General features: G+C 42.4%; 1 protein-coding gene across 1 annotated transcript; it reads left to right on the top strand.

Moving 5' to 3' along the window:
• The first annotated feature begins 17,702 nt into the window (after window positions 1-17,702).
• LOC126336083 (neuropeptide CCHamide-1 receptor-like) lies at window positions 17,703-60,411 on the top strand. The gene is made up of 3 exons (XM_049999564.1): window positions 17,703-18,281; window positions 29,329-29,603; window positions 60,030-60,411. The coding sequence occupies exons 1-3, from the start codon at window positions 17,703-17,705 to the stop codon at window positions 60,409-60,411; spliced, it is 1,236 nt and encodes a 411-aa protein (XP_049855521.1).
• The last annotated feature ends 11,678 nt before the right edge of the window (window positions 60,412-72,089 follow it).

The raw sequence follows: 72,089 nt of genomic DNA, 5'->3' as shown, positions 1-72,089 counted from the left end.
AATGACGACCGTAGAGGTTACGGACCAGGATATGTTTCATCCTTCATGAGATTTTCGCCTCTCCTGCAAAGTTTGTTAAGGAACAGCGCTTGAAAATACAGAAGAATGTTCACCAGCGCCATGAAAAAATATGTGATACGCAGCACTATGCACACCGTCAAACATGGAGTAAAAAAGATTATGAAAAATCAATTGTCATCATCGGCTGATGAAAACTAGTTTCCACGGTTACTATGGGTTCTGGGTCATTCACATGTGGCATCTGGGGTAGTTCATTGCCTTACGTTGCTCAGCATTTTTATATTTCTAAAGATACTTTTCAAGAATGGTTCTTACAAAATGCCTGTTAATCTTGCATTAGTCAGAGGCTTTTTATTGCTGTTATTTAACTTTTGTCGACAGACCATCAAACCGATGTGATCCACAACATCGTTTAGAACATAACATATTCACTTTTATACACAGTTCCTGACAATAATACACATTAACACGACATTAGCATTTTCATGAAAGGATGGTTTCAGTGTAAGTTTACGCAAATACAAGGTGTCTTTTTGTGAACTGAAGCTGCAACTTGATCTAAGTTAGTTTAGGAAAAATGGTCTTCTACGGTCTGTGTGGGACCGTTTCTTTGTGTCCACTGTAAATCCTGAAAAAGAAACAAATGTCTGCAATATCTTCCATCGAATTGCTGTCGCACTTGGGAGACCTCACAAATCCTAATAAGCTTTCTGTCTGCATGGCACCGTTGCAGTCAGTTTAGGGCATAACGAAAACAAATGTAGTCAATGAGAAGAGCGAATGTTCTATCTGTCTCCTGTTCTACATCTCATCAATTTAAACGCGAAATATATAGATATTAGCAGCAGTATTAATTACGACATATATTTGCAATAAGACATATCGTTATCGATCGGTTCGAAATCGTGCATACTATGAAAAATCCAACCACCAAACCTATTATTTCATCACTACTTCATCACACGTCAGTATTAAGTTTTGTTCTTAGGTCAGTAATGTTGCCAGTATTAACTCTAAATCTCGTGTCTGTCTGCACATACCTGTGAAAGTTGCATAGCGCTACTGATAACAGATTTGTTTGATATATGTCTTTCTTAAGTTTTATTTATGTGATGTTTTTCCTGCCATAAACCACATCATCATTTAATCATGACAATACAAGAACACAATGAAGCGCCAAAGAAACAAAATACAGAGATGTGTAAAAAGCAGAACACCGCCCTCCGGTCGGCAACCCCTATATAAGACAACAATTGTCTGTCGCAGTTGTTAGATCGGTTACTGCCCCTGCAATGGCTGGTTATCAAGATTTAAGTGAGTTTGAACGTGGTGTTATAGTCAGCGCACAAGCGATGGGATGCAGCATCTCCGGCGTAGCGATGAAGTGGGCATTTTCCCAAAAGACCACTTCACGAGTGTACCGAGAATATCAGGAATCCGGTAAAACGTCAAATCTCCGACGTCGCTGCGGCCGGAAAAAGATCCTGCAAGAACGGGACCAACGACGACTGAAGAGACTCGATCAACGTGACAGACGTGCGACCCATCCGCAATGTTGCGCCATCAACAAGTGTCGGCGTGCGAACCATTCTACGGAACATCATCAATACGGGTTTCGGAGCCGAGGGTCCATTTGTGTACCCCTGATGACTGCAAGAGATAAAGCTTTACGCCTAGCCTGGGCCCCCTCAACACCGGCATTGGACTGTTGATGATAAGAAATATGTTGCCTGGTCCGACCAATATCGTTTCAAATTGTATAGAGCGGTTGGACGTGTAAGCGTATGGAGATAAGCTTATGGATCCATGGACCCTTCATGTCAGCAGGAGATTGTTCAAGCTGGTGGAGGCTCTATAATGGTGTGGGGCGTGTGCAGGTGGAGTGATACGGGACCCCTGATACGTCGAGATACGTCTTCGACAGGTGGCACGTACGTAAGCATCCTGTCTGATCGCCTGCATCCATTCATGTCCATTGTGCATTCCGATGAACTTGGGAAATTCCAGCACGACGATTCGACACCCCACAAGTCCCGAATTGACACAGAGTGCCTCCAGGAACGCGCTTTTGAGTTTAAACACTTCCGCTTGTCTCCAAACTCCTGACATGAACATTATTGAGCATATGTGTGATGAATAACAATTTGTCCATTTTATTTGAAACTGAATGAGGTCCTAAGCAACACATTCAAATTTGAAGAGACATACTAAGTAAAGAACAGTTATGAAATTATTAATTGTCTAAAGGAAATTCAGATTCCTGATACTGCTAGGTGTGCATCACTTGACATCAGAAACCTCTACACAAACATACTGGTCAAAGAAACAATAGAAGTAATTAAAAACAATTTACTTAAACATAAAAATTTGGCATTACCAGAAATATATGAATTCATTGATCTATTAACACTAGTATTATCACACAACTATTTTTCTTTTAATAACAAAATTTCGCAGCAGAAAGAGGGCCTGGCTATATGTAGCTGCCTTGCCAGTTTGCTTGCAGATATTTTCATCAATAACTTAGAATGTAAATTTTTTAAAGATAACCCCCAGATGGTAAACAAGATAATTTATTACAAAAGGTATGTTGATGATATAATAGTCTTACTTGATGGCACAGCAGAAGAAATTGATAACCTTGCAAAAGAAATGAATAAAATGCGTCAGAACATCATCTTTACTGTAGAACACCAAACAGAAGTAGGTGTAAATTTTCTGGATCTCTGCATAAGTAGCTCCAACAACAAACACAAATTTCAAGTATGCAGGAAACCAACATACACAGATAACACAATTACTAAGTCATCCTGCCACCCAGATAAACATAAGACGGCTTCATACAGAGCAATGCTAAACAGAATGCACAAAATACCACTAGAACCAGCTGAGCAAATAGAAGAACTAAACATCATCAAAGCAATTGCTTACAATAATGGTTACAATCCAAAATTAATAGATGAACTGAACTCTAAGATAAATCCCCACATAAACAAATACAATAACAAAACTACATTAAAGAATACCACAACACAGCCAAATGAAAAATATGTAAGCTTGCCATTTGTAGGAAAGCTGTCATATAAAATAGCAAACTTGTTCCGAGGAACAGACATCAAAATCAGCTACTACACAAATAACAAAATAAAGGACAAAGCTATCCATAACATTAAAAATAATACCAAACCGTACAATCAATCAGGAATATACAAACTTAACTGCAACTCATGTCCAAAAACATACATAGGCCAAACAGGGAGAAACTTCAGCATATGGTTTCGAGAACACATAGATGCTCTTCGTTTAAAAAACTTAAATAAATCCACATTCGCCCAACATGTAGCAGAAGAAGAACATCAAGTAACAGACATATCCCATAAGCTACAAGTTCTCCACTAAGCCAACAAAGGAAAAAGAATGAACCTCCTAGAAGAAATCGAAATTTATTCACATAAACATGCATCCCCTTCTGACATACTTAACGACCAAACAGAGCTGCCAAACCGAATATTTCTAAAAAAACTTCCACACTCTACTTATCAAACCACTTACTAAGCACAATCAAGAAATAACATAATCTATTATAAACCCAACAATTGCATGTAATAATATAAAACTTAAAAATCTTAATTCTTTCTTTGTTATATTGTAAATGTATGAATTACTGCTTTGTATAAATGTGTTTTGTTAGTTTATTATCTTCAATACTACCAAAAAAGTATACATCGTACTTAGAATACTTCTATCAGCCAAGTCAATATTTAGAAAACAATAGCTTATCTTAGAACCTCAAAACTTTCGTAAAAATATAACTCTGTCCATAGATAAACCATTTGTATGTAAACAAAAACTGTCAGTCGACAACATGGCGGATAACGCAGTGCGCCCGTGCAAAATACGCAATAAAAAGTGTTTGTGTTGTTGCAAAAAAGAAGAAAAGCCAAGAAAAAACAAGGAGAGGAGAATGTAAGTAAAATGAACAACTGATAGTGTGTGACTTTAAACTCGCGAAATTGAAGTAAATGATTGGAGTCGTTGCTTTTGCACAGGCCTGCTGCAGCATCCAAACTGCTGTAGAGATTGTACTACTGTAGTAACTGAAGATCCATGTAATTTGCCAGCTGAAGATGGGTGCAAACCCGAAATGCATGTTGGCGTAAATAAAAAAACGCATTAAAAAGTGGCTGGTTGCCGTATTTTTTCAGTGAAATATGTGTGATGCCTTGCAACGTGCTGTTCGGAAGAGATCTCCAGCCCCTCGCTCTCTTACGGATTTATGTACAGCCCTGCAGGATTCATGGTGTCAATTCCCTCCAGCACTACTTCAGATATTAGTCAAGTCCATGCCATGTCGAGCTGCGGTACTTCTGCGTGTTCGCGGGAGTCCTACACAATATTAGGCAGGTGTACCAGTTTCTTTGGCTCTCCAGTGTAATTGACGATGTGTTTACGTTTCTCTGCCTGGCATTGCTGTCATGGGTATGGAGTGTGCTTTTTGTTTATGAGGCTTAAGATTCAAATATAATTAAAGTAAGACGTCAGAAAATTGTGACTGATGGTCATTACAGTTTCATAAAGGCCACGGAATGTGCAGGACTAATATAAGAAGTGCATCCACAAAACATGCGATCTTCTAAAACATTAACACGATGACAAGACAGATACAAAATAAACCAGAAGAAAAATGGACGCATATTCGGATGACACAATGGAGAAAGGATGCGATTATCAGGTGGAGGATGAATATAACATGAGATTAAACGCGACGTGTATAGTTTTACACGCGACGTGTATAGAAAGGTAGGCAAGTGAGTGGCTCTGAGGAATACAATGACAGATTTCTTGTTCGGAAGGTTGAGGTGAAGAGAGCGCTAAAAACAGTTTGGGATGTTTTCTGGGGAATAGTTTGGATAAGGGAACGACTGGCGAGGGGACGGTTTTGAAACAGGTTTTCTGATGCTGTAGCGAGCGCACTTGCCTGCAGTAATAATAGATGATGGTATACTTGGAAGCAACCCATATGCATTATAAAATATCGCCGGCTGGAGTGGCCGAGCGGTTCTAGGCACTACAGTCTGGAAGCGCGCGACCGCTACAATCGCAGGTTCAAATCATGCCTCGGACATGGATGTGTGTGATGTCATTAGGTTAGTTAGGTGTCAGTAGTTCTAAGTCTAGGGGACTGATGACCTCAGATGTTAAGTCCCATAGTGCTCAGAGCCATTTGAACCATTTGAGCCATTATAAAATACCAGTTTAAAACTATCAAGTAATAATCAGCTAACTGTTCGCGAATAATTGTCTGTGATAATGTGATGTCCACCACATACACGACTCCATGTGCACACTGCACTGGTGTTATCATATGCTTCAACATCTGTGATGTGTGCCAGAGTATTGCCAGCAGCCACAGACGATTTCAGTCAGTCTTAATGTTACTTTTTCACTGTTTATAGGAAGTGAAACGTTTAAAATATTATGTAGTATTACCAACGGTTTGCTCATTATCACCGCACGATACAGCTGCTAAACGGACACTGTACTAGTGCCCTCTGTTCTGTAGGACGTATTCTCTACTAGCCTCATTTCTGTCTTAGCCTGGTGTCAGCGATGTAAAACACACACACTTATGTGAAAATAACAAGTACAGATGTAAAATCAGAATAGCTTGTGTAGACACAATTACTTGAAAGATAAACAGATCACCTAAAAAGTTTATTGTGTGTAAGACGTCTGATAAGATTCGCTGATGACATTGCTATCCTGAGTGAAAGTGAAGAAGAATTAAATGATCTGCTGAACTGAATGAACAGTCTAATGAGTACAAAGTATGGTTTGAGAGTAAATCGGAGAAAGACGAAGGTAATGAGAAGTAGTAGAAATGAGAACAGCGAGAAACTTAACATCAGAATTGATGGTCATGAAGTCAATGAAGTTAAGGAATTCTGCTACCTAGGCAGTAAAATAACCAATGACGGACGGAGCAAGGAGTACATCAAAAGCAGACTCGTATGACAAAAAATGTATTTCTGGCCAAGAGAAGTCTGCTAATATCAAATATTGGCCTTAATTTGAGGAAGAAATTTCTGAGGATGTACGTCTGGAGTACAGCATTGTATGGTAGTGAAACATGGACTGTGGGAAAACAGGAATAGAAGAGAATCGAAGCATTTGACATGTGGTGCTATAGACGAATGTTGAAAATTAGGTGGACTGATAAGATAAGGAATGAGGAGAGGAAAGCAATATGTGGAAAACACTGATAAGGAGAAGGGACAGGAAGATAGAACATCAGCTAAGACATAAAGGAATGACTTCCATAGTACTAGAGGGAGCTACAGCGGGCAAAAACTGTAGAGGAAGACAGAGATTGGAATACGTCACTCAAATAAAGGACGTAGGTTGCAAGTGCTACTCTGAGATGAAGAGGTTAGCACAGGAAAGGAATTCGTGGCGGGCCGCATCAAACCTGTTAGTAGACTGATGACAAAAAAAAAAAAAAAAAAAAAAAAAAGACGTCTTCCATAATGTGGAGCTAAAAGTGAGAAAATTAAAGTGAACTACTACTGTGTGCTGATTAATGTGTACGTTATGTGATGTTCGGAATGAGATTAGCAGTGAGTGATGGGTTGGGTACTAATGAACGCAGTCACTGATGTATAAATTGCTCTTACTTCTGTTAATATTTTCTAACGTGCCATAATTCCTTGATACAAGCTACGCGCAAACTTGTTTCCTCAGCTTTTTAGGAACATTATTCACAAAGCGATTTAGGAGTAAAGGAAGGGTTTCATTGTAAAATGTTAGGTTATGTTTACAAACCGTGGTGCTTATATTGGTGTAGAAAAGAGGGAGCGATGGAAAGGACGCCGCTATTTTGGTGGTGACGAGTGTTCCAGCCAAGTAGCCTACTGAGCGGCAAAGATGATATGAGAAGCCATAGCTGGGCGCTATCTGAAGTTACGACGGATCACCCCTACAATTTTGAAAGTGCTAATAACACTTTTGTTCATCCTTATTGGTTCCTCAATGGTTTGGTTATTTGAATGGGGAACGGCTTGGCTCAAGCAGGTGATAGAACTGACCTGGCATTCATGACGTTCTTGCAGATTTACTAAATTTATGAAATTCATTCACAGTTGTGGAATCCTTTCGCAATTAGCTGCGTCAAGTATGGGAATATTACCTGTTGCTGATACATGATAATTTGACTCGCTGGAACAGAATAAGATGCTGTGTGCTATCTTGTCAATGAAAAGTTAATTTTAGAAAATAGCAAATAATTCAATTGCTACTCCGGTGCAGCTTGCTCCTGTGTAGATCTTTCACTGTTGAACATTAGAACTATTTTTGATAGGATAGAAGACTTTACTGTGCCAGGTTCAAAGTTTGAAATGGTATTTCAAGGCTAAACAATGAACCACTATCTAATAATATACTTATCTTGCTTATCGTGACTTGGTTAACATTTCGCTTTTAAATATAACATTTGACCTCTACAATAGCTCGTCTTCACAGTCCATGTACTCCAAATATGAGTGACCGCAGTACGCTCTTCATGTGTCAGAAATTCTGACATATTTCATGGTTCCAGAACAAAGCTGATTCTGTTCAGTACACTTTCATCTCGAATTTATCGTACATTCCTGTCTTGTTATGAAACTGCTCATAGTTCCCTTTTTCCCAGTGTATTGTTGGTCCTGAATCCCCGTTGTATTCTATACTTGTTAAATCTCATATCTTGAAAATCTTGTTTCCTACTTTCTTCTTTCTTCCAATCTTTCCCTCTTGCGAGTCCTCTTCATTGATGAATTTTCGAAGTCAGATCTAGAAAAGTTTGTTTTTCACTGAATCAGTGTCAATGCCAGAGTTTCCGGAAACGTCTATGTTCCACCCATCTACACACTAATGTTGGGAATGAGATTACCCAGTTTCTGCATCATTAACACCTTCTATTTGTAAAATATGAGTGGCTTTCCACTAACGATCTGACATGACCCTTCTGTACATCAGTACACTACCACATACTATTGTCAGCTGCCTTTATTTTCCTTGTACTTTTCTTTCTGCAGAATATCAAAGAGACAACAATTCGTACCGGACCAAAGTGTATAAAATTTACACTTAAATTTCATGCCGTTAGAGTTACATGCAATATAAAATCAGTTTTGAACCATACATTATATTTTATTTACATTACAGCATCAAATAGAAATATTGGATTAAGGGTGTATTAATAATTACAATATTTATGTAGCAAATAGTAAAATTCCTTTACGTAGCCTTCTGATAAAAGAAAAATATCTGTATGTTACAACCCTAATTATATCATACTTAGGTAACAATGTAGAATACAATACTGAACTGCAAAGCACACTCCGCTTATAATGCGGTAAGTGATAGTGTACTACATTCAAGTGGACGAAGAGATCAGAAATTAGAGTAAATTAGATGTAGTGAGGAGTAGAAAATGTTAAAAGACAAGAATAAATATTTATAAAGAAAGAAAGCTTCCACAGGTAGCAAGTAAAATGGTCCTCATCTATGTAGAATAAGCGACAAAATTTTAATACACGATGGGCCCGCTGAATGCTTTGTGCACACGTAAAAAGAGCTGTCTTTGTTACTAAGGTAAATATGTATGAACAAAATAACATTGTATTCCTAGTTTCATCAGACAACGATAAAGTAAACTTTTATGAGTTAAATCACCTTTTAGTTAAACATAAACCTCGTTGCCGCTTACACGTGTTACCCCATAGTAATGCCTACTCAAAGCATGGAACAGATCTCAGCCTACCGCTTATTCGATAGCCATTTATCTCGTAGACAGCTGGATCATTGGGATCGTAAATTTTTTTCTCGCATAGCTCGTTGTTTGTTGTATATTACCGCTGCTCACTTGAAAGTACCATGGCACAACATAGCACTGTGTTAGCAGAAACAGTAATGGAGGATAAGGTAATGGTTCGCATTTCTAAAACAATGGAGCAGTACAAAACAATGTCGGTGGCGCACTTTACAAAGTAGGTTCTCCCGCTCGAGGATTAAACACGCTTTCGTTTAAAAGGTAATAATATATGTGTCACAAAGCACGTAAGGGATCAATACACTAACGTGTATATTCTTACACTATTGTAAATACGCATGATCAAATAGAAAAGACATTTATATTAATCACATTACAGCACTGAATTTACGGTCGAAGTGGCCGAGCGGTTCTAAGCGCTACAGTCTGGAACCGCACGACCGCTACGGTCGCAGGTTCGAATCCTGCCTCGGGCATGGCTGTGTGTGATGTCCTTAGGTTAGTTAGGTTTAAGTAGTTAAGTTCTAGGGGACTGATGACCACAGCACTTAAGTCCCATAGTGCTCAGAGCCATTTGAACCATTTGAACAGCACTCAATTTGTGCAGAAATAAGGTGGTATGTAATATTCGAATTATTTGATACTATTAAGAACACATAAATATTAGCCGGCTCTGCTGAGACATTCGTGAAAGAGTTGGCCACCAATAAGTACTTCAGGCCCCTCTTAAAATGAAGTTTAGTAGCAGTTAAAGTTTTATGGAGTCTGGTAACGGACACCTTCTTGGACCAAATTAAATCAATATAAACCTCAGAAGATTACTCTCATCTCTAGCACTGATTCATGGAACTGAGCTGTTGGTTAGAAAAATAGATATATGTATTACATACTAATTTCATTAAGAAATGAATATATTGGGAATCAGTAGCTATTAACTTCAATTTCTTAAACAAGGCTCTGCGGAACGTTCTTGAGGTCACACAACCAATAATTTGTCTTAGACGCTTTTGGAATTGGAAAACTTTGATTCAGGAGTTACCCCCAAAGTTGTACGTGTTAAAGTGGATAGCGTAGGACGGAATGACATGATAATTATGGACGTGTTCTTGTGCATTAGTGATCTAAGTGAAGGATCGTAACTTGCAGAAAATGGTGGGCACTCTGTTCTATTGCTAGTCTTTCCCTTTCCTGTTCCAGTCGAAAATAGAGGTGAATGTCTGTATGTGTCTGTACGAGCCGTAGTCTCCTTTATTAAGTCTTTACGCGAGGTTAACGTTGGCTGTAGAACCGTTCTGCAGACGGTTCTCTAAGCTAAGTGTTCGTCCACACGTGGAGCACTGACTCCTTTAGCATGCCAATGCCAGCCCATACACGATCTCTTCCGACATCTGCAACAATCCGACGCCTTGGGTTCATTTTCATCGATCATCCTCTATACAGCTCCGAATAGGCTCCATACGATTTTTACCCGTTTCCAAAACTTGAAGAATACATTCAAGGACTTACTTCGATAGTGACGAAACGGTGCAAGCAGAGGTGATGTTTGGCTCTGTCAGTCAAATTAATTCTGCAACACGCCTGGCCAAACAGTGCTCCCTTAGCCCTATTATGCGTTGGAAAAATATTTATTGGGAGATCATTACAACACCTCTATATGATGCATTTATCTTGTGATGAGCAACAGTGAATGCTGGCTGAACGCGGGTGTTACGGGAAAAAAGTTGTGACAAAATCTTTTATGGCTCGCACCACCAAAAAAAATTTCACTTCATTAAGCTCTCGGTTACTCACTGTACTCAATTTATTAAGCGTTTTAATGGAAGGGGACAATTATTTTGTAGCAAATATTGCGGGAAAGGTTGAGATTGTCTTCGACTGCACAGAGAAGTCGTTAAAGTTATTGCAGTATTTGGTCCGACGTAAGTGTGAGAACAGTACCTCTTCCGCTGCGAAACTGAGAAAGTTCAGCTAACGTTTGGGGTTAACAGATTTTAATCTGAATAACACCATATGTTTCTATCATGAACTCAGGTCCAAATACGATATTTGGAACTATTTATTAATAAACGAAACAAGAGTTACATACTTGCACCTGTTACTGTGCTTCTAAGTAGTCACCAGCGTTGTGTAGAACCCGTTGCCAGCGATGTGGAAGGCATAGTATACCGTTAGAAGAGCCTGTTATGTCGATTATGCAAATGGAGCGGTCTAAAATTATGGTGATTCTCGTGTAAGACTGTGATTGTGTTATCCTAACGCATGACGTCCCTCCACGGCAGACCGTCAATGCACAGTATTACTGTTCGATTTTGGAACATCACCTGCAACCAGCCTTGCGAAACAAGCGCGACACTTTCTGAACAGCTCACCCATCATTTTGCACGACAATGTGCGGGCGCATACAGCGCAAACTGTGGCTGCTCTGTTCGATCTATGGGACTGGGAAGTACTGTACCATCCACCATTCTCCATGGACTTAAGTCCTTGTGAGTTTGATTTGATTCCGATGACGAAGGAACCACTTCGTAGCATTCACTGCAGAACTGTTCCTGAGATTCGACGGGCAGTAGGCCGCTCCATTCGCGCTATCAACAGAACAGCCTGCGCTAACAGTATACTACGCTTTCCACATCGGTAGCAAAGGTTCAACAAAACGCTGGTGACTACTTTGAAGGACAGTAACAGGTGCAAACATGAAATTCTTTTGTATCGGTTCTGAATAAATAGTTGTCACTATTTAAGTTCCAACCCTCGTATATCGCATATTCTGAAATCTTAATGTGAATAAACTTATGAACATCTCAACTTAATGTCAGATGCCTGTTTATAGAGTTTTTTTAGTTCAGCTCACTGTATTAGCAGTATCTAATGTACTTACTGAATTAAGTACTAAAGCCATTGCTTTCGGAGCAAAATAAAAATTTCAAACTAAACAGTAGTGATAAAATCATCATCCTAAGAGTATGTTGGAATATTCGCCTTTTAGGAGTAGTGGCACTGTGTTGCAAACACGTCTTGCTAGTAAGGGAAACTCCCCATCGCAGTGTGGCGGTTATTGTGTATCATCAACATGGACAAATGCAATGAATATTGATGATATGATACTCTATGGTATTCTGCGATTTGAATTCACTCTGGTTTTTTTTAGCAGTTGCATTGATTTCATTTTGTAAATGATACTGACAATATTATTCACGTGTATAATGCATTATTCATACGACAACTTCTACCGGATAATTATTTTGTTCAAATTGCACTAGAATTCCGCCTGACGTAGTGTAACAATGTTGACTGTAAGTTGTGTTCATGTCACTAAAATTACAGATCGTACATCAGAGCTTTTATCATTTTTGTCTTCGATAGATTTAATTATTCTTAGCAAATTAATCATGAAAAGGAACAACAGAATACCACCCGCACACAACACTGGCGTACGCTACCAGAAATATTTTTCTCCGTGATTCATGCGTAGTTTAATTTTGGCCTCATATGTCAGCAATGAAATCTTCTTCAACAATAAATACCATCAGCACTGTTCTTAGAAAATGCAGTCTGATTCGATTAATTTTTTCTCTTATAAATATTCAGTACCACTTATTCTTACACTTCTTACACTTCGGAATATTGTTTGCGTTTCAAGTAATTTAAATTTGCCACCGTGATAAATGTTAAGATGGCGGCCAACAAAAGATAGAGGATTTCTTTTTTAATTAAGATTTTCCTTTGCTCAATAAATAATTAATCATTTAAATTGATGCCATCAATAAAAAATATTAAATTGTTTTGCAAATTAGTTTAACACAAACCCATGCTATTTTCAACTAGAAGTACAGACGAAATTGCTATACAATCGCAACTAACAATGGCTGCGCTTCTTGCTGCTATGATAAAACAATTAATATAATATTATAATTAAAAGAGGAAGTGAATTTTCAATAATTAATCATAAATAGTTTTGACGCATTTGGCTCTATTTGTTTTTACCAGAAAAGGAACATAAAAGTACGATTCGCGTCTTGCGTCAGTGACGTACATCAGATGAAGACGACAAAAGGGTACAAAAGAAAAGAAAAGGATGACATAGATTAACAAAGAGTGTGAAACAAATATTGTCTCTGTTTTACATAATTCTCATCTTTTTAAGGAATAATTACATAATTGAATGAATATTATTGAGTTACGTAGTTTTCCACACGTTCATATTCCACTCGTAATAAAAATATATACATATCCTGGATGTTATAGCAGTCCTCTCAGATTGAGTGGTAGAATGACCCAGTGGGTAGTCCGTCAAAAACTGAACGCAGATCAAGCATAAAACGGGCAACATCAGGCGACCTTGAATAGTTACGGCGTCTTGGTGATGTGTGTCAAAGTTTTGGACTGCGCCAAGGGAGATCCATGATCAAATCTCCATCATAGCGCTTTTTTTCACAAAATTATGAGCTGTAGGTCCGGTAAATGACGTGTGTTCGATGTTCTCAAATTTGTGAATGTGTCGTTGTGTAACGTCCGATCGCAACAGCGAGGTGTAATGAAGGGACCCTCAGACGTATGTACCTCCTATTTGTTCTACACAAATACGAGGTGCTATAACTCCTGAGTTCCGTTTTGGAAGTTTTGACTGTTGAATTCCTTTGTTTAACATAATCCACACTCGTTTATTTGCTGTTTTCATTTCTGTGAGAGGTCTATGAGGCATGTCTCCTATTCTCACTAATCATCACATTTACTTGCAACAATCATATATTCTTACCTCATGATTTATATTCTGTAACCAATGTATGCTATGACAATTGCCAAGATAACAGTAGGAGAATAGACATTTCAATTACCTGACGGACAATTCATAAATTTGTGAAAAAAATAATAAAAATAAAGAAAACTGGGGCACGCTGCAGATTCGAACACGCATCTCCCACTTCGCAATTCAACCCCGTGACCACACAACTACCACACCATGACAGTTAAAACTCGGTCGGTGCTGCACATCTTAAACTTGGCCGTTCACTGTTTCTATTTTGCTTCTTTTTCCACGATTCAGTACAGCTTCTTCCTGTTTTCATGCTTCATTTGTGTTCAGTTTCTGACGGACTATCCACTGGGCCATTCTACCACTGGGCCTATATCTGAGAGGGCTGCGATGGGGAATTTCCCTTGCAAGATTCTTACCTGTACAATTTTCGGTTGCTCGGAAAAGCGCAGTGGTGAGGGGAAACCGAAGCGCTGAGCAGACTCACCTAAGCTCGGGGAGCTCGTGCCCTCTCTGGAAGCGGAAATCTTGGCCACGCCTGTTCTACACTTACAGTATCAACAAACCGGCCTCTGGCTGAGAGAAATGTGACATCGTCAGCGTGACTGTTTTGAAAAATAAATTTGTAGACGCCAAGAATAAAGGTGAATAACGTTAATAAAATTTATTTTACCAGAGGTTGAAAATACCGCAACAGTTGTAAGCTTATTTTACTTAGAACACGACCGGTTTCGGGCTTTTATTCGCCCGAGTATTAATTCGTGCTCTGAGTAGTACAGGATGCTGTGTAATACCAGCTGGTAATAACGCCGCTTCCCGTATTATTCCACGGCGGCGTTCAGAGTCACAGCACGAAGTAACCACACCTGAAGACGGGCATATAAAAGCCCGAAACAGGTCGTGTTCAAAATAAAAGAACCTTCCAATTGTAGCGGTATTTTCAGTCTCTGGTATATTGCTCAGATGCGGATATTCCTTCGAGAGGATTGTTTAAAGTTTATTTTATTTGAAAAGGCTTAACAGCTCTGAAGATATTACTTTTCAGCTCGCCTTCGTAATTGGTTCTACGAGGGTCACTCCAAAAGAAATGCTCACTATTTTTGTAAAAAATACGGTTTTCGTTCTGCATGTGTGAAAGTGTTACAGTGTGTAGATACATCCTTCCCGCTTGTTTTCAAACTTAGTTCAACCGTAAGTGGCCCCGTCACAGCATGTCTTCAAGATGGCTGCTACACTTGACGTTCGTCAGAAGCAACGTGCTGTCATAAAATTCCTGTGCTGTGATAACGAGACAGTGGGAAACATCCACAAGAGATTGAAAAAGGTGTATGGAGATGGTGCTGTCGATCGCGTTACAGTTAGGCGGTGGGGAAGCAGGTTACGTGATGAAAGCGGGCACGGCAATATTGAGGACTGTCCTCGCAGCGGCAGGCCTCGTACTGCACACACTCCAGACAATATGAAGAGAGTTAACGAATTGGTGACTGCTCACAGACGCATCACAGTGAACGAATTGTCAAGCTACGTTGGGATAGGGGAAGGAAGTGTTTGCAGAATACTGAAAGTTTTGGCGTTAAGAAAGGTTTGTGCCAGATGGGTTCCCAGAATGTTAACAGTTTCTCACAAGGAAACAAGAAAAACGGTATGCAGCGAACTTTTGGAACAGTACGAGATGGTGGAGATAAATTTGTTGGAAGAATTGTGACAGGTGATGAAACATGACTCCATCATTTTTCACCAGAAACGAAGAGGCGATCAATGGAGTGGCATCTTGCAAATTCACCCAAGAAAAAAATATTTAAACCACACACTCTGCTGGAAAAGTTATGGCTACAGTGATTTGCGATTCCGAAGGACTATCGCTTGTGGACATCATGCCAAGTGGTACCACCATAAATTCTAACGCATATATGACGACACTGAAGAAACTTCAAGCTGGACTGAGTTGTGTTCGACCACATCGGCAAAAGCAGGATGTTTTGCTGTTGCACGACAATGCACGCCCACATGTCAGTCAAAAAAACCACGGAAGTGATCACAAAACACGGATGGACATTATTGAAAGACCCGGTTCACAGTCCTGACTTGGCTCCATGAGACTATCATCTCTTTGGGAAACTGAAAGACTCTCTTCGTGGAACAAGGTTTGCAGATGATGACTCCCTTGTGCACGCTGCCAAACAGGTTGGTCCAGAATTTGAAACATCCCCTTAGAAAAATCAGTGAATTACTATGCTGATAAACCCCTTACATTATTTCATTTTCAAACATCTGAGCATAACTGAACATTCTTAGACATTTCTCTCTTTACTTACTCTGATCAACACTAAACTGACACACAATATTTTTAGCACAACGCAATCTGATTTTCAATAATCCCCACAAAAGAATGGCCCTGCCTAACAATAACCTATACCTTTGGTTCAAATAGCCCTGAGCACTATGGGACTTAACATCTGAGGTCGTCAATCTCCTAGAACTTAGAACTACTTAAATCTAACTAATCTAAGGACATCACACACATACCCATGCCCGAGGCAGGATTCGAACCTACGACCGTAGCGTTAGCGCCGTTCCAGACTCAAGTGCCTAGAACCACTCGACTACCGCAGGCAGCTAACCTATACCTTTCATGAATCACTTACATCAGAAAAATCTTCGTTATACGAACTACTGCAATACAGCGAGCGCCAATACTGCCAGCTAAGTAAAAGATTCAAACTAGTGAAGGCACTAACTACTGATAGGCATAGTTAGCAAATGAAAGATTTTGACAGAGAACAAACAATGTATCCAGGCTTACAAATTTACTCTTTCTGGCGGACACACGTCCAGATCGTCCGCTCTTAAAAGTCTGCCATCTCTCTCCCCACACCCACCACTGCTGGCGGCTCACCTCCAACTGCGCAACGCAACATAAAATCATAAACAGCCTACTTACAAATTTTACCGTGGGGGTACACCGGCGCTGGTTCCAAGATGGCGTAAGGCAGGTTGAGAGGGATGGGAATTATGTGGAGAAACGAAAATATTCCAGAATGCCATTTTCACTCTGCAGTGGAGTGTGCGCTGATGTGAAACTTCCTGGGAGATTAAAACTGTGTGCCGGACCGAGACTCGAACTCGGGACCTTTGCCTTTCGGGGGCAAGTGCTCTATCAACTGAGCTACCCAAGCACGACTCCCGTCCCGTCCCCACAGATTTACTTCTGCCAGTACCTCGTCTGCTGCGTTCCAAACTTTACAGAAGCTCTTCTGCGTACCTTGCAGAACTAGCACTGCTGAAAGAAATGAAACTGAGGAGAGATGGCTTAGCCACAGTCTGGGGGATATTTCCAGAATGAGATTTTCACTCTGTAGCGGAGTGTGCGCTGATATGAAACATCCTGTCAGATTAAAACTGTGTGCCGGACTGAGACTCGAACTCGGGACCTTTGCCTTTCGCGGGCAAGTGCTCTACCAACTGAGCTACCCAAGCACGACACACGCCCCGTCCTCACAGCGCACACTCCGCTGCCGAGTGAAAATCTCATTCTGAAACGTCCTCCAGGCTGTGGCTAAGCCATGTCTCCGCAATATCCTTTCTTTCAGCAGTAAAGTTTGGAAGGTAGGAGACGAGATACTGGCAGAAATAAAGCTGTGAGGACGGGGCTTGTGTTGTGATTGGGTAGCTCAGTTGGACGCCGGCACGGTAGAACAGCGTGTTCGGTCAGAGGGATAGCTGCCCTCTGTAATAAAAAAACTGAGTTAATGGATAAATGACGAACGTAAAAGGGTGTCTTGCGACGTCCGCTCCAATCAGATGCTACGAACGAAAACGAACAACATGAAATTAAGAAAAAGAAGTTGGTAGAGCACTTTGCCCGCGAAAGGAAAAGGTTCCGAGTTCGAGTCTCGGTGCGGCACACAGTTTTAATCTGACAGGAAGTTTCAATGAAAATATTGTTCCTACAGGTTGTATCTACACAATGTGAAACTTTCAAACATGTAGAATAAAAGATGGGTTTAAAAAGAAATAGTGTGCATTTCTTTTGGAGTGAGCCATGTACTACTCCAAACGTCTTCGAGCACCGTATCGTGCTGATGTGTGCCGTAAACGGGACGTTTCGTGCTGTGCAGGATGGACGGCGTGGTGGAGGAGGAGGGCAACTTCTCGCTGCTGGCCGACGACCTGGAGCAGGTCGAGTACACGCCGTACTCCGAGCGGCCCGAGACGTACGTGGTGCCCGTGCTGTTCGCGCTCATCTTCCTGGCGGGCGTGCTGGGCAACGGCACTCTCGTCGTCATCTTCGCCCGCCACCGCACCATGCGCAACGCGCCCAACACCTACATCATCTCGCTGGCGCTCGGCGACCTGCTCGTCATCGTCACGTGCGTGCCCTTCACGTCGATCGTGTACACGCTCGAGTCGTGGCCGTGGGGCACGCTGGTCTGCAAGCTGAGCGAGTGCGCCAAGGACGTGTCGATCGGCGTGTCGGTGTTCACGCTGACGGCGCTGAGCGCGGAGCGCTACTGCGCCATCGTCAACCCGATGCGCCGGCACGCGGCCGGCCGGCTGGGGGCCCGGCTCGGCTCGCGGCTGCTCGCAGTTCTGTCGGCCGCCGCCATCTGGGCGCTGGCGCTGCTGCTGGCGCTGCCCGCCGCGCTCTACTCGCACGTGCCCGAGGTCAACCTCTCCTCCGTCAACAGGACCATACAGGTGAGCCGGCCGGCCGCGGACCATCCTCCTTTATACGGCGGGCTGCGCGTCTCCAGAAACAAGATACGGTGACACCGCGAGAGTTAGACCACTAGGTGACACGGACTAGAGGCCCACCTCACAAATGCGCCGCTAGAGAGAAGCCACCGCTAATTGGGAGTGGAGGCCCTACATAGGGAGTCCCGAGAGACTGGAAAAAAAGCGCAGGTGACGCCTGCATATAAGAAGCGTAGAAGGACGGATCCTCAAAATTACAGACCAATATCCTTAACATCGCTTTGTTGCAGGATTCTCGAACATATTCTCAGTTCGAATATAACGAAATTCCTTGAGACAGAGAAGTTGCTGTCCATGCTTCAGCACGGCTTTCAAAAGCATCGCTCCTACGAAACGTAACTCGCCCGTTTTTCACATCATATCTTGCGAACCATGGATGAAGGGTATCAGACGGATGCCATATTCCTTGACTTCCGCAAAGCGTTTAACTCGGTACCCCACTGCAGACTCCTAACTAAGGTACGAGCATATGGGATTGGTACCCAAGTATGTGAGTGGCTCGAAGACTTATTAAGTAATAGAACCACGTACGTTGTCCTCGATGGTGAGTGTTCATCGGAGGTGAGGGTATCATTTGGAGTGCCCCAGGGAAGTGTGGTAGGTCCGCTGTTATTTTCTATCTACAAAAATGATCTTTTGGATAGGGTGGACAGCAAAAAAAATGGCTCTGAGCACTATGGGACTCAACTGCTGTCGTCATCAGTCCCTATCTAACTAACCTAAGGACATCACACACATCCATGACTGAGGCAGGATTCAAACCTGCGACCGTAGCAGTCGCGCGGTTCCGGACTGAGCGTCTGAACCGCTAGACCACCGCGGACGGCGGTGGACAGCAATGTGCGACTGTTTGCTGATGATGCTGTGGTGTACGGCAAGGTCTCCTCGTTGAATGACTGTAGGAGGATACAAGATGACTTGCACAGGATTTGTGATTGGTGTAAAGAATGGTAGCTGACTCTAAATATAGATAAATGTAAATTAATGCAGATGAATAGGAAAAAGAATCCTGTAATGTATGAATACTCCATTAGTAGTGTAGCGCTTGACACAGTCACGTCGATTAAATATTTGGGCGTAACATTGTAGAGTGATATGAAGTGGGACAAGCATGTAATGGCAGTTTTGGGGAAGGTGGATAGTCGTCTTCGGTTCATTGGAAGAAAAAATAGTTCAAATGGCTCTGAGCACTATTCGACTTAACTGCTGTGGTCATCAGTCCCCTCGAACTTAGAACTACTTAAACCTAACAAACCTAACGACATCACACACATCCAGGCAGAATTCGAACCTACGACCGTAGCGCTCCCGAGGTTCCAGACTGTAGCGCCCAGAACCGCTCGGCCACCACGGCCGGATGGCATAGGTCAAACGGATATCAACTGCGTTTTTTTAAATAGGAATCCCAATTTTTATTACATACTCATGTAGTACGCAGAGAAATATGAATGTTTTAGTTGGACCACTTTTTCGCTTTGTGGTAGATGGCGCTGTGATAGTCACAAACCTATGGCTCGCAGTTTTAGACGAACAGTTGGTAACAGGTAGGTTTATTAACTTAAAATACAGAACGTAGGTACGTTTGAACATTTTATTTCCGTTGTTCAAATGTGATACAATGTACCTTTCTGAACTTACCGCCAGCTGGAGTGGCCGTGCGGTTCTAGGCGCTACAGTCTGAAGCCGATGGCGCTATGATTGGCTTGCTAGATAGCGCTGCCATAGGTCAAACGGATACCAACTGCGTTTTTTTAAATAGGAACCCCAATTTTTTATTACATATTCATGTAGTACGTAAAGAAATATGAATGTTTTAGTTGGACCACTTTTTTCGCTTTGTGATAGATGGCGCTGTAATAGTCAAAAACATACAGCTCACAATTTTAGACGAACAGTTGATAATATTAAAATACAAAACGTAGGCACGTTTGAACATTTTATTTCGGTTGTTCCAATGTGATACAATGTACCTTTCTGAACTTTCCGCCGGCCGGAGTGGCCGTGCGGTTCTAGGCGCTGCATTCTGGAGCCGCGAGGCCACTACGGTCGCCTGCCTCGAGCATGGATGTGTGTGATGTCCTTAGGTTACTTAGGTTTAAGTAGTTCTAAGTTCTAGGGGACTGATGACCTCAGAAGTTGAGTCTCATAGTGCTCAAAGCCATTTGAACCATTTTGAACTTATCATTTCTGAGGACTCAAGCTGTTACAGCGTGATTATCGGTAATTTCCACATTAATGCAATAAATGCTCACAATGAAGTCCGTCAACCTCAATGCATTTGCCAATACGTGTAACGACATTCCTCTCAACAGCGAGTAGTTCGCCTTTCGTAATGTTCCCATATGCACTGACAATGCGCTGACGTATGTTGTCAGGCGTTGTCATATCCTTCAACGTTCCCCACAGAAAGAAATCCGCGGAAGTCAGATCCGTTGAACGTGCGGGCCGTCGTATGGTGCTTCGACGACCAATCCACCTGTCATGAAATATGGTATTCAATACCGGTTCAACCGCACGCGATCTATGTGCCGGACATCCATCATGTTGGAAGTACATCGCCATTCTGTCATGCAGTGTAACATCTTGTAGTAACATCGGTACAACATTACGTAGGAAATCAGCATACATTGCACCATTTAGATTGCCATCGATAAAATGAAAGCCAGTTATCCTTCCTCCCATAATGCCGACCCATACACTAATCCACCAAGGTCGATGATGCTCCATTTGTCGCAGCCATCGTGGATTTTCCGTTGCCCAATAGTGCATATTATGGTGGTTTGCGTTACCGCTGTTGCTGAATGACTCTTCGTCGCTAAATAGAACGCGTGCAAAAAATCTGTCATCGTCCCGTAACTTCTCTTGTGCCCAGTGGCAGAACTGTACACGATGTTCAAAGTCGTCGCCATGCAATTCCTGCTGCATAGAAATATGATACGGTTACAGTCGATGTTGCTGTAGCATTCTCAACACCGACGATTTCGAGAATCCCGATTCTCGCGCATTTTGTCCGCTGCTGATGTGCGGATTAGCCACGACAGCGGCTGAAACACCTGCTTGGGCATCATCATTTGTTGCAGGTCGTGGTTGACGTTTCACATGTGGCTGAACACTTCCTGTTTCCTTAAATAACGTAACTACCCGGCGAACGGTCCGGACGCTAGGATGATGTCATCCTGGATACCGAGCGGCATACACAGCATACGCCCGTTGAGCATTTTGAGCACAATAGCCATACATCAACACGATACCGACCTTTGTCGCAATTGGTAAACGGTCAATTTTAACACGGGCAATGTATCACGAAGCAAATACCGTCCACACTGGCGGAATGTTACGTGATACCACGTACTTACACGTTTGTGACTATTACAGCGCCATCTATCACAAAGCGAAACAATTGGTCCAACTAAAACATACCTATTTCTTTACGTACTACACGAATATGTAATAAAAATGGAGGTTCCCATTTTAAAAAACGCAGTTGATATCCGTTTGACCTTTGGCAGCGCCATCTAGCGGGCCAACCATAGTGCCATCTGGTTTCCCCTTCAAGCTAGACGAGTTTCATTCTTTGTAGTTTTTTCGTATGATGCTTATTTCGTGAGATACCTCGCCCAGCCACTATCAATGGACCACCCCGTATCACAAATGCGCTTCTAAAGAGCAGCCACCGCTAATTCGGAGGAAGCTCTTTAGTGAAAAAACGTGGTGTGAAAGTGTTGCTGTTAATTTCGTGTTAGTACTGTAAAAAAGGAAATTCCTGTTCCTGTAGGCCTAAAATTTTTATCGTACAGCTATATAATTTTAGTTTTTAGGGATGTTTTGCACTGCATTCATGTAGCTTGACAAACGTGTAGCCATGAAACTAACCTAAAATGACCACCGAATTCGGTATTTGCAGATGGAAGTCGTGGAGGTCCATCTCTACCAGACAATAGGGATAGACACACCAGCGCTCTTTTAGGAGAAATTGACCACTTTTTTAATGTTGGAGAGGTGTTATGTAATTAAATTTAGTTTCGAAGCATGCGGAAAAATCCCGGAACAGATGGTCGCAGGCTCAGACTATGCTAACTAGTCGGAAGGTACGTCCGTGCCAAGAATCGGAAGAGTAGAATCTCGCGCAGACCAGCAACCCAAAGCTCATCAAAAGGTCTAGTGTCGCCGGGCACATCAAAAGAGGAGAGTTTTCCGTACAAGGCGAATTCCTTCACTGACACCACTTCGGACTACACTCCCGCTAAACCTGAAACCTCCACGAAAAACTGTCTGCTCCTAAGCCAACACAGAGAAGACTTTGCAAGAAATACCAACTGTTTCTTCTATCGACAGAACAATGAATTTCAAGAGAAAGGCCACAACTATATCCAGATGACCAAATTTTGCTGAAAATTGAAGGGGGGGGGGGGGGGAACGGCACAAAAAGATCACGAAAAGAAAATGTTGGTGAAGAGTCAAACAGTGCGAAGAAGCTAAAAAGGAAAAATAATCTAACTACCTCACCAAGTTCATCAGATGCTGCAATTGTACATCATTATGAAAATAACTTTGAATAGGATCAAGATGAATGTGTTGAGTATTCTCAAACCAATTAGGAAACGAATAAAATTGACGATTGGAATCAGTGCGTTTGTCGTTCACGATTGCCAAATGAATTTTGTTCAACATTTGATAATAAGTGCAATTCTTGTGATGAGAGAAAGGTAGCATACTGCTTCAAGAAAACAACGACTCATCAGAAAAGCCAAAGTTCAATCAAGATTTACAATAAACTGATAAAATTGCTTTGGACTAATCTATTTAATACTATAGTTCGCCGACCGCGGTGGCCGTGCGGTTCTAGGAGCTTCATTCCGGAACCGCGAGACTGCTACGGTCCCAGGTTCGAATCTTGCCTCGGGCATGGATGTGTGTGATATCCTTAGGTTAGTTAGGTTTAAGTAGTTCTAAGTCCTAGGGGACTGATAACTTCAGATGTTAAGTCCCATAGTGCTCAGAGCCATATTATAGTTCTCTATTCATTACAATATATTTCAAATAAAAATATGTAATTTTAATTGTCTCCTTTCTCATACATAGCCGTTCTGTATGGTGAATCTCTCCCAGTACTGTGCTCCATCTCACTCATACCCCTATCGACCACTCATGTAAATTTTCATTTCATCACATCTCTGGTATTTTAAGTGACGATGCCTCAGTAATGTATTGTACTTAAGTTTGTATGACACTACACAAGAACACGCTGCCCGGTGACGAGAAAATTAAAAAAAAAAAAAACAAATTTTATGTTGAAGAAGAGAAGTGGTACAACTCTCACAGGCTTGCCCCACTTAATTACGATGCAATGTTCCTTCGGACATCCTTGCATGTCTGAAGGAACATTCCATCGACTTCTCAGCAACACAGACGCTACTACTTCGTATTTATTCGCCAACAGCAGGCCCTCGGCTTTTAATAAATTTGCCATTCCTGGACGGGAATGTACGTATTGTGACACAAGGACGATGACACACGTAAGTTTTGATCTGGTCATGATTCGTGCACGGATAGCCGAAGCGGTTAAGGCGCCTGCTCGTGTGAAGGGGAAATTTTGATTTGAGTCCTGATCCAACACAAAATCTTTATTGTCATCTTTCCGATATACAGCTGACGATAGTTCAGCAAGATACTTGGTCTCAGTTTTTATTTCAAAATCTGGTAAAATGTTTTGTGTTAGCAGAAGAGCCAACACCGTGTTACGAGTGGAGGCCGAAATGCACGCGTTTTAGCTCACACAGCCTGAAGCGAGGAGGGAAGAACTATACTGACGTGAGGTCTGGAACATGACAAGGAATGAGAATTCAGAAAGCGGACGTAATTATTTTGATACTTAACTTCAATCCATTAATGATGAACGTCGCTCTTGACGGGACATGATTCTCAATATTATCTGTTCAGAATACATTCTGGAAGATAGTAATTATAGTAACTGAATGTGGCGCCTTGTTAGGTAGCCGGCCGATTTGGCCGAGCGGTTCTAGGCGCTTCAGTCTGGAACCGCGCGACCGCTACGGTCGTAGGTTCGAATCCTGCCTCGGGTATGGGTGTGTGACGTCCTCAGGTTAGTTAGGTTAAAGTAGTTCTAAGTTGTAGGGGACTGATGGCCTCAGAAGTTACGTCCCATAGTGCTCAGAGCCATTTGAACCATTTTTTGAACCACTCAGACCAGGAAGTGCAAGAGTGGATGCAGCTGGGGATTTGTCAGCAGCCAACCGCCTCAAACAAAACAGGAATTGATAGTCTTGTCTCGCAGTGGGATAAATGTCTTACTGTGAGCGGTGATTGCTTTCGAATGGAACCCTTCCATGAACACGTTGTAGCAGGTATTTGGCTTTCACTCCATTCTGTTTTATGATAATGTGTTGTGTGCACGTTACCAAAGTGTGAAAATTAACGGTTACAATCGAAACTAGTGACCTGTATAAATCACATGAGAAGTGACACGAATTTAAGTAAATAATTATCATTCCATTCTTTTGTCGCCCTGGACATCACACAGTACGCTACCCTGGCACCATCCCGTTTCACATCATTCCAAACTCCTTGCAGGTCGCTGAAGTTAATATTTGCTTGTAGACATGAAGGGGTCGAATTATGCCTAGTGAACTTCAATAATTCGTGGTTCAAAAAGCGCCTGTACAGGCATTTTGTGTCTTTGAACAGTATTACTTCACAGGTTGCGTTAAAAAGCAGTTTCAGATACCAATAAAATAGACTGCTGACCATTAAAGTAGCTACACCTGAAAGATGACGTGCTACAGGCACGAAATTTAACCGACAAGAAGAAGATGCTGTCATGTGCAAATGATTAGCTTTTCAGGGCATTCACACATGGTTGGCGCCGGTGGCGACACCTACAACGTCCTGACATGAGCAAAGTTTCCAACCGATTTCTCATACACAAACAGCAGTTGACCGGCGTTGCCTGGTTAAACATTGTTGTGATGCCTCGTGTAAGGAGGAGAAATGCGTACCATCACGTTTCCGACTTTGGTAAAGGTCGGATTGTAGCCTATCGCAATTGCGGTTTATCGTATTGCGAAATTTCTGCTCTCGTTGGTCGAGAACCACTGAATGTTAGCATAATATGGAATCGGTGTGTTCAAGAGGGTAATACGGTACGCCGTGCTGCATCCCGACGGCCTCGCATCACTAGCAGCCGAGATGACAGACATCTTACCCGCATGGCTGTAACGAATCGTGCAGCCACGTCTCGATCCCTGAGTTAACAGTTGGGGACGTTTGCAAGACATCAACCATCTGCACGAACAGTTCGACGACGTTTGCAGCAGCATGCACTATCAGCTCGGAGACCATGGCTGCGGTTACCCTTGACGCTGCATCACAGAAAGGAGCGCCTGCGACTTTATAATCAACGACGAACCTGGGTGCACGAATGGCAAAACGTCATTGTTTTCGGATGAATCTAGGTTCTGTTTACAGCATCATGATGGTCGCATCGGTGTTTGTCGACATCGCGGTGAACGCACATCGGAAGCGTGTATTCGTCATCGCCTGGCATGATGGTATTGGGTGCCACTGGTTACACGTGTCCGTCACCTCTCGTTCGCATTGAGGGTGGACGTTACATTTCAGCTACGTTACGACTCGTCGCTCTACTCTTCATTCGATCTATGCGAAACCCTACATTTCAGCAGGATAATGAACGACCGCATGTTGCAGGTCTTGTACGGGCCTTTCTGGATACAGAAAATGTTCGACTGCTGCCCTGGCCAGCGCATTCTCCAGATCTGTCCCCAATTGAAAACGTCTGGTCAATGGCGGCCGAGCAACTGGCTCGTCACAATACGCCAGTCACTACTCCTGATGAACTGTGGTATCGTGTTGAAGCTGCATGGGCAGCTGTAACTGTACACGCCATCCAAGCTCTGTTTTACTCATTGCCCAGGCGTATCAAGACCGTTTCAATGGACACAGGTGATTGTTCTGGGTACTAATTTCTCAGGATCTCTGCACCCAAATTGCGTGAAAATGTAATCACATGTCAATTCTAGTATAATGTCCATTGAATACTCGTTTATCATCTGTATTTCTTCTTGGTGTAGCAATTTTAATGGCTAGTAGTGTATGAGCTGATTAATTATTTTACATATTAATTTGTGTAGTTGCTAGAGTACAGGACAAGGACAGTGTTCTGCTCATGAGTGATTTTAATGCCAGGATTGGAAATCGAACAGAAGGGTGTGAAAAGGTTATGGGTAAATTTGGGGAGGATATGGAGGCCAACAGGAACGGGTAACAACTCTTGGATTTCTGTGTCAGTATGGGTTTAGTAATCAGAAACACCTTTTTTAAACGTAATAACATTCACCAGTATACTTGGGAAGGCAGGGGAACCAGATCTGTCATTGACTATATAATAACATCAGGAATTCAAGAAGGCTGTGAGGGACACACGTGTCTCAGGGGATTCTTTGATGACACTGATCATTATTTAATCTGCAGTGAAATTATTATTGGAGGCTGAAAGTGCATGAGGTCAGGTCCATATGTAGGAGGATAAGAGTGGAGAAACTTCAGGATAGGGAAATCAGGCACAAGTACATAACAGTAATCTCAGAAAGGTAGTCAATTACAGTCATTGGAAATGGAATGGACAAGGTAGAGGGACACAGTACTAGAAGTGGCTAAAGAATGTCTTGTAACAGTAGTGTGTAAAGGTGGGATGAAGCAAACAGCTTGGTGGAATTACACAGTCAAGGCAGTCTGTAAAAGGAAAAAAATGGCTATATACTAGAACTCAGGTAGACAGAGAAAGTTATGTTGAAGAAAGAAACAAAGCCAAACAGATAACTGCAGCATCCAGGAAGAAATCATGGGAAGACTTTGGAAATAGGTTGGAGACTTTGGGTCAAGATTCTGGAAAACCATTCTGGAGTGTAATTAGCAGTCTTCGAAATGGAGTTAAGAAGGAAATGACAAGTATTTTGGACAGGTCAGGAAAACTGCTGGTGAATCCTGTTGATGCCTTGGGCAGGTGGAGGGAATATTTTGAAAAGTTGCTCAATGTAATTGAATATATGATCAGTAATGTTTCAGATTTCGATGTATAATGGGATAGGAGTGTTGATGAAAATAGGATCACATTTGACGAAGTGGAGAAAATGGTCAATAGATTGGAGTGCAATAAAGTGGCTGGGGTGGATGAAATTAAGTCGGAACTCATCAAATACAGTGGAATGTCAGGTCTTAAATGGCTACAAAGGATAATTGAAATGGGGTGGGAGTCGTGACAGGTACCAAAAGAGTGGACGAAAGCAGTAATCACACCAATCTTTAAACATGGAAACAGGAAAGACTGAAACAACTACAGAGGTATCTCTTTAATCAGCGTTGTGGGTAAAATCTTCTCAAGTATTGTTGAATGGAAAATGCGAGTATTAATTGAGGACAGACTGGATGAAAATCAGTGTGGGTTTAGGCCTCTTAGAGGTTGACAGGACCAGATCTTTAGCTTACGGCAAATAATAGAAAAGTGTTACGAGTGGAACAGGTAATCGTATCTGTGCTTTATAGATCTAGAAAAAGGCATATGCCGGGGTTCCTAGAAGGAAGTTATTGTGTGTTCTATGGAATTATGGAATAGGATGCAAACTTTTGCATGCAATTTAAGGTCTTTACATGGATAGTCAGGCAACAGTTAGAGTTGAGTTCATGGTAAATTGAGTTCATGGTTCAGAGTAGTTTCAGGGGTAAGACAAGGCTGCTATTCAAACTATTTATGGATCATATGTTGAAAACAATAGGCTGGCTGGGTGAGATTAAGATATGTGAACACAAAATAAGCAGCCTCGCATGTGCAGATGACTTAGTTGTGATGGAAGATTCGATTGAAAGTTTGCAAAGTAATATTTCAGAGCTAGATCAGAAATGTAAGGACTATGGTATGAAGATTATCATCTCCAAAACGAAAGTAATGTTAGTGGGAAAGAGATATAAACGGATTAAGTGCCAAATAGGAGGAACAAAGTTGGAACAGATGGACGGTTTCAAGTACTTAGAATGCATACATTGTGAAAGAACTGCAAGTGAGGTGTAGCAAAGCAAATGCAGTGAGCGCTCAGCAACGATCTACTCTCTTATGGAAGAAGGAAGTCAGTACCAAGACTAAGTTATCTGTGCACCATTCAATCTTTCGACCAACTTTGTTGTATGGGAGCGAAACTGGGTGGATTCAGTTTACCTTATCAATAAGGTTGAGGTTACGGATGTGAAAATAGCTAGGATGATTGCAGGTACTAGTAGATGGGAACAATGGCAAGAGGGTGTCCACAATGAGGAAATCAAAGAAAAACTGGGAATGAACTCTATAGATGTAGCAGTCAGGGCGAACAGACTTAGATGGTTGGGTCATGTTACACGCATGGGAGAAGCAAAGTTACCCAAGAGACTCATGGGTTCAGCAGTAGAGGGTAGGAGGAGTTGGGGTAGACCATGGAGAAGTTACCTGGATTCGGTTAAGAATGATTTTGAAGTAATAGGCTTAACATCAGAAGAGGCACCAATGTTAGCACTGAATAGGGTTGGTTGGTTGTTTTGGGGTAGGAGACCAAACAGCGAGGTCATCGGTCTCATTGGGTTAGGGAAGGATGGGGTAGGAAGTCGGCTATGCCCTTTCAAAAGAACCATCCCAGCATTTGCCTGGAGCGATTTAGGGAAATCACAGAAAACCTAAATCAGGATGGCCAGATGTGGGATTGAACTGTCGTCCTCCTGAATGCAAGTCCAGTGTGCTAACCCACTGAATAGGGGATTGTGGAGGAATTTTATAAGGGGGTCTATGCTCCAGACTGGACGCTGAAAGGCATAATCAGACTTAAATGATGATGATGATGATGATTACTTCGTGTGGCTCTTTCATTAGATGACAGACTGAATAGTTTCAACATTGAGTAATTAACAGGCAACATGTGTTTCATGTTTGCAGGTGTGCAATCCATTTCCCGAGTACTTGGGCGAGGGCTACGCGGCCTTCATGGTGCTGTTCAAGTTCCTGACGTATTACGCGGTGCCCCTGGTGATCATCACCGTCTTCTACACCATGATGGCGGCCCAGCTGCAGTCGGCGGCGCGGTGCATGCCGGGAGAGCCACAGGGGCAGAGCGCGCAGGTGCGCGCGCGCAAGAAGGTCGCCAAGATGGTGCTCGCCTTCGTCGCCATCTTCTTCCTCTGCTTCCTGCCCTACCACGTCTTCATGCTCTGGTCTCTCGCCTTCTTCTCCGTCGTATTCGTTCCATTAACTCTCCTGATCTACCGTCTGAAGTTGCTTCTTTTGCGCGAGTTTGGTTCCGTTTCCTTACTTCTGTGAGAACTTCAACTGTACTTTCAATAACAGAACATCATTCTCTCAGACGATTATGGTATTAAGGCAATATTTGTATAAATGTATACCATTAAGTGGCAGAATAATGCTACGAAATTATTTATGAGGATTTTTAAATAGAGGATTGAATGTCTCTAAATACCTATTCTTAATGTGAGCATCGAGATAGTTCGACAATTTTGTAATGTATAAAACACCTCTCTTATTACAAGATGGCCTCAAATATACGTCTGTTTACATAATGTGTAAAAATAGAGCTGTAGCAATGAAACATCAAGCAACTTCAGTAGGTAGATCATGTTCTCAGATTTTAAAATGGTTATTCACTATAAAAATATTTCTTACCATATACATTAGATTTCTTAATTAACGTAAGTAGGATTGCAGTTCTGCTTTGAAGATCAACATACGTTATTCATCTAACTTAAAAGCTTCTAATGACATGAAATTTGTATGAATGTACATAAATGAGTAATATGAGACCGTGACAAGTTCGGCTATATGGAGTTCAGAAATTTATAAATTTTTGTTACAGACAGGCTAGCGTTTGAAAAAACTGGTCATGCTATAAACCAGTACTTTTGCTAACTTGTCAGCATGATAAACTAGTACTCACACAGCCTTTATTTCAGTGCTGTATAGAATGAAGTATACTATAACTGAAATCTAACGATTTCCAGATGACCAATATCTAAAGTAAGAGTATGGTAATCATGGAAATAAAATTATTGGCATTGGTTATGAGAATGCTCGCTGCACATGTTCAGCCATTTACTCCTTTTCAGCACCTGATGATGTTTCGATATGGGCTCTGACTGGGATTGCTGGCACTAAATTTTCGTGAAGTTACAAACAAAAGCCAATTCTGTTACTGTTCTTTCATATCGTAATATACTTTTGGTCATCAGTCTTGCTCTGCACAAGTAATACATCCTACCGCGTCTAAGACCTGTTCTACATTTTATGATTTTTATTCACCCTACAAAAGCAAATGAACTACAAAATCGTGACTTCTTCTAGTAAGGATTTTGTGTAGACATGTATCCTCGCCAATGACTTTAAATACATCCTCACCAGTTATTTCAAGCAAATAGTTATTACACACGTCGACAAACTTTGTCTTTAACGTTTTACTTATCTCAGGTTTGAAAAGCTAACAGCTTTTCTTCCTTCACGTTTCCCATGATCCATGTTTCAAATTGCTTACAGTTTTATGCTTCAGACGTAAACAAACCTCACGTGGGACTGTGTATCGTCGTCATATACTGTTCCACCTACTCCCCTCCCCCCCTCCCACCCCCCTCAATGCTTTACCACAGCCTCGCGAATTGCAATCTTGTCACTTGTTGACTGTGGTGTCTTGCCCACCTTGAGTGGATCCTTGAACATTAGGGTAGTATCAAGGATCAGTCACAGTTTAGCCCTCTGATGGAGTCTTACCATCAGCTGGTGTGCCCTGGGTCATATTATGAACCCACCTTATTGTGTAAAGATGTCGATTACGCGACGCTGTGTTCTCGTCTGGAGCGGAATAACGTTCCGAGTAGTTATGTCGCTGCCTATGTTTCCTAACTGGGTAGGCTGCTGTCTACAAGGAATATTGTGACAGTATTTGCGCTTGTTTCATGAGGCCTATGGACTTGGGTTTCATCTGATGGACGATAATGTCCGACCATAGAGGCCTAGCGTAGTGGACGAGTACGAGGAACTTCGTGACGTCACACTGCTACTATATTCCAGGACTTTACTTCAGACTGAAGTTACCTGCGACGGAAGTAACGATCAGAGAGGGCTCTGACAACTGTCGACGCGTGATGTTACGAAGTTCCTGGAACTCACACACTACGACAGGCCTATGTGGTAGCGTATTGTCATCCACAATATAAAACCCAAATCTAGGATAGTTGCTGACTTTTAGGAGGCACTTGTTAAGTCACGTGTACGACTTGATCCACACCAACGGGATCCTGAACAATATCTTTTCGGCTTTATAGCCACATAATTGCAAAAAAAAAAAATACTTTTTGTAGTTTGTCCTCTCTTAAGAAATTATTCATAAATTCACTCCTTTCTCCTAACGACACACCATCGCCTTTATGATGGAACGATGGCAACTGCTGCATATCAGCACACCACTGAGAACATCTCTAGTGTATGCAGTGCCATATACTCGCAAAATCTGTGCTGTTAAAATTTTCAGAAAAATATGCCTTATTGAATTGTGATTATTGTCAGCCTATCAGAGTTAACTCGCTGTCACTTATAATTACTACACTACTGGCCATTAAAATTGCTACACCAAGAAGAAATGCAGATGATAAACGGGTGTTCATTGGACAAATATATTATACTAGAACTGATATGTGATTACATTTTCACGCAATTTGGTTCCATAGATCCTGAGAAATCAGTGCCCAGAACAACCACCTCTGGCCGTAATAACGGCCTTGATACGCCTGGGCATTGAGTCAAACAGAGCTTGGTTGGCGTGTTCAGGAACAGCTGCCCATGCAGCTTCAACACGATACCACAGTTCATCAAGAGTAGTGATGGGCTATTGTGACAAGCCAGTTGCTCGGCCACCATGCCAGGGCAGCAGTCGAACATTTTCTGTATCCAGAAAGGCCCGTACAGGACCGAATGCTCTGAGAAGCTAATCATTTTCATATCAAATGCTTCAAATGGCTCTGGGCACTATGGGACTTAACATCTATGGTCATCAGTCCCCTAGAACTTAGAACTACTTAAACCTAACTAACCTAAGGACATCACACAACACCCAGTCATAACGAGGCGGAGAAAATCCCTGACCCCGAAGGGAATCGAACCCGGGAACTCGGGCGTGGGAAGCAAGAACGCTATCGCACGACCACGAGGTGCGGACATTTTCATATCACAGCATCTTCTTTCTGTCGGTTAAGTTTCGCATCTGTAGCACGTCATCTTCGTGGTGTAGCAATTTTAATGGCCAGTGGTGTAATTTACACCTGGACCAAAGTCCCATATCTCAAACTGATACATCTGTCCACTTCCAACGTTCACCATCCCATTTACATCAGCTCCGTAGAAACAGCCTGTTTAAGAAACTGTTGTCGTTTCCGAGAAGGTTAATTTCTGCAAGGAGTGCATTTATCTTCAGTGTCCTATCCCACTGCATATCATGAGCGGTCTCCGTTGCTTCGTTTGCAAACACTCTCGCAGTAACTGGCAAAGAGAGAAAAGTGTTAGAAACCGAAGGCGTACCTCCTGTTGAGAGAACTTCTGGAGCAGTACTGAAACTGGGAAATGCTCCTCACTATCCATTGAATATTAAAGATTTCTTCTGTGTGCGACTTGGATTTACCATCCGCCTGATATTCACTCTGCTCATTAAACATGTATGGAATTTCAGCTCTCGGCCATTTCATCGAGCAGATGAATACATTTGCTCGTCTCCTACATCAACATCCCACTTATATCTTTATCCTGGTAACAGTCTATTTAACAAACTGTCTTCGCTTCCTGGGAGGCTGGGTTCATCAAGGAGCGCGTTTATCTCGAATGTCCTATCCCACTGGATGTCATTAGTGATCTTCGTGCTTCGATTGCAGATACTTTCACCAATGACTGCTGCAGAAAGGAAGAGGTACAGGCCGTAGACGTACCCTCACCCAGAGAATATCTAGAGCAATACTGAACCTAGGAAATACTCCCAAGCATCCAGCGAATATTAAATATTTCTTATGTGTGCGGGACTTGGCCATCCACCTGACATGTCACTCCGCTCGTAAAACGTGTCTGGAATTTCATCGCTCGGTCATTTTCAACAAGTAAATGGATGAGGCGCAGGTAATGGAACTAAACTTTGTCCTGGTACAAAAAGTATAACGATTTCTTTAAAAGTGTGAAGGCCTTTATCAAACGTTGTGATGTCTCCACTTATTTTTGATTACTGACTTCTTGTGAAACAGTCTCTAGCTAGAAATTGAATTTTAACTTTTTCAGGAGCTATGACGCTAGGAGCGTCCACATCTACGTTTCAGATTTATTTATTATAATGTAACCTACAATGAGTTGACAACAGTTTTGCAGCTGGTCCCGGCGGAGGTTCGAGTCCTCCCTCGGGCATGGGTGTCTGTGTGTGTTTGTCCTTAGGATAATTTAGGTTAATAATGTGTAAGCTTAGGGACTGATGAGCTTAGCAGTTAAGTCCCATACGATTTCACACACATTTGAACATTTTTGACAACAGTCATGGGATTGCGAAGCTTACATATATAGACAGCGGTAGTGTCGCGTACACAAGGTATAAAAGAGCAGTGTATTGGCAGAGATGTCATTTATACTCAGGTCTCACGTGAAAACGTTTCCGACGTGACTATCGTTGCACGGCGGAAATTAACAGGCTCTGAACGCGGAATGGTAGTTGAAGCTAGACATTCTATTTCGGAAATCGTTAGAGAATTCAATATCCCCAGATCCATAGTGTGCCGAATATACAAATTGGCAGGTTTTACCTCTCACCTCAGACAACGCAGTGGCCAGCAACCAAGAGCAGCGACGTTTAGGTAGAGTTTTCCCTGCCAACAGACAAAGAACACTACTTCAAATAACCGCAGAGATCAGTGTGGGACGTACGGCGAGGCGAACGTATCAGAACAGTGCAGCGAAATTTGGCGTTAATGTTCTATGCCAACAGACGACCGATGCAAGTGCCTTTGCTAACAACACGACACCGCCAGCAGCGCTTCTCCTGGGCTCGTGACCATGTCGGTTGGTCACTAGACGCCTGTTAAATGGGGCCTTCATCTGATGAGTACGGATTCCAGTTGGTAAGGGCTGACGGTAGGTCCGAGTGTGGCTACTGGGAGACCATCTGCAGCCATTCATGGACTTCATGTTCCCAAACAACGATGAAATTTGTGTGGATGACTGCGTCATGCCACCGGGCCACAGTTGTTCGCAGTTGGCTTGAAGAACTTTCTGAACAGTTCCAGGGAATCGTGTGACAACCCAGATCGCCCGAAATGAGTCCCATCAGACATTTACGCCACGTAATCGAGAGGTCAGTTCGTGCACAAAATCCTGCGAGGGCAACACTTTCGCGAGGCGGCATGGCTCATCATTTCTCAAATGGTTCAAGTGGCTCTGAGCACTATGCGACTTAACTTTTGAGGTCATCAGTCGCCTAGAACTTAGAATTAAACCTAACTAACCTAAGGACATCACACACATCCATGTCCGAGGCAGGATTCGAACCTGCGACCGTCGCGGTCGCTCGGCTCCAGACTGTAGCGCCTAGAACCGTACGGCCACTTCGGCCGGCCCAGCATTTCTGCAGCGAACTTCTAGTGACATGATCAGTCCATGCCAAGGGCGAGTTGATGCACTATGGTGGAAAAAATGGGGTCACACGTGATATGACGGGGTATCCCATGAATTTTTTCACCTCGTCCAATGCTGCTTCCTTCTGACATTTCATTTCTAATCCTTATACTTACTTTCTGGTGTTCAAAAGGGCTTTGAGCACTATAGGACTCAACTGCTGTGGCCATCAGTCCCCTAGAACTTAGAACTACTTAAACCTAACTAACCTAAGGACATCACACACATCCATGCCCGAGGCAGGATTCGAAACTGCGACCATAGCAGTCGCACGGTTCCGGACTGCGCGCCTAGAACCGCGAGACCACCGCGGCCGGCCTTTCTGGTGTAAATATAGATTCTGTACCAGTCGTCTCTCTTTCCAGTCTACTCCTTTCCTCTTCAAAATATCCATCAGCTTGTTCCATTGAACTGTCAAAAGCCTTGTCTGGAGTGTAACACTGTATGGGGCAGAAACATGGACGCTGAGACGAGAGGATGAAAAAAGGTTAGAAGCATTTGAGATGTGGCTGTGTAGGAGAATGGAGAGAATAAGCTGGATGGAAAGACCGAGTAATTAAAGAGTATTGGAAAGGGTTGGTGAGAGAAGATGTCTGCTGAAGGTTGTAAGGGAAAGGAAAAAGAAATGGTTGGGACATTCATTGAGAAGAGAGTGCTTGCTAGCAGATGTATTGGAAGGATTGGTTTGTGGTAGCAGACTGAGAGGAAGAAGGAGATACATGATGACAGACGACATAAAGGGAAGAGGAAATTATGCAGACCTGAATAGAATGGCAGAATACCGGACAGCCAGGAGAACTACCATGTGAAAACCTGCCTTTAGGCAGAACACTGATTATGATGATGAGTGTCTTATCTGTAGTATAGTTTCAACAGAGGATGTATTGTTCTTACACAAACTCTTACTATCACTAACAATTTTTCATACATGCCGGGAACTAATTACACAATATACATTGTTACATCTAAGACATACTACTTTCCAACACCATTGCTATTTCTACTATTATTACTATTTTTACTGAGATTACAGCTTCTATCGAAGCGATGTCTATTACTATTATTGACATATGATTGTTTTCCTCCTCTCTATCGCTAGTTTAGACTGTAACAAGTGAAACAGTTGTAAGCAGTAAAGACATGAGTTCCACAATGCACTTCATCGCTCCCGATCCGGAAGTACGCTGTACCTGTTGTGACGTCCCCTTTGGAAAATTATATATTACTGTGCTGGTAAACTTCTAATTTAATTGATTTTCAAACAGATGAACAAAACTGAACGTACTCAGACATTTCTCTCTTTACTTATTCTGATCATCACTAAACTTTCAGTAATCCCCACAAAAGAATGGCCCTGACTGACAAAGACCTCAACCTTTCATGAATCACCTACCTCACAAAAATCTTCGTTACTCAAACTACTGTAATACAGTGAGCGCCAGTACTGCCAGCTAAATAAAAGATTCTAACAACTGAAGGCACTAACTAATGGTAGGCATAGTTTGCAAATGAAAGATTTTGATGGAGAACAAACAATGTATTTACCTTAATAGTGTTCAAAAGTCATAATATATGTATAAGTTCATGACATCCAGTCTTACAAATTTTCCTTTTCTGACGGACAAACGTCCAGATCGTCCTCTCTCAAAATTCTGCCATCTCTCTCCCCACATCCACCATTGCTGGCGGCTCCCCTCCAACTGCGCAATGCTACGCGCTGTTCACATCCAACTGCCCAACACCGCTGTTGTTGTTGTTGTTGTGTCTTCAGTTCTGAGACTGGTTTGATGCAGCTCTCCATGCTACTCTATCCTGTGCAAGCCTCATCATCTCCCAGTACCTACTGAAGCCTACATCCTTCTGAATCTGCTTAGTGTATTCATATCTTGGTCTCCCTCTACGATTTTTACCCTCCACGCTGCCCTCCAGTACTAAATTGGTGATCCCTTGATGCCGCAGCACATGTCTTACCAACCGATCCCCTCTTCTAGTCAAGTTTTGCCACAAACTCCCCTTCTCCCTGACTATATTCAATACCTCCTCATTAGTTATGTGATCTACCCATCTAATCCTCAGCATTCTTCTGTAGCACCACATTTCCAAAGCTTCTATTCTCTTCTTGTCCAAACTATTTATCGTCCATGTTTCACTTCCATACATGGCTACACTCCATACAAATACTTTCAGAAACGACTCCCTGACACTTAAATCTATACTCGATGTTAACAAAACTCTCTTCTTCAGAAACGCTTTCCTTGCCATTGCCAGTCTACATTTTATATCCTCTCTACTTCGACCATCATCAGTAATTTTGCTCCCCAAATAGCAAAACACGTTTACTACTTTAAGTGTCTCATTTCCTAATCTAATTCCCTCACCATCACCCGACTTAATTCGACTACATCCCATTATCCTCGTTTTGCTTTTGTTGATGTTCATCTTATATCCTCCTTTCAAGACACTGTCCATTCCGTGCAACTGCTCTTCGAAGTCCTTTGCTGTCTCTGACAGAATTACAATGTCATCGGCGAACCTTGAAGTTTTCATTTCTTCTCCATAGATTTTAATACCTACTCCGAACTTTTCTTTTGTTTCCTTTACTGCTTGCTCAATACATAGATTGAATAGCATCGGGGAGAGGCTGCAACCCTGTCTCACTCCCTTCACAACCACTGCTTCCCTTTCATGTCCCTCGACTCTTATAACTGCCATCTGCTTTCTGTACAAATTGTAAATAGCCCTTCACTCCCTGTATTTTATCTCTGCCACCTTCAGAATTTGAAAGAGAGTATTCCATTCAACATTGTCATAAGCTTTCTCTAAGTCTACGAAGCTAGAAACGTAGGTTTGCCTTTACTTAATCTTGCTTCTAAGATAAGACGTAGGGTCGGTATTGCCTCCAGTGTTCCAACATTTCTACGGAATCCAAGCTGATCTTCTCCGAGGTCAGCTTTTACCATTTTTTCCATTCGTCTGAAATGTATTCGCGTTAGTATTTTGCAGCTGTGACTTATTGAACTGATAGTACGGTAATTTTCACACCTGTCAACACCTGCTTTCTTTGGGATTGGAATTAATATATTCTTCTTGAAGTCAGGGAATTTCGCCTGTCTCATACATAGTGCTGACCAGATGGTAGAGTTTTGTCAGGACTGGCCCACCCAAGGCTATCAGTAGTTCTAATGGAATATTGTCGGCTCCTGAGGCCTTGTTTCGGCTTAGGTCTTTCAGTGCTATGTCAAACTCTTCACGCAGTATCGTATCTCCTATTTCATCTTCATCTACATCCTCTTCCATTTCCATAATATTGTCCTCAAGTACGTCGCACCTGTATAGAGCCTCTATATACTCCTTCCACCTTTCTGCTTTCCGTTCTTTCCATCCGGTCTTGATATTCATGCAAGTGTTTCTCTTTTCTCCAAAGGTCTCTTTAATTTTCCTGTAGGCAGTATCTATCTTACCTCTCGCGACATAAGCCTCTTCATCCTTACCTTTGTCCTCTAGCCATCCCTGCTTACCCGTTTTGCACTTCCTGTCGATGTTATTTTTGAGACGTTTGTATTCCTTTTTGCCTTCTCCATTTACTGCACTTTTGTATTTTCTCCTTTCATCAGTTAAATTCAATATCTCTTCTGTTACCCAAGGATTTCTACTGGCCCTCGTCTTTTTATCTACTTGATCCTCTGCTGCCTTCACTATTTCATTCCTCAAAGCTACCCATTATTTTTCTACTATATTTCTTTCCCCCATTCCTGTCACTTGTTCCCTTACGCTCTCCCTGAAATTCTGTATAACCTCTGGTTTAGCCAGTTTATCCAGGTCCCATCTCCTGAAGTTCCCAGCTCTTTGCAGTTTCTTCAGTTTTAATCTATACTTCAATAGCAAATATTACAACAATGTAAACCAGCCACATACTGCACACAGCACAGTCAGTGATTTTCATACAGAGCGCAAGTAGCGTTACCAACATAGAAACCTAAATAGCCTACTTACACTGTTTGTTGGGCGCTGCAGAGGACATTGTTGTTGCATCTGCCTCTCCCGTTGTCTGTCGGCTTCCTATTTGCGGGAAAAGACTCGTCAGTTTCTAGGAAGACTTGTTGCTGAAGGTGAGAAATGTAGATGCATGGGGATCGTCCACATCGCGCTGGTTCTAGCTCTTTGGACTGCGATAGTCACGGCACAAGGTCGCACTTCACACTACTGGAATTGTTACGACTGCCATTCATGCTGTGTTCGTTGTTCGTCTGCCACAACTGGTTGACCTTAGGTGTCTTCTCTGTGTTGCTTCTGGATCTTCTGTCGCAACCTCCAAGTAGTGAAGTAGACGGCGGTTGACTGATAAGGTAAGGCACTACCTAAGCCTTTCTGGAAACAGGGCAGATAGTATTGTTCAGGATCTGTAACTATGCCCAGCAACACATTATCTGCTTGACATTGAGTATTCCGTGCCGAGTCAGTTGTTGTCGATCGTCATCAGCAACTTGTGTATATAGCGGATATCCCTAGGCTTGCTTTCTTGACCACAGACACATTTGGAGATTTCTCTTCGACCAGTTTTTGATGCCGATAGCTGGCATAATGTCCATGACCAGTCAAGCAGACTGACAGGTTTTTGAGGAATTCAGGGGCCATCTTTCGAATCTGGGGGAAAACTATAGGTGCCGGTCGCTGTTTGGGTATCATCCAGTCGTTTCAGTCATCCAGTTGTTTCTGCCGTAGGTGGAAGATCTGATTGTGAATTTTCTGCTTTTTTTGTCCCTTATTCCTATTAAATTCAGAACCTCGTGATATTGTTGTTTCTTTAGCCAATACATCGATTTTGTCCGTATCTGAGATCGAGTGGACATTTTCTGCGTTTTACCTTCAAAGCCGCCTTCAACCACACAAGTATTTCGCGTTGCACGCTGTGATCTACCCGTACTGTACGCTGCAGACATGTTCACTGTAAATATTGCGAAAACTGTAGAAAAACTGTGGGAAACAAACTTTTTTATCTGAAGCAGCGCCCGCTACGCAGACGCGTCCCAATATAGTGGCATTCCAGTGCCCGTGCATTCCTGCCATACTGCACACATACCAGACGAGCGGTTTCCCAAAATATGGGCGGCCACCCGACATAACGGGCCATTATCATAGCTGTGGCCTGCTGTCTACAAAAACAGGATTAGCAGCGCATTTATCGTGCTCTTCTTCCTGTCAATACGAACATTCGTTATTAGAAGAAAAGACATTAAGGTCTCTGGTCTGAGAGTTCCACAACCTCATGTAAGGCAAGTCTGTGTAGATACTAAGCAGTTCCGAATAAATTTCAAATCACATTGCTGTGAGGAGGCCAGCTGACGCTTAAGAATTTTCGGTCATTAATTCATTTCATTTTATTGAAACAAGCTTCTCACCTTAAGTCAGTGAGTGGTTAACGGACAATAAAAAAGGGAAAAAATTAATCTGATGAATCTGTTTTATTAAGCTGCGACCCGAATTTCCACCAAAACATCGTGAAATACTTAAAACGTGCGCCGTCTTCATTTCGTGAACCTTTCAGAATATTGAAATTAGGTTTTCGGAATACGACAGTACCAACATAAGCTCTTGAAAAGACGAATTTAGCGATATTTTGGTTGTTAATATTGGTGTTGAAACGTCCCAAAAAATATCCGTGAGCTGAGCTAATATTGGAAGCCAATGTGGTCAGAACTGAATGTTCTAATGTAATAACCGCCAAGTGGAGCTCTCTTGCTAGGCTGTATCATTATATCACGACTTTCGGCTGTCTACTCGTTTTGGCAAAAGCTGTTCGCTTAGAGATGAGTACGGACACATATATGAAATTGTTTTCCCTCCCCGTTAGGTATGCTACAGGGTGTCCAGCAAAGGAGACCTCCATTTCGAAATGAAATAGTTCCCAAACTAAGATCTATAGACAAGTGCAACAAAAATTATGTTTATCGTGAAATCTGTGAGAGAAAAAGTCCTACAGAAGTTTCGAAATAATTCGAAAAGCTGCTAATAGATGTTGCTGTACGTTGTGTAGCTCGCACATTATCAGCGCTGCATAATTAAACTCGTTTTCTGCAAGCAGTCTTGGCGATCCCATCACAATATTTTAGAAATGCCTGCCGCTACGGAGGACGGAGCTCTCGAAAACGAACCGTGAATTTTCCCACCACGTACTGTAGCGTCTCAGCGGAAAAGGATTCAGGTGCCACACAGACCAATGATTCACAAAATTTAGAGTTTTAAGTGATTCGCCCTGTAGAATCGCTCAGTCTTACTGCAAACTGAGAAACTTGCCTTTCATTTCTGGTTCATTTCTCGGACACTTCTGCGAAATCTTTCAACGCCAGTGTTAACTGTACTCCTCTTTTAAAAAACTTTAGGAAGTTAAAAAAGGATTCCATATATAAAACTTACTGTCTTGAATACTTCTCTTGATTAAACACGCAACTAAATTACGTGTATCACTGCGTACCATCATTCGTTCCAAATCTCTTGAACGTTTTATAAAATTTAGAGTTTTAAGTGATTCGCTCTGTACACTCGCACAGCACTATTATAACTGAGAAAAGAAATTTGTTCCAGCAAGGATAGTTACTTAGCTTCCAACACCGGCTAGTTACGCCATTCATACTGTTCACACGACGAAGAACTTTAACATACAAGATTAATAGACATAGCCCACGCGTTAGTTGGACTTAACAGAAGCCTGGAACGTTTTAGTAGTGGCAAACTGCTCAATACAATTCATGGAAAATTTAGGTTAGAAAATGAACAAAATACTACTTGTAGTTGGCTGTAACAGGAAAGTGTATGCCGAAGAAAAGTGGAAAGAGTTGAGCAAAATTTTCCATTAGGTATAATTAATGGCAACGCTCTTTAAATGTGGATAAATGCAAGATAATGCCCATAATAAAGAGAAAGAACCGACAAAACCTGATTACAAAATATTGAGCCCGTCCCATTGCATAAGTATGTCTGGAAATATTAAGAAGCAGTATGGAATGGGAAGATCACATCGAAATAGTGTTAAGAATGGAAAATAAAAGACTTGCACTTTATGGAAGTGTTCTGGGATATTCCTCTACATCTATAGAGAATATCGCTTACAAGGCGCTAGCATGACCAATTTTACAGTTTTGTTCCATAATTTGGAGTTCTCAGCAGGTAGGCAGGACAACAGACAACGAAAGAAATTAAAGAAACTCTGCTAGGATATAACAGATCTTTATAGCCTGCACAAAAGTGTAACAGAAATGCTTGGGAAAGAGATACAACGTAATTCCTACGAAAACGTGTTGAATATATTTAGAGAGCGTGTACTCGAAGAAGATTAGTGGGAGCACTATGCTGCCACCATCAATTGTCTTGCGTAGGGATCATGAGGATAACAGAGATTAGGACGCGTGCGGAGATTTATAGCCATTGCGAGAATGGAACACAGCAGAGAGTTGGTAATGTTGGCACAAAGTACCCTCCGTCATCTAACGTAGTGTAGGTTAGAGAATTTGTATACATATTAAGATTTATCCTATGCGTGCGGTGAGCAGACACACAACTGTAGGGCGCTGTTTCTGGATGGTATGGGTTACGATTGTTTGTTGTTGTCCAGAATGGAAACGACTAAAGATAAGCTGGACTAAGGTCCGTCTATCAACTGTTTCAATTCATGATAGTCGGCGACGATCCCTGTAACAAACATATTTCATTAGACTGAATACAGCTGCTAACAGTAACACCAGTTTCTTCTAGTAAAGTACGTTTCAACGCTTGGCAATCCTAGTACAATTTTGCTGTGCCACCAAATTTCTATGTCATGTTTAGCACATTCCCAGAATATTATTGCGGATCACTTAATTACATTAAGAAGCGTTTACATAATCTTCCTCCTAGTTCCCATTGTAAGAAAATCTTTTTGCATCAATACATCGGTGAATAAAATATTAAGAAATATTAACAATATTTGCGGTCCATCATAAATCGAAAATCTTGCTTCACTTATGTCGGAGACATCTGCGAGCCGCTGATCACACTATTAGAGGCAATGCTTCTCCATAACCAGGTGTACTGCGACAGCTAATTTGTCTTTGATGGGGATCGATACGTTCACGCAACGCTGGCAATCGTAGTAGATAACGATATTTGACAGCCTAGGCTGTAATCTCTCCCTACGATGGGCAGGCAGGAATACTTTCACCGAGATTGGACAACTCGCAGCATCAAGTGCAGAAAGATATTTCTTTTCATTCGCCACGCAAAAGTTAAAGCTCCTGCTATTTCGCCCCTTGCAGGGGATTCTTCAGTATGACTTGTGTGTCCAACGTTTTGGTTCGCTCTTCTGTTTTCCAGTTTTATTGAAATGGTAATTTAGGTAACACATATGGTTGTCTTTAATTTCAGTTTCTTTAACTCCTCCAATAATCAGATTATCTGGGAAGTAGGTCTCTCAATCTGGTACTGCCACTGAGCTGGCGTTCGTGTCCTGATGCCCAGTTCCTCCTGAAATAAACTTGTAGTCTCCCGATAAAGTGCCCTTAGAAGAGGGAGGGGCAAGGGGTGGGGCTAGCTTGTCATTTTAAGGATCTGTGGTGTTTGAACTCCGTCAGCTGTTGGTGTACCAATCGCAGTGCACGATTCTGACATGTATACGTAAATCCTCCGAGTTTCGTCACATTTTGGTTACTTAGTTTAGTATCGATCATCGCAATGACTTGTACAAGGCGACCCTGAGGTGTGATTTCGAGGCTGATATTGCGGCTTTAAGCCTATCCTGCGCCATACCCCACAGAAACTGGACTTGCTGGTGCTACTTTTCTGAGTGTCCAACTGGAATCAGCACTCCATTAGCCGACGGCCTGCAGCCACCTTAGACATGCTGACAGTGATGTACACTGATGCCCGTTAGAACTGTCGCATTCTGTGGGATCAAAATCGCTTAAAGCGTTCTACAAGTTAGGATATGATAACGTTACCGATTGATCGTAACCTCAAAAAGTAGGTAGCAGACAGTACATCTACACTCCCTAAATACGGAATGATTACCAATAGGACTTCTCTTTCAGAAATTGTATGACATTAATCATCTTGAGGTTGAAGCTCTTCGGCCGCGTGGGATTATCCGAGCGGTCTTAGGCGCTGCAGTCATGGGCTGTGCGGTTGGTCCCGGCGGAAGTTCGAGTCCTCCCTCGGGCATGGGTGTGTGTGATTGTCATTAGGATAAATTAGGTTAAGTAGTTTGTAAGCTTAGGGACTGAAGACCTTAGTAGTTAAGTCCCATAATATTTCACACACATTCGAAGCTCTTCGGTTGGTGTTTGCTTACAAATAAATTTGTTTTTGGAAGGGGTTCGCCTTGAGCAAAAGACATTTTGTTTCTTTTCTTCTCTTACCCAGTCGCGGTTTTTGTGATATTTTTTTTTATCTTTTGTATAGCACTTGTTTTCCTGTTTCCTTTCACAGTTTGTCATGTGCAGCCTTGTAGAACTTAATGTAGAAATGTTCAAAATGGTTCAAATGGCTCTGAACAGTGTGGGACTTAACATCTGAGGTCATCAGTGCCCTAGACGTAGGACTACTTAAACCTAACTAACCTAAGGACATCACACACACTCATGCCCGAGGCAGGATTTGAACCTGCAACCGTAGCAGCAGTGTAGAAAAATTATTTACTTCGAAATATTACGATTAAGAATGTTGTGCTTAGGTCTAACAATAATTACTTCTATGTAGAATACGTCTACCAACACGAGTCGAGATTCGATAGAGGCAGGATCACGATCTGTCGAGACTGCATTTTTATAGTTCCACGATACTGTTGCACGTGTTGACGAGAACACATTGACTGTTGCACAAATATGGAATCCATCAGTTCAGGAGTGACATATTCAACGCCATGCTGGATCTCAGCCACTCCAAGTGACTAGCGCTTGATAGGACAGACATATTATTGTCCCATTGTGTAAGATCTTACTGCCACATAATTTTCCTTGAGTTGAGAAACGGTCTCCAGCAAGACAAGCATCCACTCGGACAGTGCGACGACGTCTGAAGAACTGCTGACTTAGCATGGCGACCATCGCTGCGGCTTTCCCCAAGACAAGCATCCACTCGGACAGTGCGACGACGTCTGAAGAACTGCTGACTCAGCATGGCGACCATCGCTGGGGCTTCCCCCAAGACAAGCATCCACTCGGACGGTGCGACGACGTCTGAAGAACTGCTGACTCAGCATGGCGACCATCGCTGGGGCTTCCCCCAAGACAAGCATCCACTCAGACAGTGCGATGACGTCTGAAGAACTGCTGACTCAGCATGGCGACCATCGCTGCGGCTTCCCCCAAGACAAGCATCCACTCAGACGGTGCGATGACGTCTGAAGGACTGCTGACTCAGCATGGCAACCATCGCTGCGGCTTCCCCCTTGACGTGACAGTAGAGAGGAACACCGGCAGTTGTTTGGCGAGCAACAACATTCGACACAGGACGGGTACCGACTCATCTTTTCACACAAGTCCTTGTTCTGCATATAGCATCACACTGGAAGTATCGCATCAGTGCAAGCTCCGAGGAGAATGAACGTTGCCAGATCGCATTCGTCACATGGGTCCAGCAACTGGCACAATGTGGAACGCCACTGAGTACAGAGGACAATCACCCCTGGTTTTGCCTTGCCAGTGATTTGAACAGTAGCCAATACATTTGTAACATGTTAAGGAGGCAGCGTACTTTTACGGCTCCATATTTCGCGAAAACCAGCACCTGTTTCTTTTATGCACTATTTCTTTTGTAAATGTTTCACAGTTCTGTAGTTTATAACAGTGAATACAGAATACTTTCTAAATTATCTGCAAGTATTTTGAACAATTTAAGACATACTGATGATTATGAAGATTAATAATTAACAAAGGTGATGACAAGATTTTCTAAAATGCTTCTTCAGACTGATGTACCATTTAAACCAATAATATATATGCAAAGAGACCAAATTTTTATCGGATATGAATCACATATTAACCGGAATTAAGTTATTATATCTTCTACTTTAATTTTTATAATATTTTACCTAATTAAACTTTTTGTTTTTCTATAACTTAGTTGAACCCGCAATACAGCTTAGGTCTACTAGACAGGTGTAGGCAATTGTAAGTTGCAGAAAAAAGTAGTGCAGTGTTTTACAAAGAGCTGTGTGTATCTAAATTCTGAAACGTACAACTTGCGGGAAATTACAGATTAACATTCCATTCATATGAAAATGGGTGTCATGATATTACTGAAGCGTAGTCTTCATCCTGTAGCATTTCTTCATCCTCTAGCTTCCTTTTGCTTTCTTTTTAGTACTTATTGCTTCATTGTTCAGTCTTTATGAGTTATAGTTTTGCCCACATACCTGAGCAGAAATAACTCTTAAATTATTTTTGTTGCTTGAGGTTATCAGGGAGATAAATATATTTTACATAAATGAATATGTAATTAGTTAAAAGAAATTATATCTGACTATCAACACAATACCACATTTAATTCATCATTATGTGTAAAATTATGGAGATGGTTATGTTGTGATATAATTTCACAATCAATTATTAGTGCTTATAAGTGCGTCTTCTTTGATAGAGGAAGTGGCGAAATGTAAACGATGTAATGATACGGACTGCCTGACAGTAACTTAACAAGAAACTAGTACGAGGAGTTTAGGATCCACGACAAACAGCATCATTCCTATATAACTGACACGAAGGTTCCTCTCAGTGGTATGGACTGCGTTGCTTCCAAAATAGTTACCCTTGAATTTTCTGTTAAGATGTTTGTTGATGTGTACCCTGTCAGTATTTATCGCACACTAATGTACATCTAAACTCACCAAATATTTAGCAATTCGGTGACAAACTTTCGGTAGGAAGTAAACAAAAGACTTCACCAAGACGAAAATAAACAAGAGCAAAGACGATCATTTACAGATGCTGAAAAATCAAGAGTGTTTCCAACGTACGCCATATATTCCAAATAGAATCGCTGGAATCAAATACTTTCCAACTGTTTTCCGAAATGCTGATGGGTTTTTTCATAATTACAGTAATGAAAGAGTGGCAGTGTGCACGACCGTGACTCTGAAGTTTAATAAGTAGCCCTCACGTTCCATTCTAAACACAATAAGGTATTTTTATCAACAAAATATAATATATATATATATATATATATATATATATATATATATAATAAATTAATTAAAATTAAATATTTTCCATCTTTCATAAGTCCGACGGTTGGGCCTTACATCTACAACCCTATTATGTTACCTTTCAACAAAACTGATGCCCGCATGTTCTCCTTCCTGTCCTGTCTTACCTCGACACAGTGAGTGTTCGAATTTCACCCTGATTAACACGTTCTCCAGCCCTCTCACGTACTGAAAACATTCAATCATGCTCGCCGAGAAACTAGCATTCCTCCAATCATCAGCTACTGTGTTTCCTGACATTCGGCATAGTGTTCAAGCAACACTGAATGACATACCCGTATCTGTCATCCAAGCTCAGTTAGACTCGATGCCGATGGGGGTGATTCTGTTGCTGCCACCAGAGTTCGCAATTCCTTCTATGCTCCTACAAGTTTAATGACACAATCTTACTCGTGTTGTACACGCACAGTAAACCAAATTTCGACATTTCGTATTCAACCTGTCTCCAATACTACATTTACATCTACATCCATACTCCGCAAGCCACCTGACGGTGTGTGGCGGAGGGTACTTTGAGTACCTTTATCGGTTCTCCCTCCTATTCCAGTCTCGTATTGTTCGTGGAAAGAAGGATTGTCGGCATGCCTCTGTGTGGGCTCTAATCTCTCTGATTTTATCCTCACGGTCTCTTCGCGAGATATACGTAGGAGGGGCAAAATACTACTTGACTCCTCGGTGAATGTATGTTCTCGAAACTTCAACAAAAGCCCGTACCGAGCTACCGAGCGCCTCTCCTTCAGAGTCTTCCACTGGAGTTTATCATCTCCGTAACGCTTTCGCGATTAGTAAATGATTCTGTAACGAAGCGCGCTGCTCTCCGTTGGATCTTCTCTATCTCTTCTATCAACCCTATCTAGTACGGATCCCACACTGCTGAGCAGTATCCAAGCAGTGGGTGAACAAGAGTACTGTCACCTACTTCCTTTGTTTTCGGATTGCATTTCCTTAGGATTCTTCCAATGAATCACAGTCTGGCATCTGCTCTACCGACGATCAAATTTATATGATCATTCCATTTTAAATCACTCCTAATGCCTACTCCCAGATAATTTATGGAATTAACTGCTTCCTGTTACTGACCTGCTACATTGCAGCTAAATGAGAAGGGATCTTTCTTTCTATGAATTTGCAGCACATTACACTTGTCTATATTAAGATTCAAATGCCATTCCCTGCATGCGCCAAATCGCTGCAAATGCTTCTGCATTTCAGTTCAATTTTCCATTGTTACAATATCTCGATATACCCACAGCATCATCCGCAAAAAGCCTCAGTGAACTTTCGATGTCACACAACGTCATTTATGTATATATTGTGAATAGCAACGGACCTACGACATTCCCCTGCGGCACTCCTGAAATCACTCTTACTTCGGAAGACTTCTCTCCATTGAGAATGACATTCTGCGTTCTGTTATCTAGGAACTCTTCAATCGAATCACACAATCGGTCTGATAGTCCATATGCTCTTACTTTGTTCATTAAACGACTGTGGGGAACTGTATCGAACGCCTTGCGGAAGTCAAGATACACGGCTTCTACCTGTGAACCCATGTCCATGGCCCTCTGAGTCTCGTGGACGAATAGCGCGAGCTGGGTTTCTTTCACACGATCGTCTTTTTCGAAACCCATGCTGAATCCTACAGAGTAGATTTCTAGTTTCCAGAAAAGTCATTATACTCGAACATAATACGTGCTCCAAAATTCTACAGCTGATCGACGTTAGAGATACAGGTCTGTAGTTCTGCACATCTGTTCGACGCCCCTTCTTGGAAACGGGGATGACCTGTGCCCTTTTCCAATCCTTTGAGCGCTACGCTCTTCTAGAGACCTACGGTACACCGCTGCAAGAAGGGGGGCAAGTTCCTTCGCGTACTCTGTGTAAAATAGAACTGGTATCCCATCAGGTCCAGCGGCCTTTCCTCTTTTGAGCGATTTTAATTGTTTCTCTATCCCTCTGTCATCTATTTCGATATCTACCATTTTGTCATCTGTGCAACAATCTAGAGAAGGAACTACTAATGATTAGCAGTTCACAGGGTTGACCAAAAACATGAATACATCGCGAGAATTGCATGCTTGAACATATGTGCAGTCCAAATCGCGCCTGCTCGTTGCGCTGCTGTATTTGACCACGAACGGCACATGTGCAATGCAATGGCCTCAACATTGTTCAAGGTGGTCACAACAGTGATCTGTTTACTTATGAGTGCATTATGTCGGAGTTAAATGAATCCAAACGTGGACAGCTTGTTGTTTGGTGAGTGATACCGCAAGTAAGGCAGCCGAAGTGTTCCGTTTTTCAGAAGACACCGTGTTGAAGATTTGTGCCGCGTCCAGGGAAAGCCGAAAAACATTATCCACTAATTCACAAAGCGGACTAAATACCGTGACAGACGGTCATGGAAGAGTATTGTGACAAAAAATAAGAGGAAGACAGCTCCAGGCGTCACTGCAGGTCTGAATGTCGCACTCAAGAATCCTGTCAGACGGGGGAAAAAAAAAAAAGATGAGTTCCTTAAGCAGGGCGAACTGGAATTCCCAAACCACTCATCAGATAGCGAAATGCCTTAACAGGGAAATGTGGTGCTGAAGCCATAGAACATGGATTATGGAGCGATGGAAGAAAGTCATTTGGTTGTACGAATCTTGTGTCACACTGTTTCCAATTTCTGGCCGAGTTTACGTCAAAAGACTGAAACAAAGCGGGGGTTCGGTGATGAGTCGGGCAGCCGTACCGTGGTATCGTGTTATTCCATGGACACCATAGTAGCTCTGCGAGGTCGCATTACTGCTAAACTTATCTGACAATTTTGCTGATAAGGTCTATTCGATGGTAAAATGTTCGTTTCGCAGTGGGGATGCCGTGTTCCAGGAGGACAGGGAACCTGTTCACATAGCTCACATCATCCAGAATTGCTTTTGTGAGCATTTGGATGAATTGCCTTATCTTCCCTGACCACTAAAATCACCAGATGTCACTATTATTGACCCTTTGTGTCTACTTTGGAGAGAAGGGTACATAATCGTTAACCACTTGCATCATCATTATTTGAACTTATCATTATTCCCTTGAAAACCATTGTGGCTCTGTATTTATCCATTTCGAGATGATTAGGAGCTCTTTTAGTTGTTAATGGTTTTCCTATTTTGTCTTAGACATGGTAATGTGTTGTGCTTTTGGTGTTAACATGTTTTTATTCAACGCCTATGCATCATGCGGGATTATTGTCCACTCTTTCCTAATCGCAAGCAAAATGTAAGCATCTCATCTGGTTAGAAATTATAAACATTCAGAGATTTAGGTCCTGTCTTTTCCTTAAACTTAATTTCTCAAAGAACTTTTTAAGACGTATCTTGATACTTCTATATTCCGTTGGAGTGTGAACGACCTCTGACAGCTCATGTCTTAATGCACTATGCCGTTGTTCTCACTCCAAGGTCATTGTGGCAAGTATTTTCTACCTACGTATATCCTATGCAGTTTTGCAAATATACAATACTGACCATTAAAATTGCTACACCAAGAAGAAATTCAGATTATATTCGTTGAACAAATATATTATACTAGAACTGACATGTGATTACATTTTCGCGCAATTTGGGTGCAGAGATCCTGAGAAATCAGAGTCAAACAGAGCTTGGATGGCGTGAACAGGTACAGCTGCCAATACAGCTTCAATACGATACCACAGTTGATTTGGAGACGAGCCAGTTGCTCGGCCACCATCGGCCAGATGTTTTCAATTGGTGAGAGATCTGGAGAATGTGCTGGCCAGGGCAGCAGTCGAACATTTTCCGTATCCAAAAAGGCCCGTACAGGATCAGCAACATATGGTCGTGCATTATCCTACTGAAATGTAGGGTTTCGCCGGTATCGAGTTAAGGATAGAGCTACGGGTCGTAACACTTCTGAAATGTAACGCGTAACGTCCACTGTTCAAAGTGCAGTCAATACGGACAAGAGGTGACCGAGACGTGTAACCAATGGTACCCCATACCATCACGCAGCGTATACGCCAGTATGACGATGACGAATACACGCTTCCAATGTGCATTCACCGCGATGTCGCCAAACACGGATGCGACCATCATGATGCTGTAAACAGAACTTGGATTCATTAGAAAAAAATGACGTTTTGCCATTCTTGCACCCAGGTTCGTCGTTGAGTACACCATCGCAGGCGATGCTGACTGTGATGCAGCGTCAAGGGTAACCGCAGCCATGGTCTCCGAGCTGATAGTCCATGCTGCTACAAACGTCGTCGAACTGTTCGTGCAGATGGTCGTTGTCTTGGAAACGTCCCCATCTGCTGACTCAAGGACCGTGACGTGGCTGCACGATCCGTTACAGCCATGCGGATAAGATGCCTGTCATGTCGACTGCTAGTGATACGAGGCCGTTGGGATCCACCACGGCGCTCCGTATTATCCTCCTGAACCCACCGTTTTCATATTCTGCTAACAGTCATTGGATCTCGACCAACGCGAGCCGAAATGTCGCGATACGATAAACCGCAGTCGCGATAGGCTACAATCCGTGCTGTTTGTGTATGAGAAATCGGTTGGAAACTTTCCTCATGTCAGCACGTTGTAGATGTTGCCACCGGCGCCAACCTTGTGAGAATGCTCTGAAAAGCTAATCATTTGCATATCACAGCATCTTCTTCCTGTCGGTTAAATTTCGCGTGTGTAGCACGTCATCTTCGTGGTGTAGCAATTTTAATGGCCAGTAGTGTGTATTTCACTACCCCATTAAAATGTGTACAAATGCTTACAATCATAATATACTATTACGGCGGACCATCGAAAAAACTATTGCTATACGCATATGGACACATTTGAAACAGATAGCGTAATATATCTGGACAGATCTGCGTGGAACGTAAGATAAAATACCCGTCGTAATGGCCTCGAATGAGAACAACGGCACAGTGATTACTATACAAGTTGACGACGGTCTTTCACTCACTGCAGCAAGTATTAGTATCCAAATACATGGAGATATGGGGCCGTGCTTAAAAACAATGTCTCCGAATTTTTGTATGTGAAAACTCTTAAAGCTTTTTAAATAAAACAAACGTTATTAACAGTCTGCAACTTTACCTTCATGTCTACACATTTATTTCTCAACACAGCCATTGTGGCAACAGTCGCATTTCTCCTAACGAGAGACAAATCTGTTGATAATGTCAGTGTAGAACGTTTTACTTTTGGAATGGAGCAAAACTTCACCTCTGCTTGCATCGCTTCATCACTATCACACTGAATTCCTCTAAGGTATCCTTTAAGTTTTGGAAACAGATGAAAATCGAATGGGGTCAAGTCGGGTCAGTATGCAGGATGATCGACGACAGTGAACCCAAGGCGTCGGATGTTGCCGATGTTACGGTGTTAGTGTGTGGTCTGACAGGCCATGCTGAAGGAGGGGGTGCTCCGTGTGTGGACGAACTCTTAGAATTTGATACTCAATTACAGCACGCTGTTTCTCGCACATCGAACTCGGCTCTCTATCGGCAGAGGGTTGTAAATATGTAGACACGAAGAATAATAATGATTTAGCACGTTAAAAACATTTGTTTCGTGTGATCTCATAAAAAATTCGGAAGCATTACTTTTCAGCATACCCTCGTAAATTGCGTGACACACTACAATTTTCCCTCTTCCAAAGTCCCCACCAAATGAAGACAGCATTAGCGGAATCAGTGTCCCAGATATCTATTCAGATTCTGTTTAATGTCGCACCTGTAATTGTGTCCCAATTCATCGGCATTGGTGATCTGTTGGTGCTTGAGCATGAGTATTGGAAACATCAATTATATGCATTGTACACTCCTGGAAATGGAAAAAAGAACACATTGACACCGGTGTGTCAGACCCACCATACTTGCTCCGGACACTGCGAGAGGGCTGTACAAGCAATGATCACACGCACGGCACAGCGGATACACCAGGAACCGCGGTGTTGGCCGTCGAATGGCGCTAGCTGCGCAGCATTTGTGCACCGCCGCCGTCAGTGTCAGCCAGTTTGCCGTGGCATACGGAGCTCCATCGCAGTCTTTAATACTGGTAGCATGCCGCAACAGCGTGGACGTGAACCGTATGTGCAGTGGACGGACTTTGAGCGAGGGCGTATAGTGGGCATGCGGGAGGCCGGGTGGACGTACCGCCGAATTGCTCAACACGTGGGGCGTGAGGTCTCCACAGTACATCGATGTTGTCGCCAGTGGTCGGCGGAAGGTGCACGTGCCCGTCGACCTGGGACCGGACCGCAGCGACGCACGGATGCACGCCAAGACCGTAGGATCCTACGCAGTGCCGTAGGGGACCGCACCGCCACTTCCCAGCAAATTAGGGACACTGTTGCTCCTGGGGTATCGGCGAGGACCATTCGCAACCGTCTCCATGAAGCTGGGCTACGGTCCCGCACACCGTTACGCCGTCTTCCGCTCACGCCCCAACATCGTGCAGCCCGCCTACAGTGGTGTCGCGACAGGCGTGAATGGAGGGACGAATGGAGACGTGTCGTCTTCAGCGATGAGAGTCGCTTCTGCCTTGGTGCCAATGATGGTCGTATGCGTGTTTGGCGCCGTGCAGGTGAGCGCCACAATCAGGACTGCATACGACCGAGGCACACAGGGCCAACACCCGGCGTCATGGTGTGGGGAGCGATCTCCTACACTGGCCGTACACCTCTGGTGATCGTCGAGGGTACACTGAATAGTGCACGGTACATCCAAACCGTCATCGAACCCATTGTTCTACCATTCCTAGACCGGCAAGGGAACTTGCTGTTCCAACAGGAAAATGCACGTCCGCATGTATCCCGTGCCACCCAACGTGGTCTATAAGGTATAAGTCAACTACCCTGGCCAGCAAGATCTCCGGATCTGTCCCCCATTGAGCATGTTTGGGACTGGATGAAGCGTCGTCTCACGCTGTCTGCACGTCCAGCACGAACGCTGATCCAACTGAGGCGCCAGGTGGAAATGGCATGACAAGCCGTTCCACAGGACTACATCCAGCATCTCTACGATCGTCTCCATGGGAGAATAGCGGCCAGCATTGCTGCGAAAGGTGGATATACACTGTACTAGTGCCGACATTGTGCATGCTCTGTTGCCTGTGTCTATGTGCATGTGGTTCTGTCAATGTGATCATGTGATGTATCTGACCCCAGGAATGTGTCAATAAAGTTTCCCCTTCCTGGGACAATGAATTCACGGTGTTCTCATTTCAATTTCCAGGAGTGTATTTCACTCACACCACTCCACAACGATAGCTGCACTGGAATCCGATACCATCATGTATAACGTGGCAGTCCTGTCTACATTGAACAATGATATACTGGTCTTATATCTGGGGTTTTCTACCTCTGTCTATGGTTGCAAAGATAGTGTACTTCATGTGAGAAACTCATTTGAAACCCTAACAACTGACCAACAGGACTCTTGTGCCACATTTTGGTATGTTCCCTCAATATATACTGAATTTAATAGCATGACAATACCACGAAGCATCGACTTAGCTTCAGAGTAACTGATTCGTTACACAACTTTTCATTAATGAAACATTTTCGAGAATAACTGGAGCGGTGTACCTTATATCAACTGCAGTACACAAAACATTTTGCAGATTTTCATTAAGTCCACGAAGAGTAAAGAAAAAATTCCTCAGGAACGAGAAGCAGCCTCAGTATCACAAAATACTTCAACCTTGTGTGATGAATGGAGGGATGAATCAACCACTTTAGTATAACGTGTGATATAGTCACTATCTTTATACCATAAGAAAGTCGTATTTCAAAACCACCAAAAGTAACTGAAATAATAATTTTCATTTACTACCAGTGACGATAATCTAATCGTCTTTAAGTATCAAAAAATTATGTACAATAGCTTATATGATAATATTCGTACTGTCATTGACAGGTACACTGTGGTAAACAGAATTATGGTACCTGAAGAAGATCAGATGATGAAAATCAGCCCAAATTTGAATATATATACATAAGCAGCTCCTTTTTTTCCAAATACAAGCTGTGGGGTTCCAACTGGACAAAATATATAGGGTGTTTCAAACTTGTGGGTCAAATTCAAACAGATGATTGTAGTTCCACAACCATTTATATTGAGATAGGGAACCAATGGTCGGAAATGCGTATTTACAATGTTGTATACCTACACAGCTTACATTTACAATGTTGTATACCTACACAGCTTACATTACATAACAACAACGTATCTCATAGTACTCGTAATTGTTCAAAGCGACGACCGCCACTCTCAATGCATGTATTGCAGTGGTGCATGCTGTTTCGCCACGCATTCGAGAAGATCCTCGATGCCTCTTGTACACTGGAATGGGTAGCAGATGATAAACAGAACAGACCCCTGACCACCTAATGGACATGCTGTACACAAATCATAGCCCATGTGTCATGTGACGATCCCATCGCAACTGCACATTAACCTGTGCCACGAGCACGTTGTCCATTGCATCAGACATCTTATGATGTGTCTATGGTGAGGTGTTTTACTGCATACAGGCATGGCGTATAGTCAATGATGAAATATTACTCATTATGGGATTTGTCTCCTGTCTCGGAAACTGTCATACGGCTCGGAGAGCGATGTGCTGACCACATGCCCCTCTGTATCCACATACAGTAACGACTATGAGCTGAGGATGACACGGCGGCCGGTCGGCACCGTTGGGCCTTCATGCCCTGTTCAGGAGGAGTTCAGTTTAGTTTTCATGAGATTTGTTAGACACGCATTTAATGTATGGGGCGGCAGCATGTAGTTTCCATAAAGCAGCACGAATTTGCACAGAACATTTTCTCAACAGGCATCATGCTAACTGGAAGAAGTTTATCTCTTGGGATACCACCTCACGAGAGATGGGCTCGCTGACGTCAAAGAGTGCCAGCCAAGGTTCCCACCAAGTCCGATCACCAGACTGTGGAGATGGATCATGCGGCTGACCACCCAAGGACAAGCAACCATCAAACTGATCGTGAAACGCAAACTTCAAAGACTACAGTGTGGAGAATACTGGTGGAAAAAGTGTTACACCCCTATCATAAAGTACATCTCGAAACATTTTGTATTGAACTGGGGAACTAGAAACGATGGAGCGGCTTCGTCCCGCCCTAGCCCTCAGTAGGTCACAACCCCACAACAGGCTACAGCATTCCACCAACCCCACCGCCGCCCCACACCAAACCCAGGGTTATTGTGCAGTTTGGCCCCCGGTGGACTCCTCACTCATAGCAGACGAGTGTAATCCCAAATGTTTTCGTGTTACGGTAACTAGAGTGTACGTGTACACGGGGACAGTGTTTGTGCAGCAGTTGCGAACATAGTGTAACTGAGGCCGAATAAGGGGAAGCTGCCCGCCTTCAAAACCATTCACAGGCTGTCCAGCACACCAGATCTCGACACTGATCTGGCGGGCGTGTTTGTTCCGGGGACCGGCACACCTTCCACTTGGGAAGCAGAGCGTTAGATTGTGCCGCTAGCCAGGCGGGCTGAAACATTGGGACCAACAGATTTCGAACCCCACATTCACTCTGTCAATTGTGCCGAACTTTGTAGAGTTTGTATTGTTCACAGATATCGCCTCACTCACCTGTTTTCAACAGAAACAACAATCATGTCTGGAGTGAGGACCATCCCCATGCCACCAACAGCGGTAGCCACCAGCAACGATCCTGTCTGTACCAACGTATGGCTGGGCACTGTCCAAGATCACCTAATAAGACCTTATATACTGTCCTCCTGTATGACTGGTCCATCTTAGCTACTGTTCCTGAGAGATGTGCTGCCACAGTTCTTGGACACTACATATATCACTTGTTGTCTACAGAAGTATATGGTTTCGGCACATCGGTGTACCAACCCACTTCGGTGTTAATATCCGCGAGAACCTGAGCAATTTGAAGGAGAGGTCCTATCCCATGGCCAGTGCGACTGCTGGATCTCACTCCTCTGGATTTTTTCCTCTGTGGTTACGTCAAGATGTTGGTGTATGAAATCTCTGTAGAAGAAAGTGCAGCAGAGCTTAATGTGCCAGTGCCTTATACTCACCGAGTGAAGCAGTAGTGACTTTAAACAATTACTATGAGATATGTTTTTGCTATATGGTGTACCTGCCACGTTAGCCAAGAGCGCTAATGCTCTGCTTCGTGGACCTGGGTAGGCGCGCCGACCCCGGATCGAATCTGCCCAGCGTATTAACGACGACGGTCCGTGTGCCAGCCAGCCTGGATGTGGATTTTAGGCGGTTTCCACATCCTCCTAGGTGAATACCAGGCTGGTCTCCACGTCCCGCCTCAGTTACATGGCTCGCAGACATCTGAACACTTTCGCATTATTCCACGGATGACACTAGTCGCAGACAGTTGGGGTACACTAATTCCATCCTGGGGGTACGGGGTGGCGGCAGGAAGGGCATCCAGCCACCTCTTAATCTAATATTGCCAAATCCGATTAACCATGCTGACCCTGCGTACCTGCGGGACAAGGGCATAAGAGAAAGAAAAAGAATGTTTTTGTTATGTGGTGTATGCTGTGCTTATCCACAACACAATAAATATGTATTTCTGAGCGAAGGTTCCATATTTTAGTATAATTGCTTGTGGACAGACTATCGCCTGTTTCAACCTCACCCAAAAGGCTTGAGACACCCTATTTATTTTATACTTTTTGATTATTTGAAGTCATCATTTATAAAGAATAAGTTATTTCTAGAAGACTTTTACTGTTGCTGTCTTAACGTGATCAAAAGTCAGTATAAATTTGAAAACTGAATAAATCACAGAATACTGTAGATAGAGAGATACAAATTAACACACATGCTTGGAATGACATGGGGTTTTATTAGAACCAAAAAAAATTCAAAAGTTCAAAAAATGTCCGACAGATGGCGCTTCTTCTGATCAGAATAGCAATAATTAGCATAACAAAGTAAGACAAAGCAAAGATGATGTTCCTTACGGGAAATGCTCAATATGTCCACCATCATTCCTCAACAATAGCTGTAGTCGAGGAATAATGTTGTGAACAGCCCTGTAAAGCATGTCCGGAGTTATGGTGAGGCACTGGTGTCGGATGTTGTCTTTCAGCATCTGTAGAGATGTCTGTCGATCATGATACACTTGCGATTCAGGTATCCCCAAAGCCAATAATCGCACGGACTGAGGCCTGGGGACCTAGGAGGCCAAGCATGACGGAAGTGGTGGCTGAGCACACGATCATCACCAAACGACGCGCGCAAGAGATCTTTCACGCGTCTAGCAGTATGGGGTGGAGCACCATCCTGCATACACATCTTACATTCCAGCAGGTGTTTATCAGCCAGGCTTGGTATGATGCGATTCTGTAACATATTGGCGTACCTCTCACCCATCATGGTAGCAGTCACTGACGTTATGCTGTCCAGCACCATCTGTCGGCCTCTTTGTGAACTGTTGTGTACATAGTTCCTCGTAGTCGGCGCGTACACAAACTCTCCCAATAGAGCGCGTCCCGGTAAGCACAATAGTGCAGGCGCAGCCCTCGTCCGTCTCCACACTACGAGATGGCGCTGTCTTAGAGACGGACCAAATTCTACTTCCACCGATCCGCGTATTAATATGTAATGCAGCCAATGAGATTGCTGCTAACGTAGAACCTTTTCTCTTCGCGGATCACACTCGTGTAGTTATACCTGAACGCTCGAGGTATTAATACGAGTGTACATACCTCTGATTAGTTAGTCTGCATCAGTCTGCATGAGTCTGCATTAGTCTGCATTTGTCTGTAGTCAAGTTTCAGTCAGCGTTTAATAAGATTATCATATTCCTGTACATAGCCATGAAGAGAAATGAATAGACACTTTGTCAAGTATCAGAGATATGTCAGAATAAGATTAACGTACCAAGACCAAAGGAACTTCAGATTGTCAATTGTAAACAGCATCCAGAATCAAGTTACGTAATATCTATGTTTTTCTTATTTTAATAAATGTGTGTGAAAATTAACCAAGTTATGTTTAAAGTTGGTCACCGTCAATCTGCTTCTCTAAGCGTGCAAGTGGCATTTCTATCGTCTGACCTAACGGCAGACCGAGCGAGGTGGCGCAGTTGCTAGCACACTGGACTCGCATTCGGGAGGACGACGGTTGAATCCCGCGTCCGGCCATCGTGATTTAGGTTTTCCGTGATTTCCGTAAATCGCTCCAGGCAAATTCCGGGATGGTTCCTCTGAAAGGGCACAACCGACTTCCTTCCCCATCCTTCCCTAATCCTATGAGACCGATGACCTCGCTGTCTGTTCTCCTCCCTCAGACAACCCAACCCCAACGGCAGAAGATAAACACGCCACGATAAGACCACGAGACATATTGCTGACACTCGCCTATTTCGTTAGAGCGACAAGTCAAATAATCTGATGGTGTGTGTACCAAAGGTCTTACAGTACGCACACCACATGAACTTTGCTTTTTTTTTTTTTTTTTTTTTGTTCTAATAAAACTCCATCTCGTCCCAAGCATGGGTGTCAATTTTTACCTTTATCTACATTATTCCGTGGTTTATTAAGTTTTCAAATCTATACTGGCTATTTGTCACCCAGTACATTCTCAGATTGATTTTCTTTATGACCGTACCACGTTTTGTTCAGTCTGTAGCGTCACTCATAAGGTCATCAAACTGTCAATGTCTGCAGGTTCCACCTGTATCCGAACTCCCGACTGGACTACAACCTGGCGTGGCACGGGCTGCGCATCGTGGGCTTCTGCCTGAGCTACATCAACTCGTGCGTGAACCCCATCACGCTGTACTGCGTGAGCGGCGCCTTCCGCAAGCACTTCAACAACTACCTGTTCTGCTGCTGCGCGCGCCCGGGTCAGGCGCGCGCGCGCAGCGGAAGCACGTGCACGGCGGCGCGCGCGGACGGCGCCGACCACACGTCGCTGGCGCACCTGCGCAGCACGGTGCGCGGCCGCTGCCACGCCGCCTCGCGCCACAACTCCACCGTGCAGACGGCGCTCTTCCACACCGACAAGACGTGCGACGGCTCGCCGCCGCTCGACAAGTCGCGCCTCTAGCGGCGGCCTGCCCAAGTGCGGCGCGACACGCGCGGGCAGAGCAAGCCGAACACCTTCTGAGGGCCGCGCCCCTAGCGGCCGTCCTCCCGAACTAAGCACAGTGACTTGTGGAATCAGAAGCGACGCCAATGGTGGTGCTCTGTTCTGCGACTGTCTTAGCATGTACCTCTAAATCGTTCGAGTTCCCTCCTATTTCACGGCCTGTCGTTCAAAAGGACAGCTCGTATATCACTGTAACATATGCAGGGGTTTCGCAGAAGCAAATGGGTATGCGGTAACAGGTGTTGCTACGGCATATTCTGAAGACAAAACACAGTATACTTTAGTCTCAGTGGTTTCCTAGATTTAAGAGTTTGAAACTACCAGGAACAGGAATGAGTTAGTTACACATTTCATTTATCATTTTGCGCTATAGAACGTCATGCTGTGCAACCAGTCATTTCATATTCAAACCTCAAGTTATGTTCTACACATGGATAACATTCTGAACATTTCTGAGTTTTTTCAGCTTTTTTTTTACAGTCGTATTGACCGACTAGGATCACATTAACAACTTCAGTTCCTCTTCTTCCTTTGTTGTTGTTTTCCTATTTTTCCAGTATTCCCTCATTTTCTCCTCGTGAAGTCTCTTCTTTTCTTCGGTCCATGTTGTTCCCGATATTTTATTTCTTCTGCTTTGAAAGCCTTTCAAATTTAGTATTTTGCTTTTAAAACGGTTTCTTTCTGCTATTTCTGATTCTTCGATGTTGTTTCTTCCAAGATCTTTTCTTACTTCTGTAATCAATGCTATTGTCAATTTCTTCTTCCATATTATCGTTAGGCATTGAGATCCATATAAACATACTGGTTGTACCACTGTGGTGTAGTGTTTTAGTTTTGTTTTTCTAGATACACATTTCTTGTTGTAAATATTTTTGGTCAAACCATTTGCTCTTTCCACTTTGTTAATTCTTACATCTATTGCAGATTTTTCTAGTCCATTCTGTTTTATAGTTTCTACAAGATATTTAAATTTACTTACTCACTCTATATTACCTATTTGTGTTTCTATGTATTTTGGTACATTTTTTATATTTGTCATGAATTTTGTTTTTTCAGCTGAAATTTTAAGCTTTTTTATTTTTTACAAAATGTAAGCATTGAGTTAGTAATTTCTACCCATCTCCCTCTACGCAACAGAAGGCGTTGTCAAGGAGAAACTTTGTCAGGCACTTTATCTCTCAGAGTTAAGTGACCAAAATATTTTTATAGGATTCTGCATCCCTCTTTGTACTAAAGACAACTTTAAAATGGATGTCATTCTACATCTACATCTACATCCATACTCCGCAAGCAAGCTGACGGTATGTGGCGGAGGGTACCTTGAGTACCTCTATCGGTTCTCCCTTCTATTCCAGTCTCGTTTGTGTGAAAGAAGGATTGTCGGTATGCCTCTGTGTGGGCTCTAATCTCTCTAATTTTATCCTCATGGTCTCTTCGCGAGATATACGTAGGAGGGAGCAATATAATGCTTGATTCCTCGGTGATGGTATGTTCCCGAAACTTCAACAAAAGCCGGTACCGAGCTACTGAGCGTCTCTCCTGCAGAGTCTTCCACTGGAGTTTATTTGTCATCTCCTATAACGAAGCCCGCTGCTCTCCGTTGGATCTTCTCTATCTCTTCTATCAACCCTATCTGGTACGGATCCCACACTGCTGAGCAGTATCCAAGCAATGGGCGAACAAGCGTACTGCAATCTTTTTCCTTTGTTTTTGGATTGTATTTCCTTAAGATTCTTCCAATGAATCTCAGTCTGGCATCATTTTTCCTTCCGATATTATAATTATGCACGTCTTTGTTCCTTATGGACTGTAGTGGCTTATTTACAACAAACTTCATGGGGGAATAAATATACTGTGAAGCCATAGTCACATTGCCAAATTTCTTAAACAGGTATCCACAAGATGATTTGTCAGTGAGCACCACATATTACTCTTAAAACAAGTTTTTTGCGCAATGAAGACTTTCTTCTGAAATATTCATACATCCATAGTTGAAATGGAGGACAGTGGGACGTCAGCTGGTACAAATTTATATTAAAAATGAAGAAATTCCTCCAGCTGTATTTACGGCGTCGATTTTATTTTGGCAACAGATGACTTTCTTCAGAGCATTATTCCATTTGAAATTATTGAATAAAAATATGCTAAATATGAGATCTGTAAGATCGTCTCTTACCAAATTCGATATATTTTGCAGATATATTTTTGTTGTTATAAACAAATCTCTAATCACGCTTTTATGACCTCCCGAAACCTTACACGTTACTTGTGAGAATCTGCTTACACTTCCAGCCAGTCCATTCTCAGTCTTACCAATTGACTCGACGTACTAGACGAGTCTTGCATTCAAAATTCTAACGAACAGATGAAGATAAGTAAGAAATTCAGTATCTCTTCTTAATTCAAGTGTTGTTTGCGGTCAGGACCGTTCAATAAACTCTCCCAACGTTTCCTGCAGCATTTGTAGCAACATACATGTGTTGATATTGGTTCCTCGCATCTAAATCTTATATCAACTCGTATACAAAAATTAAAAATCCTAGCAATTAACGTCTTGTTCTTCTTTCAACATGTAAGTTTCTCTCTTCACGTAATCGTGCAGACAGTAAAGAAATACAGAAATGTCAGATAATCTTGGTAGGCACACGAGCATACCCTTTTAACCCCTAGGACTGGCTTCATGTCTGTGCTGTACAACTTACAGTGAAGAATGTCAAATGGCATTTGTTACTAAGAGTTTGAAAGGGAACGCTACAATAAAGCAGCAATAACGTGTTCATTTACTTTGACCTACGACATTCCCGTTTCTGGAAGTTTCAGACCTAGGAAATCAATGTACAAGTGTTTCCCTTCAGAAGGGCACATTCGTAGTACACTTTACGTATGTCCAGTTCAGCTTGAAACAGCCTGTATTATATCTTAGAGTTGGACGTTTTATTCTTTGAACTGTCTCCTATACACACGTCTTATTTCGACAACAACATTTTTTTTACAAAACTAAGAAACACCTACAAGTACGTAAAAAATATCGGAACATAGGAACCTTTGGCAGGTACACGCAACCTGAGGAACCTTTGGACAGGTGCACGCAACCTTCTTCGTAGATCTTCGTCAAATTATTTGACTATTGAAAAACTTTAATTCTTGGCATATGCTCCAAATTTTCCGACATTTGAAGTGAAAATGTGAAGAGAAACTGGGAAACTACTGAGTGAATTAGTTAATTTATGTTTCGGATATAACACAGTCACGTCATTGAGTTGTATTCAGCGAGCTATTAAGGAAATGTAAGTCTTAATTCAGGTTATTTGACACACCTGTAGATTTTCTGCTTATGAGAACCTGCAGTTCCAGACGTACATAGCTCTTTTAAATGCGAAATCAAATCAGAAACGCGAACCAATCTTATACACATTTATCTGTCGTAACAAACGGTAGTGCCCACACGAAAGGCCGAAAGTGAACCTAAATGTGCAAGACGGCTCTCTGTTTCGTGATCGGCACGATCTACTTCTGTTTATTCAAATTTCATTGCCGATGGACAAGCGTGTATTCCATATTTCCAGATACAACGAGGTGTGGACACTAGTGTAGCAAGCGCAGAAAATATCCCACAAACTAAAACTTTGAGACTGAAACAAATAAAATTCCCGAAACGTTTCTTCCAACTGAGGTAATGTCGGAAATACCACCGGGAAACCAAATATTTATTTGTTAATCAAAAGTTTCTTCAACGAACCTCCTCATCTTAATTTCTATCACTCGTTGTTTTGTTTTTCTTGCAATACAATCGCTTGCAGACTGAGGGTCGTTTCGAATGGTTTTAAGGGCTGTGGTATTTGTTCTCTTTTTTTGTTGACCAACACAGACTACAACTACCAAATTTACTACCAGTCCCTTACAAATAAATATTTTGACATATGATCATCTTTATTTTTTCATTCGATCATGTTCATTATAAAACAGTTAATGTAAAAAGCTGAAAAGCGATACACATTATACTATGTAGCCTCGTGAGAATAACACTCCTTTAGTTAAAAGTGGAGCTGATGGTGAGAAGTGGTGCTTTTGCTTTCATGAAATAATATTATCCCTTTCGATACAATGTAATACAACATTTCTGTCTCACACTCCTTGCTGCTCATATATTTTGTAAAGTTGTTCATTGTAAAATATGGTGATAATGAAATCATATACTGTATTCTGTAAGATGACAAGCACAAAATTCGGAAACGAGGACCATTTCGTATGACATGCCAAGTGTTTGTTCGTTGCTATCATACTGCACGGATCTCGGTTCTATTGCCTCCGGACATCCTGTAGCGATGCGGGAAAGCGACTGTACGCCGAAAAGTGCTACATTATTCTCTGAAAGCTCTTCCCAGATGTACTGCAGGCGTGGCTGAAGCAGTTTTCATTTGAGCCGTCCATATTCTTTGAGCACTGATAAAGATATTGAACTATTTCCTGAGACGTAGCAGATTTCAATACTGGAGCAACACACTGATGAAGTCAGATTTGAGAGACATATCAGAGCGGTTTTAGGGCACAGTGTTGATTCCATTCCTGCGGTAAGCTGACTTTGACAACATTATTCATAAGTGAAAACTATCTCCTTACTGAGCAAAACAAAGCTTGCTGTCAAAATCTAGTGATCTCTGTGCTCCGACCGGCAGTTGGAGCAGATAGTTCTGGCAGCTGTACCCAAAAAGACTTTGCTTGTAAAATGTGGTGCTCATTAAGTGATTTTGTATTAAATACAGTATTATAGATTATCACCTGACATTAGTTCACACAACTGTTATTGCATGGCATAATATGTCCAGTAACGTACCTCAAACTCTTGAATCGAACTTTATGCGTTTGTAAATAGTAAGAATTACATGTAAATTGCTATTTGCTTTGGGAATGCTAAGTAATTTGTGCTAATTGTGTCTGAATTTTCCTTCTTGTGACTGTGGTTTGGAGGGATATCTCGTACTGTAGATAGATACCGTTCTGATCAGAAGTTTAAATGATACGGTATTTGTTTTACTTGATTTTACACATTTGTGAACAGAATACGTATCAAATTTTCGATTCGTACCCATATTTTAGCTTTTCTGTTTGCTGGTTTGCAAGTTACTGTTTTGCGTACATTGCACTGGTATATAGTCTGGTCTGATGGTCTAGTGATAAAGGTGCCTGGACACCCTAAAACCGTGGTGTCGAATCCCAGAATATTTCAGTCTGCCTTAACCTAGCCATCACCTCTAAATAATGTGAAGATTCGTGAAGATTCGCTACTAACGACTCACGCCTCGGCTTCCGGGTTAAACTTTAAGTCCCTATTTCCCGGTAGGACTACTAGGAATATTTGTGATATGCATGTTGCCGAAGTGGTGTCCAGTTTAATGACCTGCAACAACTCTTGAGCCAAATGGTATTAATGTTTGGAGAACTTGTTAAAAAATGACTTTCAAAAGATTTTTGACTCGCTTCTACACGTAGGAATTACAAGAAGAATAAAAGAAGTAGCGAATCAGTTAAAATTCATTTTTCTTTGTAATATTTTGTGTATAGTTTTATGACAACGTGTTTTGATTCTGCTCTGTGTGCTACTGACGGACGGTTCCTACATCGTCTCTTACATGTGCTTCTTTTCTTCTACTTATTGTGGTCTTCAGTCCAAAGACTGTTTCTATGCAGCTCTCAACGCTGATCTATCTTCCTTATATCGCTCACCTCTGCGTAAATACTGTAGCCTATCTCCATTTGAACCTGCTTGCTATAGATGCGTCATGGTCTCCCTCTACGATTTTTAACCTCCCCGTTTCCCTTACTGCAGATTTTCTTCGCCTTCAAATAACCTATACTTCTGTGCCTCAGAATGAGTCTCACCTAGCTACCCCTTCCCCAGATCGGCTTCTCCCAATAGTTCCCTCCGTCTATGGATGATTTAGTGTAGTATGACATTCTAAGCTGATACTCCTGTAACACCTACCCAAAAGTCTGAGGGCACTTCTCAAGTCTCGTCTATGCTATACAGTAGGTGGAACAGTTTCGTTATTGTTGCATCTTCGTGGGATATCAATAATTCTGAGGGAATGATGTCTACTTCAGGTGGTTACTTTCTACATAGGTCTTTCAGTATTGTCGAATTCTTCTCGTAGTATCGTATCCACCGTCTCCTCTGCGTAAACTCATTTTACATTATATAGTCCCCAACTTCCGTTCTTTTATATAGTCATTCTGCATGTCCCTTCCACATTTCAGCCTTCCGTTCTTTTTTTCGTATTGGCATGCCATACTATCTGATGTCTTGATGATCATGCAGCAGCTTCTCTTTTCTCGAAGTTTTCCTTTTCGTGGCATCTACCTGCCATGTATGCTTTTACCGAATTGAATTTCTCCTCTGCCATTCCTTCTGAGCCACATCCATCTTCTGGCAACCTAGCTTCTTAGAAGTTAGCAACACACCCTGAGGAAGGCGTCTTGCAACAGACGCCGAAACGTTGGAATTTTATGAATGACAATGCGGTCTCTAACCCAGAAGAATTTTATTGACATTGACAACGGCCGCGGAAGCCTATGGTTACATTTAGCTTCTTAGAAGTATGCTTTCGTTTTTGCCAGATTCGTTCGTTGCATTTTTACAATCTCCCATTTCATCAATGAAATTTAATATGTCATTTGTTATCCAACACATTCCTGCTAACCCTTACCTTCGTGCTTACTTGTTCCTTTCCTGCCGTCACTATTTCATCTCAAAAAGACAGACATTCATTCTCTGTTGCATTTCTTCTCCCTATTTCTGTCCGTTTTTTCAATGCTTCCTTAGCAACTCTCAACGATCGCTAGTTTTATTACTTACCCAAATCCCGTAGCCTTAGTTTCCTCCCTTTATCCAATTTCTTCATCTTTAATATGCACCCCATAACTAATAAATTATGTTCAGCGCACTTTTCTGGTCTTTAAAGGTCTTTCAGTTTTAAATACAGTTTCTAAATCTGCATCTTACTCCAGTGCTTTCTCATTTTGATCCCACTTTCTTTTCATTTCGTCATACTTTTTTTTCAGTCTTGTCATTTGCGAGGCTAGAATGTAAATATACACGTAGTACTGCGGTAGATCTTCCCTTGGCTACGATGATACGTTCTCAATGCTGCTCTAAGTAGTTCCTCTGAATTCTTGTTCCCTTTTTCATTATTAATCCTTATTAGTTATTGTTTTGGTAACCTTATACTCACCAGATGATAAATTCTATTCTACGCACCCCCGTACTTCGCTGTTTCCCACTACATCTTGCTCCAACCTATCAATTTCTGTTTTCAAGGATCTCACATTCCACGTTTATGCCCATAGAATATCTCATTTATTGTTTCTGATGACGTCCTTCCCAATATTTCTCGCTCAAAGATCGGAATGTTGGTCTGCTTTACCCAGAAGCGTGCCATCGTCATTACATCACACAGTAGAACTGCACTTCCGCCTAAAATATAACGGCTTGCTTTCAGCCGTCCGCAGTACCAACAATGCAAGGCCATGTTGGCTAGTGTTACAAAGCCTGATCGGTCGATTATTTAGACTGCTGCTCCTGTAAATGCTAAAAACTCTGCTGTCTCTCTTCAGCAATGATATGTTGTTCTGCTCTCTCCACAGTACGACTCATGTGTGGTATGGCTGCATGTGTCGGTGAAGCACGCAAGGCAATAATTTGCGTAAGTAGATGTAAAAACGGTCTAACGTTCGTACTTTTTCAAGCTGAAATCTTACGCAAGTACTACGGGCGTATACCTTTTCCAGCTTAAGTACAGTTTCTTTTTTTTATGTCCTTAGCCTTTCGGCTGTTTTGATGCTGCCTTCCATCTATCCCTATCTTGTGTTGATCTTGCTTTCTTTCCGGAACTAGTTATCCCAACATCTTGTATAATTTTTTTTTGTAAAATTTGCTTTTGTTCTACCTCTTATTTTCGCCTGTGCTGTTCTTTACGGCGCCATATTAACTATTCCTTGATGCCTTAATAGATATACCGTTAACCTTTCTTCTCCCACAGTCTTTTTCGGAATTTCTTGCCTAGTTGGATGTCAGTATATGACACCAGTAGAACTCTTTCACTGATTAAGGATTTCTGTACCTGTGGCAACCTCGTCCCGTTATCTTCCACGCTACTCCCATTGTCTGTAATGTTGCTACGTGGATAGGAAAATTCTTTCACTTCTGTCGTTACTATATTAAGTACGTTGTTATCCCGATTTCATTTGCTATTCATTACCTTCGTCTTTGCTCTGTTAATCTATAAGACATATCGTGTACAGTTAAAAATACCTGCCTTCGTGTGTGCATCATTTCCGTCTTCTCCGTTAGTTTACATCTCTGTCGACAATAAATATTAGCTGCGTGAGTATCTGTTGAAAAGTACGTAGGAAGCTTATGAATAACACTGGTTCAGTCTTCAGTGATACAAATGTTGTTCCACACTTCACGCTTCATAACACACCTCAACGCGGTTCCGTAACCTTACACCTAATGACGTCACTACCAGACCGTTTATTGCATACCTATAAACGGTTCTCATTCTGAGCTCTTTTTTAAGTACGAAACTACTTTCTGGGTATACGCTCTGATGATCACGGTACTCTCGTTCGTCAACGTTATTGTGACACTGTGTTCTTCCCTATGTGCGTCTCTCACTGGTGCATTCGGCTCTGACTTCATTTTTAAGTTTCCACACCTCAGTCGGTAAAAACGGTATCTTTGTAGGTTCTCTTTCTTGTTCATCTGTCTTCTTCTCTGTCTGTTTGTACGACAATAATGGGTAGAGGTATGAAGCTGAAATTTTTCTTATGTACAGTCTACAGTCCCTTGGCAGTGCAAATAACTTAAGCTTCTAAGTCAGTACAATAAAAAAGATATGGACATACATGTCATATAGTCTCGCAGTCGCAAACTCACTCACCAAAAACCATGGATAAACTATAGCCACACAATTCGGGCTCGTGGTCTAACGGTGAAGGGCGCGCGCGCCTGGAAACCGAGGTCGCGGGATCAAATCTCAGTCGTTTACTATCGAAAACAGTCTTGATCACAATTTATTTATCACGGTGACCAGTTTCGACCACTACTGTGGTCATCTTCAGACCAACAAGTCGTATACAAAGCTTTAATTAGAGGGCTACATACATTAAGGAAAATACGTCAAGTTATAAAGCTATAAATCGTTGGTAATTACATCATTCCGTCAGAAGTGGACGGAGCCTCCATTTTTTATAGTAAGCTTTGTATACGACTTGTAAGTCTGAAGATGATCACAGTAGGGGTCGAAACCGGTCATCATGATAAATAAATTTTAATCAAGACTGTTTTGATAGTAAATATTTGTAACACATTGATCACTGTCACTCCCATAATGTAATCAAAAGTAAATCTCAATCAGACCACCGATTTTTCAGTCTTATTTTTAACCTAGCCTTCACCTCTCAACGGTGTGAGGAGTCGCCACAAACAACATGTGGTTTGGGTTCCATGTTAAACTGTAGGTCCTCTTTCACCAGCTTGATACCTGGCTTAGGTTAGGGAACGCAGTTTGCCAAAGTGGCGTCCATTAGAAAGACTTTAACTAGGCTATGGAGCCACACGAAGTTATTATTCTATACATATGTAATTAATTTTGTAGAGCACTATCAGAGTGTGAGTCCAACAAGCTCTTAACCGGTTTTTATTAAATGATAATTTCGACCGCAACGAATTGCGCAGTTGGAAGTGCTCTTGGAACGAGAGAATATTTGGCGAATGGACTGCCCCCCCCCCCCCACTCCATCCGTCCCCTATCCCCCACCCCCCAATTAAAATCCCATCGAGCACGGTTAGCATGCATTGGGGAGACGTTTTACAGCACATCCACGTGTACCAAAGGACATCGAGCAGCTGTTAACTGCTGTGGTGGAGGAATGGAACGCCCTACGACAAGAATAACTCGTGGCCACCGTAGGCGCACGTTGCAGAGCACACACGGTCGTCTGTGGTGATCACAGACTATGTCCTCTCTTTATAGATGTCCATCATGAAATGCGGTGACTTCCGCGTAATTATTGTCTTTGAATAAGAATGTCTTTTCTGTTCGTCTCAGTGCGTATTTCAGTCACCGACTGTACGACACTGTAGCAATTCTTTCCGTGTAAGGTTCATGTTTCATCGAGCTATGTTGCTTTGCAGTGACACATCGTGTGAAAGTTTGTTTCGCCCTTAAGTTTTGTACACCACTGTATAAATAAAACGAACAGACTCGGTTTTACATGGTGACATTGGTGTAAACACTTGTGACAATCGTGTAAATTGGGCCTGTAGTCGCTTTTCAACGAACTTGTTTAAATTTTAGTTAAGAAATACCTGAGGGGTACACTTCACTTTTGATCGGTTTTGAACACGTTGTAGTGTAGACGAAAATATGAGGCACTTATTTTCTTATACAGGCCTATACGGCCGTTAAGGGGATGAAACATGCCCCCTTGAAAAAAATTGAGTTTTATTTTTCTGCATAATTGTCGTTGACACACTAACAGATACTAAAATAAACTTCAAATAAAAGTATAGTGGTTTTTAAGTACGCTACAACGGTGCACCCATATATGTAGAGAAAGTCAATTTTTTTTATTCCCCCTCCCCCCTGGTCAACGGCCTTGCCACAGTGGTAACACCGTCAGATAATCGAAGTTAAGCGCTGTCGGGCTGGGCTAGCACTTGGATGGGTGACCATCTGGTCTGCTGAGCGCTGTTGGCAAGCGGGGTGCACTCAGCCCTTGTGAGGCAAACTGAGGAGCTACTTGACTGAGAAGTAGCAGTTGCAGTCCCGTAATCTGACATACTGCCGGGGAAGCGGTGTGCTGACCACATGCCCCTCCATATCGGCATCCAGCGGCGCCTGTGGTCTGAGGATGACACGGCAGCCGGTCGGTACCGTTGGACCTTCCAAGGCCTGTTCGGACGGAGAGAGAGTAATCCCGTCCCCCAACACTATTTTGCTTTCATTTAGACATTTAACTAATGGCATTAGTAGGGGATTCAGTCGTATATGATGAAGTGCTGTTCTAAACAAGCATTTGTCAGACGTAAGCTATAAACATCTTTAAATCATATTATGTAAGCCCGATATGTCAGCTTCAACGTCATTTGTTATGTTGGGATCAAAAAGCCTTTCCCAGATAAACATGCTCTAAATGTATATTCTACCTATATTGTTCGATATTTATTTTCTGGAATAAAATATGTTTTGTTGTATTTGTGTTCTCTTTTTACAATTTATGCTTTTTTTCAAGTTGCAACGTTTGTGGATTTAATTACGTTATATTTGAAATAGTTTGTGCATCATTTTTATGACGTTATTGCAAATCTGTATTATAATGAAGTGTAGAATTGTTTCGGTAACAAAATTTGCTGCAGGGGAGGGGATTTCGAAAAAATTACTTTTTCCACAAATATGTGTGCACAGTTGTGACGCACATTAAAAACCATAGAATTTCGTATTGAAGAATTTTTGTATCCGTTACCATTTCGAGTTTATTCATTCAGGACAATTAAACACAATTTTTTCAAGGGGATATTGCACCCACTTAACAGTCGTATGGGCGTGTATAAAAAAGTATGTGTCTCTTATTTT

This window comes from Schistocerca gregaria, chromosome 2, assembly GCF_023897955.1.
Source record: "Schistocerca gregaria isolate iqSchGreg1 chromosome 2, iqSchGreg1.2, whole genome shotgun sequence".
NCBI lineage: Eukaryota > Metazoa > Arthropoda > Insecta > Orthoptera > Acrididae > Schistocerca > Schistocerca gregaria.
This window is presented reverse-complemented; position numbering and strand designations above follow the sequence as displayed.

What these genes read in the sequence shown, in the direction of transcription:
- LOC126336083 (XM_049999564.1), top strand. Translation starts at nt 17,703, where the DNA reads ATGGACGGCGTGGTGGAGGAGGAGGGCAACTTCTCGCTGCTGGCCGAC. An exon ending in CCGTCAACAGGACCATACAG is followed by an intron (nt 18,282 to 29,328) that starts GTGAGCCGGCCG and finishes TCATGTTTGCAG; the next exon opens with GTGTGCAATCCATTTCCCGA. An exon ending in TACCACGTCTTCATGCTCTG is followed by an intron (nt 29,604 to 60,029) that starts GTCTCTCGCCTT and finishes CAATGTCTGCAG; the next exon opens with GTTCCACCTGTATCCGAACT.